Genomic DNA, 72,089 nt, shown 5'->3' with positions numbered 1-72,089 from the left:
TATGCCACATAAGCATATATATTCATACATGCATATGTGCACATGAACATGAAAATATTAATATTAATAATAATAAATACATACTTCACATCCACTTAATAACATCACAAATAACATGGACAGAAGTATAAAAATTATATATTTATTTAAATATACATAAGACAAAAGTGATAATAGTAATTTTGACAGTTTGAGTAAGGGGCCACTTATAAGGTTAAGTTTATTATCTTAAGACAAGTTCCAGAGACAATTTAGGAATGTGTAACTTGCTCTGGAATGATTTACTAATATGGCTGGTTAATAGCCAAAATCTTTTTGAACATTTCCCAAGAAATCCATGGTTTACATTAATATGTGTTTGCTAACAATAAGGAACATAAACTATGAATCAATATAAAATCTCCAGTCCAATGTTTAAGGATCTCTGAGGAAAATAATTCTATGAAGGTGACAGATACAAAAAGACCAAGAAAACCAAAGTCATTCAATTGTACTAGATATTGTGAAGGCTTATATCTCATAGAAACAGCATGAATTAGACAATTTTGTTCATATTTGTGGCAGGTGAGAATACTGTGTTCATCTATGTGTACAAATATGTACAGTATCAAACACAGTCATAAAGACAATCTGCTCCTCTGTTGTGATCACTTCAAAATAAAAAAAAGTCAGCCGTGGTGTCTTGGCCTGAATCCAATCGCTCAGGAGGCTGAGGCAAGAAGATCACAAGTTTAAAGCCAGCCTGGATCACACAGCTCGTTTGAAAACACTCTGGGATATATGGATATATATACCACAAATCAATAAATCATGCAAACAACAACAAAAGCACTCAGAGAGTTTGTTGAACTCACAATGGTGACAGTGCTTTGGAGAAGCCTATTTGACTCACCTACAAAGTACAGAGGAGAAAATTACCACTGAAGGTTGATAACCTTATGGGATGGCTGTCAGTATCATAATCTTATAAAATGGAAAAATAATAGGACAATAGAAAATGACTACTTTAATCACTCCTCTGAAATATCCAAACAGTATATGTAAATCTATTGAATCACTGGTTTTCATTTCATGTCATGATCTACAAATATATTTGAAAAAAATAAGAAAAAATAGATGTCATGAAAACATAAAAAGTACTTCTAATTAAATAAATATACACATGAATTTGCAAGTCTATTTTTTATAAGTCATGTTCTTTCTATCATTTGTAAAAAAAAAAAAAAAAAAAAAAACCTCTGTGGGAGGTGTATTCTTCTTGGTGGAGTGCTTGCCTAGGACGCATGAAATTCCGGGTTCAGTTGCTAGCTTGCCTATAATCCCAGCATTTAAGAGGTGATGGGAGGAGGATCAGAAGCTCAGTGTCATCCTCAGTTATGTAATGAACACATTGTCAGTATGGGCTGCCTGTGAACCTGTCTCAAAAAAGGAAATACTCTTTGTATTTCAAAACAGCATCAGTCTAATCTAAGTTATCTAATACCTGTCATTTTTCACAATTACAGTTTTACCAGAAGCATAACTCATATAAACTTGAACTTGTTTGTACGAGGTTCACAAGGCTATTTATGTAGTTAGGCAGATTGTAGATAAACACTACACACCTCATAGCTTTATTCAATGGATTCGGTGGTAATAAGTACCATTATTTGAATGAGTATCAGAAAGGTACCAGAAAACTCAAATGCGTTTTCTTCTTCAACAAGGAATGGAAACTCTCCAAATCCCCATGAATTAAATCTTTAGCTTTATGAGACAACATCCACATCACATAACTGACACTTAACAACACATTTGCTCCCACTGGACCTGATTCTAAACATTTCCTAAAGATTAACCTATGTGTTATTGGGGAAATCAAAAGAAATATTATGTAATACCAGGAACTGGTTCATATGCTTGTTTAAAACCCTGGCCTTAAACTAGAACACACCTCTCCTTTGCTTGTAACAGTTGTTTTCACTGTGTGGAGTGTAATTTGAACACGTGCATATGACTTGTCTTGTCTTTCCAGACTTTAAGAACTTGAGCAGTGTCCTTTTTGGTTGTTATTTGTTCACTCAATTAATTCAGGATTGCACTGTGCTGCCCAGGCTGGCTTCAAAATTACAATCTTCTTGCATTTGTCTCCTAACTCTTGGGATTCCACTTATGCTCCACCCCAACTATGAGGAAAATGGATCTATCATACTGATATCCCATGATTGACTTGGAACCTCACAAAAAAATGTCTAAGTCTATTCAAGTAAGAAAGGCATTTTCAGCTGCTTGGAAAAGAAATACAATTGAATGTTTGATTTATTTTCCTGCTCATACATAATAAAACACGCTGTCCTTATTTTCTTAACTTTAATATTTTTAAGGTTTCATACCCTTTATCTAAAGCTTTCTTAGAGGCTTCTTTTACCTCTTTGTTCCTTAGACTGTAGATAAGGGGGTTCAACATGGGGATCACCACTGTGTAAAACACTGAAGCCATTTTGTCTGTGTCCAGGGAGTGGTTTGATTTGGGCTGTAGATACATGAAGATGAGTGTGCCATAGAAAATAGTAACAGCTACCATGTGGGAGCCACAGGTGGAGATGGCCTTGCGTCGCCCCTGGGTAGAGCGGATTCTCAGGATGGCAGCAATGATAAAGAGATAGGAGGTGAGGACTATGGAAGAGGAGCAGATCATATCAAAGCCAGCGAAAGCAAAGATGAGAATTTCCTTCATGTGTGTGTCTGAGCAGGATAGAGCTAAGAGGGGAAGATCATCACAGTAGAAGTGGTTAATTACATTGGGCCCACAGTATGTCAAGCGAAAGGTGATGATTGTATGGAAAAGTGCAACTAGAAAGCTGTACACATAAGGAACTGCCACTAATTGAATGCACACTCTCTTTGACATCACTGTTGAGTAATGCAGGGGGCTGCAGATGGCCACGTAGCGATCATAAGCCATAGAGGCCAGAAGGAAACACTCTGTGATCATGAAGGTAAGAAAACAGCCAAGCTGTGTAGCACAAGCATGGAAAGGGATGGTGTTGTGCTCCACCACAAAGTTCACCATCATCTTTGGTGTAATGGCGGAGGAGTAACAGAGGTCAACAAAGGCAAGGTGACTGAGGAAGAAGTACATAGGTGTGTGGAGTCGAGAATCAACCCTGATTATAATAATCAGCCCAAGGTTGCCGAGGACTGTGACTAGATAGATTGTCAGAAACATCACAAAACATGGGGCCTGGAGTTCTGGCCGGTCTGTGATCCCCTTGAGAATGAACTCAGTGACACAGGAGATGTTAACTTCAGCCATCAATTCTGGAAGATGATGTGGATTTCACTGCATGTGAAGAATAAAAATGACATTTCTCAGTGCCCCAGTCAGTCCTGAGGGGAAAAGGCTGCCAGTGTGTGCCTTGCCTTAGAAAATTTCACCCCAGAAGCAATCACATACCTTAATGACAGTTCTTCATTCTTGTTTCAGGGACAGGAGTTATTTCACACAGAACAACCTTCTAAACAGTTATTTTGCTTTTTAACTTTAAAAATAATGGAAACGAGCCGGGTGGTGGTGGTGGTGCACATCTTTAATCCCAGCACTCAGGAGGCAGAGGCAGGCAAATCTCTGTGAGTTCAAAGCCAGCTTCAGCTACAGTGAGTTCCAGGACAGGTTCCAAAGCTACACAGAGAAATCCTGTCTCGAAAAATCAAACCCCTCCCAAAAAATGATTTTTAAATAAATACAATATGTTATAAAATATGTAGGGAAACTGACCATAAAAGTTCATGTTTTTACTGTCAATTTGTTTTTGAAACATGCAAAAGGAAGGCAGCAAAAAATACATAATTTGCAAGTAGAATTGTGTTTATACTCTCTAGTTTTAATTCTGTACTTCTCTCATGAGACATATAGAAGATATATCAAGATAATTTTGTATATCAATATAATTTTATATCTTGCATTGGTATTAATTGGCATATATCCTCCTCCATTTAGAGATTAAATAATTTATCCTGTAGAAACTAAAAGAAATTTCATCAGAAATTTGTGAACATTGGACATTTTAAGAATGTATTCTTCAAAAATTTCATATGTATATAGCGTATATCTTAATCACATATCTACCACCTATTCTCTCCCTTCAACTTTGCCCTCTCCTCCCAACACATCTCTCTCCTAAATTCATATTTTCTTTTTTCATAACTTTTGGATTCAAATTATTGATGCACATATGTGCATAACTATGGAGTAAACCTTTGCTGCATGGACAACCTACCAGAAAATTTTTATTATAGTGGCTAGTAGTTTTCAGTGAGTCATAACCGCTCAACATACTGGAAAGAGTTATGATGACATTATTTTCACATAGAAATGTAAAGCATACAATTTTATTCAAATTTAAAATTCAGCATATTTTCAAACACATCATCCAGAAAGTAAATATATTTCAAATAGTTCATAAAATAAGCTATTCTAAATTATATATGTGTGTATGTGTGTGTCTTTCTCTATAAATAGGTGTCAATATATTGAAACAGTTAAAAATACTCATAACAATTGACTTGGTTGAACATCTAACATGTTCAAGTAAATATTCCATTGTAAACAGTCCATGACAATATGTACAGTTTAAGTGAGCATTTTTTATGTAACTTGAGAATAATAACAAGTATGAAACCCTGAGAGGTAACTCGAATTCATGTTGTCTTAGTTTCTGTTCTATGTTTATAAAGAACCAGGACCGAAGTAACATAAAAGAAAGCATTTAATTTGGGGCTCATAGTTCTAACTCAAAAGTGTTAGAGTTCATGATCATCACAGCACAGCAGGAAGTATGTCAGCAGTCAGGCAGGCATAGAGGTGGAGCAGTGGCTGGGAGTTTATATCTTTTCCACAAACGTGGCAGAGAGGATTAAGTAGGAAAGGCTTGAGTTGTTGAAAACTAAAAGCCCACCCCCAGTGACATGTTTCCTCCATGAAGGCCACACCTCCTAATCCTTTCCAACCAGCTGTGGATCAAGCATTTAAATATATGAGCCAATGACTGCCATTCTCATTCTAAACATCACAATGTGTCAAATTTAATTATTAGATCATTATTTTTTCAGATGTAGTTAAATATTATTTCTATCTTATATTCTACTTCGCACCTTACATGAATTTATTTAAGTAGAAGAATTAATCTGAGTTTCTTGCTTTTTCTGGGCTGAAGGTTGTCCATTTACAATTCAAAAAGAAAAGAAAAAGAAAGCAGGTAATATTAGTGGTCACATAGAGGGAACAGTATAGCATTGCTGTGGCTGGAGTCATTATTTCTAACACCACTGTGCTACACAGACTATATTATATGTACATACACATAAACCACGTTTTTGTGTAGTATCTAATTTACAACTCTAGATTATTTAAAACAATTCTTAAAAGAAAATGTTCTCTTGTGTCTTCCAATTCATTTCTTAGCTTGTTCTGAAGCAAATGATTGCTTTGTTACTGTTTCTCCCAGCATTTCCACATCTCTGCCAGTGTTTAGAGGAAATCCACATAAGCCACTGACATATTTTACTACAGATTTTATGCAAAACTGAGTCACATTTTCATCCTATATTGCAACTTTCTTACAGCAAGTTTTTCCCACAGGTGTTCCTGCACAGTAGAGTTAGCTATTTTCTTTCTAATAGCCCAATGAAATCTAATAGTAATTCCTGGTCTTGAAGGTAGCATCCCTTGATTTATCTACAAACAATTTTTATTGTTTCTTTGGCCTCACACTTGTTTTACAGCTTAAGTTAGCAACAAATTCATGAATCACATGCCTTAACTTCCTGTGGGTTGGGGATGCATGTATGTGCCACCATACCCATCTGCAAACTTTATTTTTGCTCCAAAATACAAAAAACATTTTATACATTATTTATCTGTCACCCATATATCCATTCATCAATTCATGTATCTATCTATCTATCTATCTATCTATCTATCTATCTATCTACCTATCTATCCATCTATATATTTCTGTTTTTGCTCATGTGTGTGTGTTCAGGTGCATGTCCCATGAAATACATTATCTCAGAGATAACAGAACAAATGGTAAGAATCTGCTCTTCTCTTCTATCTTCAGTCCCTGGAACCCACAAGATAGAAGAGAAGAGCAGATTCTTACCATTTGTAGCACTCAGAGGTCAAGACAGGTATACTTTCTTTAAAAACAGAGAAAAATAAAAAGATAAAGTATTTTATATTCCCACTGCTATAGGATAAAGGCCAAAGATTAAAGTGTTTTGTTTGTAAGTATCATTACTAACATTTAAATGAAAGCTATGATGTTTATAAAATGATTTCAGACATCCTGCCTGACCACAAATCTCTCCTCCATTCATCACAGAATGCTAATTATCTTTTGTGAATATTATGGAAAAGAAAAAGATAAATTCTAAGAGATCATTTAGTTAACTTAAGGTCATTCAAGGAACGGGAGTGAGGAAGGGGAGAGAGACCGAGAAGGGTGTTAAAAAGTAGTAATTTAGATAAAATGTATATTCTTAGGGAAAACTGTGAAGACATAAAATTCAGAACACAATTCGACTTCATTTAATACCACAGCTCACCAAAGAGGAATCTTTCTAATGGGAATCTGGTGTCTATGGCCAGATTGGTTGTTTCATTGGTATCCAGACTCCATCTGACTTACCTTCTTAGCAATAAGCTTCCCTTCCAGTGAGCTCATTCTGAAGTTGTCTTGGTGATTTATTATTTCCTAGGTCCCTTTAGATCTCAACCTCTCCTGAGATATATGGAAGTTATTAAATTTCCTTCTGTGTTTTCCTTAGTGGAAGACAAACTGTATAAATTATATTGTGGATTTTCAAGACATCTCTTAACTCGAATCCAGAAGGGGCACTCTAACAACATACCAATTAAATATTTCCTTCAAAGCAAACATGAGCTCTACTATGGAAAAAAAACATAATAAAATGCAATGTGTTGCTCATTGTTATTATGAAATCTGGCCCTGTAAAATGAAAATCAATGATTAAATTTTGGATAAAATTACTATTCCACAATTTTAAAATTAAGTAAAAGCATTACTTTTCTTATGACATTTTTTTGAGAAGATTGAATGAGTAAACATACATAAAGGGTTTAAAGTAAACTAAAATTAGTGGGATTTGAAGGATTCTCATACAAAATTAAGACAGTTGTAGTACTATAAATAATAAAAATCAATGAATCAAAAATAACAATTTCTAGCCTCTAGCATGGTGAATAGAAAAATTTTATTAAATTTTTCTCATCAATATTCTATTATCTTTATTGAAAATTATTGATGGCTGTCTTTGAATATTCCTCAAAATTAATTTGTATGATTGTCTTTCTTTCTTTAATGTGTATGTGTGTGTCTATATCTGTGTCTGTGTGCATGTGACTTACCTTTCCATGACATTTTGTTAGTGTGCATGCTCACTGTTCAATTCATTTTTGAGACTGGACTTATTATCTTTTCTGACTAATTTCTATCTCTATATCTTCTATATGCAATTTTATTATAAAACATGCTACCTTCTTTACTCATTTTGTAGGATATTATGGACTGCTATTTTTTATATAGTATTTGCTTTTGCAAATCAAGATTAAAAGTAGAAATTCTGACTCATGTAAACTTCAATTTCAATCTTAAGTTAAATATAATGTAAAATATGTACTAAGTATATATATATATGAGTTTGCAAAACACAACTCAAACTACAAATACATATTGTCTTATTTGCTGCCATTTCTTTCTGTTTCTCAGAATCTCTTGCTCTTTTCAATTCAGTTGTCTACCTATAACCGAAGCCAACCCAGTCTATGTTGTCACATTCTGTTGACAAACAGAATACTTTGCATTCTCGGCTACATCCTATCTGAAATACAAATGTTATATACTGTCTCATCCTTTGTCTTTTATGACATTATCACATTCTCTATTTTTCTCCCATCTCATTAATTTCAAACTTGGATTCACCTTCCTCTTTTTAAAAGATTAATACATATCTGTTAATTAATATTATATATATATAATACATACACATATATTACATTACATTACATTACATTACATTACATTACATTACATTACATTACATGGGACAGAATGTAATGTAATGACAGAATGCCAGATGCCCTAGAGCCAGAGCTGCAGGAGGTTGGGAATCTTCTGTTCTAGGTGCTGAGAACCAAGCTCAGGCGTTCTAGGAGAGCAAGCAGTAATCACTACCTTCCTCTTCTGAGCTGTCTCTCCATTTCCTCATTGTAGAGTCACTTTTGTGGACAACCACAATTGAAATAGCAATTAGTAAGACATTTATTTTATTTTGTAATATAGTGTTTTATACAGCCTAGACCAGCACATAAACGTCTATGTGTTTAAAACCAGCCTTGAACTCTCCTGATCTTTCCGCCTCCACCTCCTCAGTACTAAGGTTACTGGCCAATGCCACCACACATAACTATAACTAGTGGTTTATTTTAATACATTTCTTTTTCCCACACACCCTCCTTCAGCATCAGAGCTCTGCATCTCAATGGAGTTTGAAGTCTGCCCAAAGATAGATAGAGCATCCAATACTCAAGGCCAAGTTCCTAGTTCCAAGTCTGCTCCTAAGTGCTTTGTCTGGTGAGCAGCAATGCTCCTTAGGCTTGTATTCCAATCAAATGAGTCTTCATCTTTGGCCCTTTGTCTTTCTTACCTCTCAACATTGACATCTCATTTACAATGTAGATGTTCACAGTGCCTGGGTGTACCTTCTGTTTCCACAGTCATGTTCCAGTACTACTAAGTAGGTGGAGTTTCCTTCCTAAAGTTATGAAATCTCTAGAACAAAAAGAAAAAAAAGACACACGAAAAGCAGTAGACAGCAAGACACAATCAAACTCAGGGCTGAAAATCGGTAGAATAGAAACAAACAAACAAGAAAGAAAACAAAGACTCAATGAAACAAAGAGTTGGTTATTGGAGAAAATCACTAATACTGACAAACCCTTAGCTAATTTCAATAAAAGACAGAGGGATGGGATCCAATTTAACAAAATTAGAGGTGAAAAGAGAGATATTGAAGGAAATCTAGAGAAATATAAGGGCGTACTTAAAAAACCCATAAAACTCTTCAAAATTGGAAAATTTAAAAGAAAAACATAATTTTCTTGAAATACACCAGCCACCAAAATTGAATCAAGATCAGATGGGCAATTTAAACTGACCTATGACCCCCAGTGAAATAGAAGCAGGTGTTAAAATTCTACCAACCAAAACAAACAAACAGATGAACAAACAAAAACAAAAACAAAAAACAGGGCCAGAGGGTTTTAGCATAAAATTCTTGGACTTTCAAAGGATAATTAATGCCAAAAGCTCCTCAAATTCTTACACAAAGTAGAAACAGAACATATATTTCCCAGTGTTGCCCAGTTCATTTTATGAGGCAACAGTTATCCTGATATCTAAACTATATAAATACCCATCAATGGAAAAAGACTGCAGACCAAATTCCATTATGAATATAGATGAATAAAGTCTCAATAAAAATACTTGTAAACAAATTCCAAGAACACCTTAAAAATCATCTACCATGATCAAATAGGCTTCATCTCAGAGATATAGGGATGGTTCACTATATGCAAATCAATAAGTATAATCCACCATAAACATACTAAAAAACAAAAACCACATGATCATCTCATCATATGCAGAAAAGAAAATGACTTTGACAAAATTCAACACCCCTTCATGATAAAAGTCCTGGAGATATTGGAGATATAAGGGACATACCTCAACATAATAAAGGTGATCCACAGAAACCCCATAAATAACATCAAGCTAACTGGAGAGTAACTCCTAGAAATTCTGCTAAATTCAGGAACAAGACAAGGTTGCCCATTCTTTCCATACCTATTCAATATAGTAGTAGAAGTTTTAGCTAGAACAATAGGACAACTGGAGATCAAGAAAATGAAATAGAAATGGAAGAAGTCAAAGAATCTTTATTTGTCAATGCCACATTGTATAACCGATAAAACCTAGAAACTTCTACTGCTGATAACCATTTTCGAAAATTATCAGGGTACAAAATTAATACACAAAAATTAGTAGTCTTCCCATATGCAAGGGGAAAATGGACTGAGAAAAAAGTCAGGCAATAACATCTTTCACAATACCCTCAAAAAACTTAAAGTATCTTGAAGCAACTTTAACCAAGCAGAGGAAAGATTTGTTATAATAAAAACTTCAAGACACCATAGACATAAATTGAAGATATTAGAGGATGGAAAGATCTCCCATGCTCACAGATCAGTAAGATTAACAATAAAAATGGCCATCCAACCAAAAGCTGTGTAATCCCATAAAAATTCCAACACTGTTCCTCATGGAACTTGTAAATACAATTTTTAGCTTAAGCACAGAAAAGGAGGAACTAGAACAATCCTGAATAATAAAACACTAGACGTAGCATCATGCCTGACCTCAAATTGTATTGCAAAGCTGTAGTAGTAAGAATGGCAAAGCATTTGCACAAAAACAGACACATTGATCAGTGGAATAAAAATAAAGACTTCTCCATAAATCCACACACTTCTGGAAAACTAATTATTGATAAAGAGGTCAGAAATACACACTGGAAAAAGAGATAACCTCTTCAACAAATGGTGCTGTTCAAACTGGATGGAGGTGTGTAGAAAAATGTGAACGTGTCCATACTTTAAAGCCTGCTCAATTATATATGGATCAAAGAGGTCAATGTAAGATTAGATACACTGTTTCTGACAGAAGAGAAAGTGGATACTCGTCTTGAACTTATTGGCATATGAAGGGACCTTCTGAATAGAATAGCCAGAGCATAGGCACTAAGAACAACAAATAATAAATGGGACTACATGAAACTGAGAAGCTCAAGAATGAAAAGGACTGTCATTGAGACAAAGTGGCAACCTACAGAATAGGAAAAGATTTTGACACCTACACTTAGAATATTACCTAAAATTCACTTAGAGTATGACCTAAAATATGCTTAGAGTGTTACCTAAAATATATAATGAAACAAACAAACAAACAACAACAACAACAACAAACTGAACATCAAGAAAGCAAATAACTCAACTTAAAATGGGGTGTAGACCTTTTAGAGGGAGGAGTCACAATAAAAGGAAACACCAATGTCAAAGAATCAATAAAGAAATGTGGAAGCACATGAATTATGAACCAAAGGCTGTGGAGCCCCCAGCTGGATCAGGCCCTCTGGAGAAGTGAGACAGTTGAATAGCTTGATCTGCTTGGGAGGCACCCAGTCTGTGGGACCAGGATCTGACCTTAGTGCATGAGCTGGCTGTTTGGAACCTTGGGCTTACACAGGGACACTTTGCTCAGCCTGGAAGGAGGGGACTGGACCCGCCTGTACTGAATCCACCAGGTTTAAATGAATCCCCAGGGGTGCCTTGATCCTGGAGGACATGGAGGGGAGGGGCTAGGGGGAAGGTGGGGGTGGGGGCGGGAGTGGGGAGGACAGGGGAACCCATGGCTGATGTATAAAATTTAAAACACATAATAATAAAGAAAGAAAAAAAAAGAAAAGTTCAACATCCTTAGTCATCAGGGAAATGTAAATCAAAACTACTTGGAAGTCTCATCTTAAGCCAGCATGAATGGCTAAATAACTAAATAAATAAAATGATATTTCATTCTGGTGAGGATGTAAAGTAATGGCAACACTCCTCCATTGCTCATGAGACTGAAAACTTGCACAGCCTCTACAGAAATCAGTGTGGTGATTCAGGAAGCTAGAAATGGGTCTACATCAAAATCCAACTATACTATTCCTTAGTTATATACCCAAACATTTCACCATACTACAGAGACACTTATTCAGCCATGTTCTTTGTGGCTCTAGTCATAATAGCCAGAAATCAGAAACAGCTCAAATCTCATCATGGAATAAAGGGATAAAGAAAATGTGGCATGTTTACACAATTGAATATTTCTCAACCATTAAAAAAATGAAATTATGAAATTTGCAGGTAAATAAATAGAGCTGTAAAAAAACTTCATGAGTAATGTCTTCCAGACCCAGAAAGACAAATACGGTTTGTATCACTTGGATGTAGACATTACCTGCTAAGTCTTTGAGTGGCAAATACAATGTGTAGAACCACAAAAGTCAGGTACAGAGTAAGGGGCTAGGAAGATGGGTAGGTTCTCCTTAGGAAGGTGAAATAGAATAGATAGTTATAGATGAACAGGATGGAGAGAGGGTCTTGCAGAGGAGGATCAAACAGGATGGGGAAGAAAGAGGAGAACAAGGGATTGAATACAGGGAGGGACAAGTAAAACTAAGGACCATTTTAAGGGTTGTTTTCATACCCTTACCCTTTCATACCCTTCATGAAAACCAAGTACAGCAGAAGCCTCCTATAATATATATGTATATGAAGGTGATCTAAATGAAATCATCAAATAATGGGGGAGATGGTGCCCCAACTGGACATGTGTCTTTATCAAATGAAGCTTCCAGTACTAGGAACGGCTTATTTCTATTGTCAAGTTCATTGCAAGAAATGCTTCATGGGAAGCCCTAAACAACCCAAGTTATTTCCATGGCTATTGGTTGCTCTCTACAAAATGACAGTAAGGTCTTATCACTGAAGATAACACCTTCATTGAACATAAAGAAGTCTACCTTGTGCTTACCTTGGAGGGCCTTCCTCCCTACTGACAAATTTCATGATACTGGAAGATACTCTGTAGGCTACTATTGGAGAAAGGTAATCACCAGCCCAGATACAAATGCTTTCATCTACAATGATAGCCTGTGTATAAGATGCATCAGTGCAATAGTGGCACAAAGCCTATGGGAATGACCAACCGATATCTGAATGGATTTTAGGTGCACTCCTAAGATCAAATCCATCCCTGACTATCATTGCCTAGGGAACCAGCCTCCAGACAACCCAGGACTTGAAAGGCCTCCACAGTAGAATCTCATGTGTTCTAGCTACATGATGCATGACACTTCCTTGTATTTATTTTTATTCATCAAAACTCTATATAAACTAACATTATTGTTATCATTTAGATAGTACAGATTAAGAAAGAATCACCTTTATAACAATCCACAGGTAAAGATGCCCAGTAGAATAGAATGTTTCCATGAGATAAACACAATACTTTACAGGCTATGGGGATCCCCCCACACCCAATCATACCACACCTAATACCAGAGAAAGATAGCAGCAGCAAACATGTAAAGGCACAACCGAAGCAAAAGTCATTCCAGGATCTGTGGTCTCAGGGCCTTGCCTATCCAAGATTGACCCATCAGAGAATTTCCTCCTGGTGGGCTGACACCTTGAACTTCAATTGTCACCTGCTGCTCCTCTGATAGGGCCACTGGTACTTTACACTGCTTAGGTATCCAAGGACCTAAAAGTAGATAGTCCAGGGAACTAGGTGAAAACCAAACACTACTGTTCTTGTCAAGGAACATAGCAAGAAAATGACTCCTAACAGCATTCTGCTATACTAATAGATAAGTGTCTCACTCAGCCATCATCATCTCCTCCCGAAGTAGATGAGAATAAATACAGAGCCCACAGCTAGATAATGTGCAGAGAGTTAGAGATCTTGGAGCACTTGGTCCTAGATTGTATGCCTCCATCAAATCCCTCATCTCACAGCTCAAGGAACCTTGTGGAAAAGAAGGCAGAAAGAATTGAAGAGCAAGGGGTATGGAGAACACCATGGAAACAAGGTATTTTAAATACAACTGGACCAATGCATATATGAATTTACAGTGACAGCATGCATAGGTTCTGCACTGGTATGGACCTGTAGATGAATTTCTAGAAAGTCTTATTAATAAGAACAAACCCAGAGCCAGGTATTGGAGTGAACGCTGAAAGATCAGAGAAACAGAACAAGCCGTATCCAACCTCACCTTGCCAAATTCTGAGCTGATTTTATTTCCTCAAATTGGAAGCCTCTGAGTCCTCACCTAAATTGATCTCAGCTGAGCTACTGCTCAAACGCCTAAAAGCTTAAAAAGCCTCTAGTTCCTGGTCCTCATGCCTTATATACCTGTCTGCTTCCTGCCACCACTTCTTGGGATTAAAGGCATGTATCTTTCCCAAGCAAGACGTGAGATCTCAAGTGCTGGGATTAAAGGTGTGTGTCACCATGCCTGGCTATTTCCAGTGTGACCTTGAACTCACAGAAATCCATATGGATCTCTGTCTCTGGAATGCCAGAATTAAAGGTGTGTGCTACCACTGCCTAACCTCTATGTTTAATATAGTGGCTGTTCTATTCTCTGACCCCCAGATAAATTTATTGGGGTACATAATATATCAACCACATGGGCCTGACAGGGTCCCAGTGCTAGAAGCAAAGTAGACCCTTATTCCTAGCTCAGAAGATATCTCCAATTGAAAACTGCTTGTAAATGAAAAATTAATTTTATCTAACAAGTTACTGAGTATACAAACCACTATTAAGGCCAGGCCACATGCCCTACAGTAGATGGCCAACACAAGGTAAACTCAATCTAATTTTTAAAGGAATTTTGTCTTATAATGCTTTGTCTGGGCATTTTTTTTTACCCTAAAGGTCTTATATATTCTGGTTATATATCCTTATATATTATGATTTTATATTTTCAGGGGATTTGTGTGTGTGCCAGTCTATGTCTCTGACTATATGTGTCCCTTGTGCTTTTTATTTGAATCTTTGTTTGCCTGTTAGTTTGTTTTGTCCTTGTCATGTTTGTTTGTTATTAATCTCATTTTTTATTTCTTTCTTTTTTCTTAGATACCTGTTTTCTACAAAGAGAGAGCAAGAAAGGATGTGGATTTGGGTGGGTGGAAATATATTGTATGAAAAATATCTGCTTTCAATAAAAATATCAAATAAATATAATGAAATTTGCCTATATATTTTGATGAAATATTTTACTCTATATAAAATATTAAGAGTTCCTCCAAAGTTTATAACACATGGAGGGAAAAGTGTGTTTCAGTCTTTAATGTGAAAGTTTTAGTGTGTCATGATTCATTATTTATATCACACTTTGGTACTATTTTAAATATATCATGATAAATAATAAAACACCTACTTTATCATTAATGGGTATATAGACAGTTGAGGAAGCATTGACTCTTTAAATTGACTCAATTATCTTAGCTATCCTTCAACAACAATTATTGGGGAATAAAAATAAAACATACCATTAATAGCAACAATATCCACAAATTTACTATGTCACTCATATTATGCCAAGCATCATTTCAAGAAATCTTGAGATTGCAACCTTTTAATGATCTTACAAATAACTGTTTAATCTCTATTTTCAAAGGTGAAGGCTGAAAACTAGATAGTCCAAATACCTTGTTGTGGTCACACATGAACAAACTGGGAAAGCCTGCACTTTAACTCAAGAAATATAATCACAGTTTATCACCTTATTCTGTTTTGCCATTGGCCAAAACAGCTTTATTTATCAACCAATGAGAGCAACACATATTCACAGCATATAGAAAGACCATCTCATAACACTTGACAATCTCATACTTTGACAATTTACTAGAAAGAGGAATTTCCTCTTTGTACTTAGGTGAAGTTCTAAGACCTTTAGGGAAAATGACTCTAATATTTTTTGTTTATTATTTTTTTTATTATATTTGTGTTTTAATTTTATACATCAGCCATGGCTTCCCCTGTCCTTCCCCCTCCCGCCCCCACCTTCCTCCCAGCCTCTCCCCTCCATTCCCATCTCCTCCAGGGCCAAGACTCCCCTGGGGATTCATTTAAACCTGGTGGATTCAGTACAGGCAGCTCCAGGCTGAGCAAAGTGTCTCTGTGTAAGCCCAAGGTTCCAAACAGCCAGCTCATGCACTAAGGACTGGGCCGGGTCCCACTGCCTGGAAGCCTCCCAAACAGTTCAAGCTATTCCATTATCTCACTTATCCAGAGGGCCTGATCCAGTAGGGGGCTCCACAGCCTTTGGTTCATAATTCATGTGTTTCCATTTGTTTGGCTATTTGTCCCTGTGCTTTTCCAATAGAAAATTGATAAAATTGGAAGCTAGAGAGTTGGCTCAGTGGTTCAGAAAACTGGCTGCTCTTCCAGGAAATACAGGCTTGATTCCAGGCATCCACATGGTGGCCCGTATACATCTGTGTCATCAATTCCATGGAATCTGAAGTCCTCTTCTGTCTCCCCACCCAAGCATTAGACACATATGTGCTACATGGGTGTACATGCAGTCAAAAAACCCACACACATAAAATAATAAAATATTTTTTAAGTTTGTAAAAGCTGATACTTTGAGCAGTGAGAGAGACACTTTGAACAATGTTTTGATCGTTGCAATTTAGGATATTTATTCTTCAAGTTTTGGGGGTTTGCCTAATTTTTGTTGTTTGTTTGTTTCATATGATCTAACACATTAACTTGACATGAAAGGTTTGGTATGCAGGAGTAGAAAGTCCCCACTAACTAACTATAGGTTTGTGAGTATGTCATCTTCACATTATTAAAATGAAATACCTGAAATAATGAACTTTAAAGAGAAACGTTAAATTTAGTTCATATTTAGAAGGCTTCAGTGGCCTCGCTGATCTGGACCGCTTATGATTACAGGAGAACATGGTTGAGTAAACTGCTTATTTTAGGACTCAGAATGCAAAAGAATAAGGATTTCTGAGCTTCTACAACTTTCTTCAGTATCCCAGTGACTTATGGTTTTGAAATAAGGCCCAATTTCTTAAATATCCACAAGTCCTACCTGGAGACCCTATCTGTAAATGAGTATGGAGGAGGCATTTGAAATTTTCTTAAAAAAAAAAAAAACAAAAAACAAAAAACAAAAACAAAACCATGGAATGGATAGTGGAAGAGGGCTTCAGAGTACATAAAACACTTCTTGCTATAGATTAAAACTTGAAATTAGGCAATTTTTATAAGAAAATCCTTATAAAATGACAATTCTACTAAATATATAATTTGTTTAAAAAGTCCAAAATAACAATCTTTTAAAACATTTATTATGTAATGACCTGAGTAAAACATAAAACATTACATTTTGAAACCTTTGAGGTTTAAAATGTTAATTGTATTTTTATTGGAAATACCATAGAGAGGCCAGGCAATGGTGGTGCATACCTTTAATCCTAGCATTTAGGAGGCAGAGGCAGGCAGATCTCTGAGTTTGAGGTTAGCCTGGTTTACAGAGTGAGTTCCAGGATAGGCAGGGCTATATAGAGAGCCCTTGTCTCAAAAAGCCAAATACACACACACACACACACACACACACACACACACACACACACACATACATATGTGTGTGTGTGTGTATTTATATGTATATGTATATATATATATATATATACATAACATATTATGACCTAATACATTAACTTTATATATATATAAAGAGAGAGAGAGAGAGAGAGAGAGAGAGAGAGAGAGAGAGGTAGAAGAAAAGAAAAAGAAGAGAAGAAGAGGAGGAGGAGGCAGAAAAGAAATACTACAGAGGGATCCAGCCATACATTGAAAATTCATCAATTTTGCAAGCTCTTAGTACTTCAGATAATTTTAAAGGCAATAAAAATTACATCAGTGTGAGTTCTGGCATATAATATATGTACTGACATAAGATATACATCAAATTAATAAAATAAAGGCATCAAAAAATGTCTGGTTTAGAATCTTAATTATAATGATAATTCTATCACTTACACACCTGTGTTCTGAATACCTTTCGAATTGGTCTAGGATTTTGCAGTGAGGGGAGGAACACTAAGCTACAGCCCTATGTAAGGTACTAAAGGTAAAGAGAGATGCTTTCGAGCCAGGCAGTGGTGGCACATGCCTTTAATCCCAGCACTTGGGAGGCAGAGGCAGGTGGATCTCTGTGAGTTCGAGGCCAGCCTGGGCCACCAAGTGAGTTCCAGAAAAAAGGCGCAAAGCTACAACAGAGAGAGAGACAGAGAGAGAGAGACAGAGACAGAGACAAGAGTCTGATTGGTGAGGAAGAGGAGGGACTGTAAGAGTGTGAATTGTTGAGACCAAGATTGGAAAAGCATAGGGACAAATAGCCAAACTAATGGAAACACATGAATTATGAACCAAAAGCTGTGGAGCCCCAAACTGGATCAGGACCTCTGGATAAGTCTTTGCTCAGCCTGGAAGGAGGGGACTGGACCTGCCTGTACTGAATCCAACAGGTTTAAATGAATCCCCAGGGGTGCCTTGGCCTTGGAGGGGAGAGGCTTGGGGGAAGGTGGAGGCAGGGGCGGGAGGGTGGAGGACAGGGGAACCCATGGCTGATGTGTAAAATTAAAACACAAATATAATTAAAAAAAGGAGAAAAAAATAAAAAAGCAGTACAATTTTGTGTCCAAAGTAAAATATAAGGAATTTCAGTGGCATAGTTTGGGAAAAGGTACAACAGCCTGCTGTAACCAGTGGATGACAATGGAGGGAAATAGCAGAGATGAATAGGCATGGATTTATTGAGCCTCATAAGTCATACACATTTTATCTAACTCCTACAATAGAAAAAAGTAATAGAAGTGATTCATTAAAATATTACCAGAAATTGTTTTTTAACATGTTTTTTAAAATTTATAAGTAAAAGGCCTAATGTAGTGTAATGTTACATCAAAATTTGAAAAAGACTAAGTGGGGATATTAACATAAAATGAATAAAGTTCCAAATTAAAGAAAGAAAAATCCTGGTCTGTATGTATGGACCTATAAGAAATGAGCAAAGAAGCTGGGGAGATGTCTCAATGGTTAAAAGCACTTGTTGAACTTGCAGAGGACCCAAGTTTAATTCCTAACACTCACATGGCATCTCAACCATCCAGTTCCAGGTGATCCATTGCCCTGTTTTGGTCTCCATAGGTACCACACACACACTTGGTACACATCAATACATTCAGGCAAAACACTCATACACATAAAATATAATAAATCTATTTTTAAAAAGAAACAAAAGAATGAGTGATTATAGTGTTTCACTATATTTGCAAGTAAGGAAATAGGAATCTTAATTAAAAATTAAAAGTTGTTTTGGCTAAGATATTTGATCTTAATACAGTAGAAAGAAAAAAACAGCAGAAAGAAAAAAGATACATCAAACACTTCAACTTTGCATGCACAAATGTATGTAGTATGTATGGGTCAAAAATGTATCCAGTGGTACTTGTGAAAGTGTTTCATTTAAGGTCATCATCACAGGAGGTACACGGGAGAATTCCAATGTAGGTAAAGTTCAGGGTCCACTCTGAAAATAGAGTGGAAAAGTACGGTTCCAAAGAATAAAGGGTATCAGTGAATTTTAAATGACTGTAAAGGAACAGAAGTAACAAAGGGGATCCTGGCTAAACAAAAGTGACAACTATTAATTGAAACAGGTCATGTTTATCAGACATCTCATGATGTGATGGATGAGGAGGTTGATTGCATATTGAGAGTGATTGTGTTTTTAGCTAGGAGTGATCAGAAGTCCTTGCTAAACTGACTTGGCAGCGTTCTTTTCTAAAGCTGAATAATACAAACACAGATGGATCTAGAAAGAAGCCTGATAACACAAATAAATTTGGTCAAATAAATAACATTAACTTATCCTTTATTTATCTATCTATCCTTCTATCTGTTTATCTATCTACCTAAACAATACAATATATATTTATTTCATTTCTAGAAGTTACATGAGTATATGCAAGTTTGTTATAGTTCCTAAAATGATAATATAATGTGTGCTTGTGTGCCTAATCATCATTGAATAAATATAGATGTATAATTATATATATATATATATATATATATATATATACACACACATATATGTGTGTGTGTGTATGTGTGTGTGAAAAATAATGACTAAGAGCATCAATCTTACATATAGGCAAACTATATACATAATTTGAGACTTCATTTTCTTATTTGAAATATTAGAAAATTTAACCAAACTTGTATAGTACTTGTAAGGATCAATGGCCAATATATAAACACATTTTTAATAACTTGCTTAGGATATATCATCGGCACTCTTATTGTTAATATTGAAATTAATTTGTCCTCTGTTGTAAACAGTATTTTCATTTTGTAATTGAGGTTTGGACTTTATGATCTTCCCATGAGTTCCCAGGTAAATTGTAAAAGACTCTGGGCATAGACTGAAAGCCTGCTCGAAATTTTCCCACTAAACTCTTTGTTTCCCAGAGGAAACTGCTTCAATGTACAAGAAAGAACTGTCCCTGGGGAGTCATAATTATCTCAACATATTCAAAATAAGTTCATTAATCTTAATGAAAAAGTTGAAACTTTGTGTTTGCTGAAACTGTTTTCAGATAATATGTCCCCACGAAAAAGCAAAAGAACACTTCACTCTAATAAGGCCCCAGGAAACTGATTATCAAGTAAACTGAAGTTTTAGTATAGGGAATTCTCTTTGCAATGAGGAGTTTTATAATAAGACCCAGAGAGACAGTTTCATCATCAACACTGAAACAAACTCTGGCTTCAGTTTCTTTCCCCGAATGATCATTAATTCTTTAATTAGAATCAAGGAACGAAAAATTGCACGTAAAGAAAATGACACTTTGCTTGCTATCTTTTTTCATCTGAATTTTTGAGATCTGACTTAGAATTAGAATGATCAAGCTCTCTGTTTTCGTGTTTTACAGTATGGCCCACATCAGGGCCTTAGGAACTCTTAAACTCTGTATTGAGATATTACAATGCACCGCATAATTACAGAACATTCTTACTAATTAACACTTTTCAGATTGACTAGGAAACTGCAACTCCTAACCTAATTAAGTGTTTGACATTCACTATGACTAGAAGTTACTGTAAGACAGAATGCATTAAAGGAAACTACAAAGTGGCTCCTCCTTTATTCAACAGAGAAATCCAGGAGGCAATCAGTACAGGCCCAATTCACTTAGAGATGTGAATTAAAACTCAGATATGCTCATGTACATCTTAACAGTGTCTGGTGAAATTCTGTGATGGCTTGAGTAAGTGTGACAGTCTGCAAGATGCAATGATTAAATACATTATTGATTCCTGCTTATGCATAATAGCATCTTGAGCTGAGCTTAATTAAAATGCTTATGACATGGCTTGATTATTTTCTGAAACACAACTAGCCTCAACCACCTATGTTTCCATCAGTCACCCTGGTTTATCTCTACTGACATAAACTTGCTTTAATGAGAAGTCTGAAATTTTTGGTATAAAATATACAGAAATATTTTCATGCATGATTGGTTTCAAGGGAAAGCATCACAGAGGATGTCTATACACAGGCACTCAGCCTGCTTGAATTTCACAAGAAACACTGAAAGTAACATTAAGAATTAAGTAAGGGAGGCCCATGTGCACTGGAATTTGGATTAAAATGAAAGAGAATGTGAATAAACAGAAGTCAGTACAGTCTACACTGATGCAATTGAGACTATTGACCAAGGTTTAGAAAAGAGAAAAATACCATATTGATATTATTGACAAATGTTTAGATAAGAGAGAAATATCATATTAGTTTCTAATTTTATTCCTCTATTACACAAATTTGCAAATATGACTGAAAATGAAATTGTATTTTGTCAATATTGAAACTTGAGGTCAGGAGCTATTTTGTGTTCTTTGAATCAACCCATGAGAAGGCCCCAGGAAAGAGTACCACCATGCTGTGTATACTGTAGGAGGGGTTCAAACTAGAAGTTGTGATTCTACATTCAACAACATTTAAGGGTTATCAACAGAAAAAGTATGGCCATAGAGAAAATGGACATTAAAAGTGTAATATGATAGAAAGAGATAGTGAAAATTTTAAATTTTTGTCAAGATAATATGTCTATTTGCTTTATGTTATAAAGATTAATCAAATAAAGTTTTCATAGTTTCAATTTGTTGGCATAAGATGATACATTAACAGCAAAAGAGAAAGAAGAGAGATATGAAGAGATGGCTGAGCACTTGTTGCTCTTGCAGACCTGAGTTTGGTTTCCAGCATCCACACAAAGGTGGTTCACAACCTTGATACCAAGCTCCAGGAAGTTTGACACCCACTTCTGGCCTCTGTCGATACCTGCACACATGTATGAACACATACACACAGACACAAGCATGTATACATATATAAAAATAAAAATAAATCAAAATATAAAGAGGAAAGACATTTTTCAATGAAATCATAAAATTAATTTCATTATTTATTAATAATAAACAGAAATATAGAATTAGGAAAGCAGCAATAAAAACACAACATAATAAAGCTTCTGTGTTGTGAATAAACTCTGATTATCATGTAAATAAATGAAATTGAGAAGTAGAAGTTGCTTTTAGCGTCACATGTTTCTCCCTAATCTCTAGTGTAGGCCTTTTTGGGAGGGTGGCAGGTAACTGAAGACATATAGAAGAGGCAGAAAAAGAGGAGACAGTTTCCTATTATTTCTGAAGATTGTATGAGAAGGGCTAATGAAAACTATTTAAATAGTGATAAGATATTATGAATCTAATTACAAATATTTATGTATACAAACCAATGTACCTATGTTTAATTGTTTAGTCATACATCACTCACTGTCAGTCACAAAATCCTACTGACTAGAACACAGGAAAGAAAGAGCAATTGTTGGGGAAATGGCTGAGTAGATAAAGTGATTACTGCATAACTTGAGGATGTAAATTCGAATCTCAACCCTTATGTAAATGCTCAGTGGGAATGGTGATCCTTCATACATACCCTCATACATACTACAAACACATATACATATGTAAAAAGAAAAGGATCACAGAATTGCTATAAACTATAAATACTTGAGAAAATTCACTATATTACATTTGAATATCCATAAATAATAAATTAGCACTGTATATTTCACAAAAGGATACTTCTAATATTTCAAAGAAGTCCATTCTACCTTGTAACTAAATTGCAAATGTCTAATTAAAATGAAATGACCAGTGGCTTTTCTTTATAAATATGTATTCTAAACTTGTGCACACATATAAGTTTATACAGGTATGTAACATATATAATCATTCATAAAATATGAATGATTTTATTGTATTTTTCAAGAATACATCATGTAAGAAAATAGTTCGTGTCATGGTAAGAGGTGTTAATTCTATAACAGTTTTAATAATATGGCTCACAATGGTGAATAAAAGCAATGTAGCTGTTAACACATAGGTGTGTGGAGGATGTAGTGGCCTAATCATCACCCCCAAATCCAGAAGAATAAGTGTGAAGGATATCTGAGTTCAGAGAAAGGATTTTTGTCTCATAAGATTTCCATGCTCTATGCATCAAAAAAGAACCAGATTGAAATAGCAACAGTATGATGAACCTGATAGTCTAGATTCAGAGGAGGGCACTGTGTGGGGAGATGTTTCAAAATATATGTGTATTGTACCTATTTGTTGAGTAACTAAAATCAATTAAATTTAATAAATTAATAAATTCAGCAAAAATATAACAAAATAAAATATAATAAGATAAACAAGACAAACCAACAAAAGAAAAAAGACAAAGAGAAGGAACGAGAATCAGAGTTCGTTCACAAACTTGGGAATCCCATAAAAGCACTAATGTAAATTAATTTTTTTCTTCCTTTTTTGTCAGACTGGATATTATGATTCATTTAAAAGAAAAATATATATAAATAAATGTTGTATTTGTTACTAGTTTAAAAGTCAAAATAAATACTAAGTTATCCCTAACTTTATATTTACAGTGAGTGGATGGTTACATATATTTTACACTGTATTTCGAGTATAAATTTACATATACTTTGTCATAAAAGATTTTTTTACAAAACCAAAGAAATAGCAAATTATCTTACATGTATTTTTAAAATTCCAAGATTATTTAAACTTTATGAAGCAACTAGTTGATTTTAATTGCTATTGGAGATTATTATAAAATTACCATTTCTCCCTTCGCTTTCCTCCTCCAAACCCCCCCATACACTCTTGTCTTTCTTTAAAAAAAATATTCAGGGCCTCTCTTATTAATCATTGTTACATGCATAGAGAAGTATATAGTTGATTTTATTAAATTATTTTAGTCAAAAAACATTGTCTAAATTCCCATTGTGAGTGAATACCATAGATAACTCGTTCAATTCCTTAAATAGTCAGTTGTGTAGACAGTCACTTGAAGCTTGCACTGACAATATGCAAGTATGAGGAGTATACATTTTAAAAAGTAAATGCTTAAATATATGTACATATTCACACACACACACACACACACACACATATATATATGTATACAGTTGTGATAATATTTAAAAATATAGGCCACGGATTTAGGAGGTAGAGGACACAGGAGAGTTTGAAATGCATGAGATGGGTGAAAGTGATATAAATATAGTGTTAATGTATGAAGCACACAAACAATATTTTTAAGACAAATATTAGCTGTGTATACTTTAAATAAAGACAATTTTATCATTTTCATTTTTATACTTACAAAAGAAAAATTGAGATAAATTATACATTTAAAAATCTCTAACTCTACCCCCTGGTGCATGTGCTGGCTTTTGGAGTCCATTACCTGTGGTGGGACACCTTGCACAGCCTTGATGCCGGGGAGGGGCTTGAATGTACCAGGCTCTGCTGACTCCCCATGGGAGGCCTTACCCTTTTGGAGGAGGGGATGGAAGACTGGGTTAGGGGTGAAGGCTGGGCGAGGAGTGGGAGGAGGGATGAGAGGAACTGTAGTTGGTATGTAAAACAAATAAAAAAATTCTTAATAAAGAAAAAAGTTGTAAAAAAAATTGAAAAAAATCTCTAACTCATAGATATAAAACATAATATTAGGAACTGTTAAAACAAATTATTCAGTCCAAATCCCCTAACTAAGCTGGAAACAAAGCAAGAGATGAAGGTAAAAAACAAAGTAACTACAATAGAAAGAGATGTGTTACTTCCATAGTTTACTATTCACTCAAGCCCAGTCTTGTGCTGTTTGCACAAATTAGAATTCCTACAGATAAGCAAATCCTGTTACTCCATGGTGGGTGAGATGATTCTAATTCAAATATGACCTTATGATACCTTTGCCTTCAGAGGCCAGTTATTTTCTCCTTAGAATTGCCAAATGCCAATAAGACCCAGGAGAGCCAGTGACCTTGGAGACTACTGCGTAAAGAATACTAGGAATTCACATTGAAAAAGAAACATCACAGTGTCATATATACGCTAGCATCACTCACTAACTTAGAGAAGAGCTTTATAGAGAATGGTAGCACTCAGGACATGATTTCTTCCATAGCCAGGTAAGAAGAGACATTGTACTAATTGTTTGCAATAGACCCTTCCTCAAGTCTTCAATTAATTTTCCTACTCAGAACTTGCCCAGCTGTGCTGAAGCTATGCAAAAAAGCTGATGCCCACACACACAGCATTTCACAATCCTTTGCACAAAGGAAATGCCCCCTCAACTGCTCCTGGGTTCTTGCAATTGCTAGAGAAAATTTGATTAATAGAATAAACTGTTCTTGTGCAAAAATAACATTTTTTGACTGAGAATTGTCTTTCTCATAAGAGAAATTTTTAATGGTATGAAAGAAAGTATATGTCAAATACAGACTCGTGAATGAAGGCAATACACAAAAAGGAGGGCAGTCTTTTCAAGGTGTGAAACTTAGGAAAAAAAACTTGGTTCTGATGGGACTTCGTGTGTTTTGTAACTTTTCCTTTTACTATGGATGTTGCAGGGAGGAAAATAAGGTTTATCTCAGTGAACATTCAAAGGAAAGTACCCTGTGCCAACAAAGTTCTCATTATTTCCTTCTCAGCATCCAAAGAGAGATTGCCACAGAGGACTGGAAATGAGGTGCAATCTTCACATTCCCACAGCCAAAAGTTAAGCAATATTGATCAGTATTTATCTTTGTCTGGTTCCCTATTCCATTTGTCTCCCAAACTGCTGATCTGAATCATTAAAATTGTTTTAATTACCCAGGTGAGTTCATCAGATTCATTCTACCACCCTTCTTTAAAAATGGATTTTGGCTCTACCAATGAGAAATTAGATGGTTGGGGAAGGAAATTTCTGCTGGCATAGGTAAGTAGGTAGGTAGGTAGGTAGATAGATAGATAGATAGATGGATGGATGGATGGATGGATGGATGGATGGATGGATACATACATACATACATACATACATACATATATACATAGATGATAGAAATATATTTATATTTGTATGCATGTAGCAAATAGTAGTAAATATATGGTTGGTGTCTAGGTTTTGAAGAAGACATCAAGCAAAACATATATAACATTAAGTTTAGGTTAAAAAGGAGAAAAGTAAATTAAAATGATAAAACTTCAGACCACCCACACCAAACTATTAGCAATGTTTTCTTATTGGCAATATGATTGTGGATGATAGGGTAGTATTTTTTCTGTTTTAGATATTATATGCTAGGGAAATAGCAACCACTGAACAATAACCACAGCCCAATTAGTTTCTTTCTGTTTCTAAAATTTGCCTTTGTTTGTTTTAGAAAATTAGAAGACATTGGGAGAGCTGAAAATTGACATATTTGTTATACTACTGTATTGAACAACATTGTCTCACACAATACAGTTGTATTTGATTACAATGTCTTGGTCTCCCCAATAATTTGTCTTAGTCTTGTCTTGATTTTGCTTTTCAGCTGCTAACACTTGAAGAAATGATTGGGAGGAACAACACTGGTGTGACAGAATTCATTCTTTTAGGGTTTGCAGTCCATAGAGAGATAGAAATCATTCTCTTTCTGCTCATTCTCGTGGTCTACAGTCTGACTTTGGTGGGCAATGTAGGAATGATTACATTAATCAGATTGGATTCTCGACTCCACACCCCCATGTACTTCTTCCTCAGCAATCTGGCTTTTGTGGACCTTTGCTATTCTTCTTCAGTAGCCCCCAAGTTCCTGGAGACCCTCCTCACCAATAGAAGGTCTATATCTTTCTATGCCTGTGCAACCCAACTCGGTTTTTTCCTGAATTTCTTGATTTCAGAGATGTTCCTCCTTGCAGTAATGGCTTATGATCGCTACGTGGCCATTTGTAATCCCCTGCTATACATGGTGGTCATGTCCCAGAAGGTGTGCCTACGGCTTGTAATAGGTCCCTACTTTTACAGCTTTGCTGTTGCTTTGCTCCACACAGTAGTTACATTCAAACTGATTTACTGTGGTCCCAATATAATCAATCACTTTTATTGTGATGATGTCCCTTTGATGGCTCTTGCCTGCTCAGACACCAGCCTCAAGGAGATTCTGATATTCATCTTTGCTGGCTTCAACATGATCAGTTCTTTGACCACTGTCCTGATTTCTTACTTATACATTGTGGCTGCTATCTTGAGAATCCAGTCCATAGAAGGGAGGTGCAAAGCCTTCTCAACATGCGCTTCTCATCTCACTGCTGTGACCATATTCTATGGGACACTCATCTTTATGTATCTGCAGCCAAAATCAAGCCATTCCCTTGACACAGACAAGATGGCCTCAGTGTTTTACACAATTGTCATTCCCATGCTCAATCCCATGATCTATAGCTTAAGAAATCAGGAGGTAAAGAATGCTCTGAGGAAAGCCCTTGAAAAATGCTACGTAGTACCTCTAAGGCACCTTAAAAAAGGAATTTCTTGACCAGGACCAGTGTAATGATGTGCAGATATGTCTTTTGTATCTCTGAAATAAATTCATTTTCATCATACTTCTGATAAGTAAAGACCTTCCATTTTCTACATACATGTTAGAGTTCTGTAGCATGACAAACACAATGGAATATAGGTAGAGAAGTAGATAGATAAGAGATAAATGATACATGGTGACAGGCAGACAAACAGATTGATGATAGATGGATGGCGATAGATAGATAGATAGATAGATAGATAGATAGATAGATAGATGATATATTTCTAGGGGATGATTTAGTTGATAAAGCACTTATCATACAAACATGAAATCCTGACTTTGAATCCATAGTTCACACTTAAATTTGAACATGGGAATGGACATCTATAATCCCAGTACTCCTATGGGAAGATGGGAAGCTGAGACAGAAGTATCTCAGAAGCTTATACGCCAACTGACATGGTATAGGCAATGATGAACAGTAGGAGACCTTTTCTCAACCAATGTAGGAGGTGAAAGCTAACATCAGAGGTTGTTCTCTGACCTCCACACAGATATCTTGGCACAGGTGTGCCTGTGCTTACACATGAACACACACACACACACACACACACACACACACACACACACACACGATTTTTTCAAATGACACTAGTTTAAGGTTGTAATAAATTATTACTGACTGTATGTGTAACTCTGATGTCGCTGAACAGAAAGTTCCTACACAGTTGATAAATCTAGCTTCTGGTTTTCTACTTTCTTTCCTGTTTAGTACATTAGTAAAAGATAATAGATGGACCAAAGATGTGATCTTCTAAGAAACCATTTTAGAATTTATTTCTTCTTCTTTTGTGAAAATATGTGTTTTGTCTGCATGTATGTAAGTTCATCATGTGCATATCTGGTATGCTTGAAAACTAGAAGAGAGTGTCAGATTTCCTGACCCACCAGTTGGTGCTGAGTCTTTAACCCAGTTCCTATGTAAGAGAAGCAAGGGTTCTTAACGACTGAGATATTTCTCCAAGCCCTTGGATATCTCATGATATGTAACTCCTTGCTCTTTATCTGTACCATATATGCTAGCCATCACTTTTCATTGTACCATTAACAACCACAGTGGTTATTTCTTTTGGAAATTACTTCATATAGCAGTTAACTTTATGTGCCAAGTGGACTATACAATGCCTACATAGTTGCCAATTCTTTATTTCTAGGTGTGTCCATGGGGGTATTTCTAGAAGACATTAGCACAAAAAATATGCAGAGGAGGCAACTCTCATTAATGTGAGCAGGCATAACCTGATCTGTTGAAGACTGAAACAGAACAAATAATGTAGTGGAAGGGTGATTTTCTCTTGCTTCTTTGAGCTGAGATATCTGCCTCCCCTCAGGCACCAGATCTTTGTTTTCCAGACTTTAGACTCTGGGACATATGCCAGTTCAACAGCTTGTTTTCAAACCTTCAGCCTGAGCCTGGAAGATATTTAAGTTCACAAGATATATAACTCATATTGAATTAAATCATCATCTACCAATACATATGATATTTATTTGCAAGTAACTTATTTTGGAACATATCAGGTCTATCTGTCTATCATCTATCATCTGTCCATATATCTAATCACTTCATATTTATCACTTTAGAAAAATTTTTTCTGGAGCCAATTAACACATACACTGACAAGCTGTCATTTTCATTATGGAAATATGAAAATCAGTTTCTGGAGACTATTTCTTTCTGTTACCTATCTTAAGCAAAACTGAAAACTTATGTCTCAATTACCTAAGCAAAGTAGTGATTTCAATTTTTTTCAGTTCTTGAAAAAAATGAAGATATTGCAATAGAGTGTAAAATGCAGTGTCTTAAAACTAATTAGCCAGTACTGCAGCTGTCAGGAGTCTAAGAGTCGAGCTCTGCTTGGGAGTAGTAGTTAAGGGAAAGTAACACAGAACACATAATGAGGTAGCTCTTACGTGTGAGAACGTAATAATCCATGCCTTCTAGTGCCTGGGAGGAGACCTTTGTACAAACTACATTTTTGAAATCATACTTTACATTATCTAAAAACTAGTAGGTCTTCCTAGGTTTGTCCACATATGGATAATTTTGTTTAAATCATCACTTCCCTTCTCCTATTCCTCATCGCTCTGCTTCCCTTCCATATAAACATTTAAACACAATATTCCCTTGACATTTAACTTTCATATCTCAAGTATTCTATTATCTCCTCCAAATATTTTAATTGTGTTTCAAGAGAGTAAGCTTCTATATGTCTTTTATATATGTCCTTCATTTAGATTAAACCATCTTTCACATTGCCCCTTCATTTTCTTGAAATCTACACCTGCCTCCATGCTTATCTGTTCCCAGAAGTTCCCCTTTCTATTTTCATTTCACCCTCTTCTATATGCATGTCTCCTAATGAGGACTCTGTAGAGTTTCCTAGTTTTCAAATGTGCTCATGTTAACACACAAAACAAGAGAATTGAAACTAGAATCCACATGAAAGAAAACATAAAGTATTTGTCTTACTGCATCTGGACTGTGTCGCTCAGTGTCTTAGGTTATGTTACAAAAAAGAATTAAGTTAGGAACTCATCCTTGAAAATTTTATGGGCTTAAATCATTCTATTTTATCTTAGAACATATGTCAAGATTAAATTTGGATGTTAGAGATTAATGAGATGACGTATTTATCACATTGGACTACGTGTTTTGTGATTTTAAAATTCTTTGGGATATTAAAATTGAAATTACATGTAAAGTGTAAAGTACATGTAATATTAAATATTACATTACATTCCAACCATTTAAATATCTATTTAGTGCCCTGGCCCCATGAAAACAGAATGAACAGTAAGCCCGTTGTAACCCATAGGCAGCACGAAGCTCAGCTCAGCAGAGAGGCAGAGAGGCAGAAAGGCAGAGAGGCAGAGAAGCAGGCAAAATGGCTCAGTGGGTAAAGGAGATTGTGGCTAAGTCTGATTGCCTGTGTTCAGTCCCTGGAATCCAAGTGGTGGAAGGAGAGAACCAACTCTCCCCAGCTGTCCCCTGAATGCCACACATGTACCGAGGCACATGTGCACACATACTTGCATGCACACACACAAACACACACATAAAATAAGTGAATAAAAGTTTTAAAAATACTGACAGATTTACCTATTCAAGTACTTAGAGCTACAATACCTGACAGACTGGAAGAGGGAAAGAGAGTTAAATGTGTGTGTGTGTGTGTGTGTGTGTGTGTGTGTGTGTGTGTGTGTATGTTTAATTCTTCAAAGCAACACTGATGATAGAAGGTGACTTTCATTCACCAAGAGATTTGGATACAGACATTTACAGGAGTGCCTGGCAGCAGTGGTACATGCCTTTAATGCCAGCACTAGGGAGGGAAAGCCAGGCAGAGATCCCTATGAGTTCAAGGCCAGCCTGGTCTACAGAGTGAGATCCAGGATGGGTACCAAAACTACACAGAGAAACCCAGTCTCGGAAAAAAAAAAAAAAAAAAAAAAAAAAAAACAAAAATCAAAAACAACAACAACAAAAAAAAAATAGAACAAAACAAAAAAAAGACATTCACAGCAGCTCCCTGACATGGCCAAGACTACAGATAACTAATAAAAGTGCAGATACATAAATTGGACTATACACACTCAATGAAATATCACACAATAATTTTCTAGGAGTGGTAGTGTCTGCCTGCAACAACAATTATTAGAGGCAGAGTCAGGGAATCATGGGATCTAACCCAGATTGGGCTACAGACTAAATTCCAAGCTAGTGTACACTAAACAGTGAGACTGTCACAAAAGGAAGCCGACAGGCCAGGTGTTGTGGCACTCGTTATTTTTAAATTCTGGCACTCAGGAGGCAGAGGCATGTAGTGGGTAGCCATTCCAGCCTTGGCCTGGAAGTTCTAACACCCACTGAGGCTTTAGTAATGGTCACGCCTACAAGGCGGGGCTGAGGGAGGACACTGAAGACCCAGGAGAAGAGAGGCAACTCTTGGTTCCAGGGCCCTGGACACTGGAGGTAGACCGAGCAGAGTTCTCCAGAGAACACCTTCGGACTGCACCATACCTTTCCCAGACCCTACAACCTATCCCTTCATTTGTAAGTTACCCCACAAAATAAACCTCCCTCTTAACTACGTGGAGTGGCCTTAATAATTCCTCCAATAGATGCAGGCGGATCTTGGTGAGTTTGTAGCTAAGCTAGCCTGGTCTACATAGTGAGTTCCAGGCCAGTGGGGGCTATGTAGACCCCTTGGGGGCAGGGAGACAGAAAGATAATTTACTTCCTAGGTGGTGGCGTACAGCTAATACCAGTACTTGTGAGGTGGAGTCAGAAGCATCAGGAGTTCAAACCAGCTTTGGCTACATAATGAGTCTGAAGGCAGCCTGGGCTACACAAGAAACCAGAGGGAGGGGGAAGAAGGGAGGGAGAGAGGGAGGGAAGGAGGGAGGTAGGGAGAGAGGGAGGGAGGGAGGAGAGGAAGGGAGGGAGAAGGGGTGTGTGTGTGAGGAAACTATACAGCAATTTAAAAAGTAAGTTGACAGGTGATGGTGCACACCTATAATTCTAGCACTGTAGAGGTGGAAGTGAGAGCATCAGATCAGGTCAGCTGTGGTTACACAGCCTGTGCTATATGAGATCCATGTTAAAAAAAAAAAAAAAAGCAAAGCCTAGAAAATAATGACTACCTTACAACATAGATGACTCTCACTGGCATAATGGATCCTCTAAAGACAGTAACCCTGTTATCTGTCCCAGAGTCTTCTAGAATGTTTCCATAGCCAAGTCTAGAGATAAAGTCTATGTGCCGACCCCTTGATTCCAGAGAGACTCTAACTATATCAACACACAGAAGGTGGTACATATGAGATCTAAGATATGAGATATGGTAGACTTGCACAGGATCAAGCTAGTGGGCATTTGGCAGGACCCTTCACTGAGTCTATGAGCAGCCAGAGTATCTCCACTGCATCAGCCTCATGTGTCACCTGGGACTTCCCAGGCAGGCCAGAGCTCCAGGATGCTGATTCTATTGGTCTGGGGTGGCCTTCAGACACCGGGATCTATTTGATACTTAGCCAGGCCTAGGGAGAAGGCTCAAAGATTGAGAATGAATACTGCTCTTACCAGAGAACCTGAGTTCAGTTCCCAGCACCTACACTGGGTGGCTCAAAACTACCAATAACTCCAGCTCCAGGGGACCCAATGCCCTTTTCTGGCCCTCTGAGGAACTTATACTCACATGGGCAAGTACATGCACATACGTAATTAAAAGATGCATTTTTTTTTTAATATACCTACCCAGTGCTCTGGGAATTGTTGTTCCCCTCCACAGCACAACCCCCAAAGGCTACTTTTGGCAACAGTCAGCTCATAAAAAGGATTCTAGAAGTTCATTCCAAGCTATATGCGAAATAGGCTCACAGCCACATGATTCAGCCCACATCAACCTCTCAACTTTGATGTGAGGGGTGTCATTTGCCACCCGAAGCCTCTCTGAATCCCTCAGGCAGCCTGGGCCTATTAGTTCAGGTCATCTCCCAGCCCACCACACAGCATATGCTCTGACCCCCAGGCGTCTGAGCAGGTAAGTGAGATTTCTGAAAGAGCAAGAACACTAAAGAAGTGAGCAAACCAGGCTGGAGAGATGGTTCAGTGGTTAAGAGCACTAGCTGTTCTTCCAGACCACCAGGGTTTTAGTCCCAGCAACCATATGGCAAATCATAACTGTCTGTAACTCCAGTCCCAAAGGACCTAATGTCCTCTTCTGGCTTCCATGAGTACTAGGCACATACACAGTGCAAAGACATACATGCAGACAAAACATCCATTCATGTAAAAAAAGAGACAAATAGAGCCGGGTGGTGGTGGTGCACACCTGTAATCCCAGCACTCGGGAGGCAGAGGCAGCTGGATCTCTGTGAGTTTGAGGCCAGCCTGGTCTACAAAGCGAGTTCCAGGACAGCCTCCAAAGCTACAGAAAGAAACCCTATCTAGAAAAAAAAAAAGAAAGAAAGAAAGAAAGAAAAGAGAGAGAGAGAGAGAGAGAGAGAGAGAGAGAGAGAGAGAGAGAGAAAATTTAAAAAACAAAAACCATGGGTGGAGGAGTACACAAACCAACAACTGTGATTCTGAGCAGATGGAAGGACATACAGGAAGAGGCCTATGTACTTGTTTTCTGTTCTGGGGCCCCAACTTGCCAAATCAGTATCTGAGTCTGAAGAGGGGAAAGGGGAAAATAGTTGGGGGAGGGGCGCTGAGGCAAAGGAGAAGGGAACATTATGGAAGGGGCTGGAGAAGAACACAGGGGCTCCACAGACGGAGCAGAATGCTGCGAGATGCTGTCTTCTGGACACACAGCTGCCACACTCACGAGCACAGCGGCTGTGGGTACATACTGACATGAGACCAAGCCAGTCAACATGCGGGTATGGTTGAAGGAGGCGCTCATGAGGCCTCACCCTTAACAAGAAGCTATTAGCAGCTAATTACTCCTGGGGATGGAGAGTCCTTTAAGAATGTGGCTCTGGTCACCCCAGAGAAATGCCCCACAACCATTTACGTGCTGGCAGCACTAACTCAGTTATTAAAAAAAACAAAAACAAACAAAAAACCGAAAAACAAACAAACAAACAAAAAAACCACCTCAGTTATTTTAAAATAAAAAGAGACTATGAAGATGGGAGAGGAACATGTCTGGTGGGGTCCAGGGTGAGTGGGAGGGGGAAATGGGGCTGAATATGATTAAGATACATGCATACACACACACACACACACACACACACACACACACACACACACATATATGTATATGTATATGTATACATATATATTAAAGTTATTTATTTATTTATTTATTTATGGTTTTTCGAGACAGGGTTTCTCTGTGTAGATTTGAGATTTTCCTGGATCTTGCTCTGTAGACCAGGCTGGCCTCGAACTACAGATATCCACCTGGCTCTGCCTCCCGAGTGCCGGGATTGAAGGTGTGCACCACCACTACCCAGATAAAGTTTTATTTTTAATTTTAATGCTGTGTGTCTGTGTGCAGGTATGTGTACATGAGTGTAGGTGCCAATGGGGGCCAGAGGTGTCAGATCTCCTGGAGCAGTGTCTACAGGCTGTCTTAAGTCACCTGACATGGGTGCTGGGAATAGAACTCAGGTTCTCTTTAAGAGCAGCCCACACTCTTAACCATTGGGGCATTTCTCCAGTCTCCCAATGTATATCTAGACCTTTTTCTCTCAGAGACAGGGTCTCACTATGTAGATCTGGCTGTCTTACAACTCACTATTTAGACCAGGCTTGCCTTGAACTCACAGAGATATGCCTGCCTCTGCCTCCCAAGTGCTGAGATCAAAAAGCATGTGTCATGATGCCCAGTTTCAAACTATTTTTTTTTTTTAAAGAAACTGAAAACAGAAGAGTAGGGAGAAGAAAGACAGGCAGGTCTCAGAGGCTCCTGGGAGGCGAGCTGTCCTCTTTTGCTAGAAATGTGGAATAGCATTTAAAAGCAAGGCGTAAAAACAAAACAAAACAAAACAAAACAAAACAACAACAAAAAAAAAAAAAAACAGGACCTAGGAACAGGCCAAACAACACCACAGAGATGCAACCAGCCATATCTTTATGAAGGGAATTCTACAAGAGAAATATCCCAGTTTCTGCAACATATATGAGGAGAGGAGAGAGAGAGAATCAGTAAGACGAAGGAACATGAAAGTTACCACATACTATACAGGCAAATCACTCTTCAGGAGGTTGTGGGGGGGGGAGTGTGCCTACACAAGCAGATCCCATCTCCAAAGCCATCACACAAGACTGTGGTATGTGGGTATCATACAGGACTATCCTCCCAGCCAAGCTGCCACCACCGTCATCAGATCAGTTCTGACTACCTGAAGAAGACCCTCAGGGCTGAGTGTGGACATTACAGAAGGAACAGCAGGGACCGGTGTGTCCAGTCACTGCTCCTCCCAACAGTCACATGCAGCTCTGTCCTCATTGCACATGGCCTCAGATTAGGGGGGATAGATGGGGAAAGATGAGGGGAGGAAGCCCCACCTCCACAGCCATGGGGAAGGCACTCATCCATGCCGGGTACAGATCTTCCAGTGTGGCAGCTTCAGAGCTGCCCATGCTCTGGAAGTCAGCCTCACACACTTATTGGTTCCCCAGAGTGAACTCTGGTGGAATCACACCTCTGTTTGTCTTTGGGGCTTTAGGAGCAGGGGTAGGCTTTGTTCCCATCTCTCACAGGGAAGGCATTTGAGCAACAGTGGGACTGACAGGGAGTGTGATTCAAACAAATCAACAATTTCAAAAAGCAGTTAACAATCAGGAAATGTGACGTGACTCATGATGTTAAGAAATAATGAGGGCTGGAGAGATGGCTCAGTGGTTAAGATGCTGTTGCTCTTGCAGAGGACTCAGGTTTGATCCCCAGTACCCACATGGTGCCTCACAATCCATATTCCACGTGGTGGAATCACTATCCGTTTTTCTAGTTCCAGGGGATCTGACAACCTCGTCTGAACTCAAGGGCACCAGGCACACACATGGTGCATAGACACACATGTGAGCAAACACGCATACCTATAAAATAAAATAAGTAGGTCTTTTAAAAAGGAAAAGAAAATATAAATAATGAGAGACTGGAGAAACAGCTTAGCAGTTAGAACTTTTGTTGATCTTTCAAAGGACCTGAGTTCTGTCCCCAGCATCCATGTCACACAGCTTACAGCTGTCTGTAATTCTAGCTCCAAGGGACAACTGCACACATGTGTGCATATTTACACAAAGACTTATAAATAAGAAAATATTTTTTAAAAAAGAATAATGAGTGTGTCATGACAGCACACGCCTGTAACCCCAGCCCTGAGGTGAAAACAGGAGGATCTGGAGTTCAGTCAAAGTCATTCTCAGATTCTCAGGCATACAGCAAGTTCAAGGCCAGCCTGGGCTACATCAAGCCTTGTCCAAAAAAAAAAAAAAAAAAAAAAAAGCTGGGTGGGTGGTGGTGGCAATGGTATACACCTTTAACTCCTTTGATCCTAGCACTCAGGAGGCGGAGGCAAAGGTAGGTGGATCTCTGAAACCAGTCTAGTCTACCACATGAATTCCAGGACAACTACAACTACACAGAAACCATCTCAAAAGAAATAAAATAAAATAAAGAGTGGGGGTTAGGCTGATGTGGTGTGGGGAATATTGTACTCACATTAACACTAATTTTAATTAATTTGGTTTTGGGGTTTTTTTGTTTGTTTGTTTGTTTGTTTGTTTGTTTGTTTTGAGACAGGGTTTCTCTGGGTAGTTTTGATGCCTGTCCTGGATCTCGATCTGTAGACCAGGCTGGCCTTGAACTCACAGAGATCCGCCTGCCTCATGTGCCACCACTGCCCATCAATTTTAATTAATTTTTTAAAGATTTAATTTTTTTTTAATTTTTAAGTGTGTGTGTGTGTGTGTGTGTGTGTGTGTGTGTGTGTGTGTGTGGTTTCGCTCTGGAGGCCAGAAGAGGGCATAGCATCAGACACCCTGGATCTGCAGCTATAGGCAGTCCCTGATGAGGGTGCCAGTAACAATTGAATAATCCAAACTCAGGTCCTCTAGAAGACTATGTGTATGCTCTCTAACTGCTGAGCCACCTTTCCAGCCCCCAGTTTTCAAACCCCTGTAACAAGCTGCACTGTGGAGGACATTCACTTCTGGAGCATGCTTCCCTCAAAGCCTGCAGCTCTATCCACCCATGCGGAATGCACTAGGTACACCCAAACCTAAGATACGCAATAAAATATCCCAGCTATTCTTCCCAACACTGTGGAGGTCAAAAATTGAAGAAAAGTGTGAGAAACTCAGACCAAAGGATACGAAAAGGACATGCCATCCAAAAGCAACCTGCAACCCTAGAAACCAAGAGACATTAATATAGCAAAGTACAATTCAGCCTGGAGTGTGCTGATTTTTATCTAATATTATTTATTTTATTATTCACAAATTAAATAGATTTTTGGTTTTTAATTTTATTTATTTATTTTTTTTTAACATTTTACTTTTGGCAGTGAGTGGTTTCAAGACAGGGTTTCTCTGTGTAACAGCCTTAACTGTCCTGGAACTCACTTTGTAGACCAGAGTGATCTCAAAGTCACAGAGATCCTCCTTCCTCTGCCTCTTCCAAGTGCTGGGATTAAAGGTGTGCGCCACCACCACATGGTTCGGCTTTACTTTTATGTGTGTGATGTTTTGCCTGGATATTGTGTGTGCACATGTGTGTCTGTGTGGTGCTGGCAGAGGTCAGAAGAGGGCACTAAGTTGCCTGGAAGTAGAGTTACAGATAGCTGTCAGCCACCAGGTGGATGCTGGGAACCAAACCTTGGTTCTCTACAGACCTCCATCCATTTGTGTGAGACTTGTAATCCTAAATAGTCTGGCACTCACTCTGTAGACCAGGTTGGCCACAAACTAGAAGAGATCCACCTGCCTCTACCTCTCAAGTGGTTGGGATTAAAGACAGGCACCACTTCACCCACCTATTGATTTATTTTAATTTTTTGTGTGCCACACATGTATGGGCACCCATAGGAGCCAGAAAAGGGTATAAGATTCCCCTGGAGCTGAAGTTACAGGCTATGTGAGCCACCCACCTAACACAGGTGCTGGGACCCGGAACTTGGGTCCTCTGCAGGGCCAGCAAGCACTCCTAACTGATGAGCCATCTCTCCAGCCACCAATGTTGATGTTCTCTTTTTGACAAATGGACCTTGGCTCTGTGAGATATTAAAGGACCTTGTGTGAGAGTTGCTCGGGAATTCTTCAACGTCTACAAATCTAAAGCATTTCTTTCTTTCTTTCTTTTTATTTAAAGCTGGATATGGTACCTGAGGAAGTACAGCTGGAGTCTTCCTCTGGTGTTCACACACAGGGGAACACAAATGCTATACACTCACACAACATACACAAATCCTTGTTTTTAGATGTACCCGCAGTCTAGTGAGTCAAGGAAGTGACAGAATGTTCCGGTTTACTTCAAAGCAACTTGTTGGCCGTGGGTGGGGAGGAATACAGGTGAAACAGGCCATAAACGGCAAAGCTGATGTTGGATGATGGGCAGCCAGGGGTTGGAAGATGAAAGGCTCTGGCTTTGTGGTTGAAAACCTCTGGAATGAGGACCACTGACATAATATGCAGATCTCTCTCCATGATACAAGTACCTTTGTCCTGCCCACAGGACGGAAGCCATGTGAAGTGCTGACCTGTCTCATTGGATCCCTTTTTGTTTGCTTTAGAAGGCCGTAAAACATTAATTCCAAAATTAAAAAAAAAAAAGTGACAGTACATAAGTCAGCCTGGACTCGAGCTAGGCTGCCTGGGAAGTCACTGAATCTGACTGTGAACTGCAGCGTCTCACCTGAAAACTAGAGGACATTGTACTTGTCACAAAGGGCCATAAAATTTTCATAAGCCAATATGCAGGGGGACGGGGCAGATGCTTGGCCACCAGCTTCATCTTATGGAGAGAAAAATAGCCATGGACAAAACCCATCCATCGTCCTTTCTCAACAGGCTGATCCTGCTCAGTCCTGCCCCTCCCCATCCCCTCCTTCATAGAGAGAACTCAAGTAGAGAAGGAGGGGCTTCCAGAGAGAAAGGAAGACCTCAGTTCCAGATCCTACTGATCCTACTAAAAGCACTAGGGCTGTAGCTCAGTTGATAGAATGTTTGCCTAGCATGCACAAGGCTGTGGGCTTGGCCCCCAGTACCCCATAAAACTAGGTGTGGTGTTGAATGTCTGTAATCCCTGCACTACAGAGGTGGAGGCAGGCAGATCAGAAGTTCAGGGTCATCCTTGACTACATGGTAAGTTTGAGGACAATATGGACTTCATGAGATTCTGGGGTTGGGGGAAGCTGAGACTAACTAGGTAGAGATCTGAGGGTGCTCTCTGAGTGGGCTCTGGGAATGGACCATGGTTAATGAACCACTGTCCGCAGACATCTGCCAGGCCAGTGAAGGCTATTATCAGCAGTCATTAGACACCTACTGTGTGCCAAACACTGAGAACAGGACCCAGGACCTGGTTGAAGATGGCTAGGCCCAGGCAAGGAGGTAGAGACAGGAGGATCAGATATCCAAGGTCATCCTTGCCTACATAGAGAGTTTAGAGGGCAGCCCCTGAAGGACCCTGCCTACTCAGAATATATGTAACAAACAACTGTGCCTTTAGAATTGCCTCTTAAAGAGTGGAACAATGTTGCCATTTTACAAGATTCCTAAAGGACAATTTAGATAAAATTTGGCCAGTTGTTGCAATCACAGACTCCTAAGTCAATTCCATTCAATTCCACAACCCCCACTGCAGAGCCTCACTCATTCATAAAGCTCTGTGACATCCTTCCGCCACCAGACACTATGTGATAACCTCACAGCAGAGGGGAACACCACGACAAGGTAGGCATAATCCCTGATCCCATGGAGTATACGATCAAAAGTGGAAACATGTGGTAATAAAGAAGACAGGGGCATGTGGCTCCTGCGAGGAAACAATGATTTGTGGATAATACAGGGATGGGGGGCGGGAGGGGGGCGGGGTTGAGAGCTGGGACAAGAGATGTTCTAAGGGATGACCCAGGCACAGGAGGGAACAGGATAGGTGTGAGGGCTGGGAAAACAAAAACCAAAAAACAAAAACCAAACCAACCAAACAACAACAAAAACAGTATGGTGGAAAGAAGGGTGAAGTGGAGAGTCAAGTGTCCAAGAGTGGGCCCTGCAGAACTTTGGGTCCCTTCACATTCGAAGTCTGTATCTCAAAAGTAGAGAAAACCACTGCAGGGTGTTTAAGGATGCTGTCTGTATGGGAATCACCCGATCAGACCCACATTGCTGGGAGTCTGCCTTAGAGAAAGGGGAAGGATTGGAAGAAGGCTGGAGCAGAACTGGAAGCCAGGGACCTGTCAGGGGCTCCCATATTGGCCCAAGAAATAGATGATAGAGATAGACTTAGCCTTGGAGAGGGCAGCTATAAGACTTGTTGGGGAAAAGCTATCACAGCTCTGGCTGGACTGAAGGGGCTAGGAAGTATAGAATCTAGGTTTATGACTCCAGCACTTGCGTGGCAGGCTGAGCTGTTTGCAGAGGGAGGAGCAGATGTGGAGGAAAGAGAAGTTCTCAGCATGCGTGAATCAGATCCACTGAGCGCCCTTTCTTCTCAGGCCACTATGCTGCCAGCAGTGGGAGCCTCCACAGAGTTACCGCATACTTCACTTCTAGAGGTAACAAATATGAACGGCTGCAGGCACTAACCCTCCTCAAATACACTCACTCCACTAGTGATCAGAGCAAATAGCCCAGTGCAAAAAGCCAATAAAAGTAAATAGATGTCCCAAGTGCCACCCAGATACCAGACACCGGGGAAAGAAACCCTTACTCAGGGCATGTTATGAAAGCCTAACTGGCCCTGGGTAAGATCAACTCCTTTTCTCAGAGTTGAAGGCCACAGGGAATACTATGGAAGAGTAAGCTGCGAGATTCCCACTGCAGGTGCAGTGCGGGAGGGAGTTTGGCATTCTGATAGGACCATGGGGTGGTGGTTCCAAAGACAGCGAGTGTTTACCAGTTGTGGGTGCCTGCCTGGCTGAAGGATGAGCAGAATGGGGGTGGGGGGAGATGGAGACAAATGGAGAGTCATTCAAGGCCAGGCACAGGCACCCCTAACCGCGTCGCCATAGGAGGCATTTTACACTAGCTGAGACATTAAGTCTCTTCAGATTCCTCCATGCTGGGACAGTCTATTAAAAGAAATCACGTCCCATTTAAAAACTCTAGGGACATATTCTCAGAAAGCTCAGCTCAGTGAAGTTGGGGGCTGAATTTGGACCCAATCTCACCTTCACGCCCACCCCCTCTAAAAAGGCCACTGCACCCCACCTTTGTAGCATTCACTTCTTCCTTCAAAGTTCTCTCTAGCACATCTGCTTACCCCTACTTCTGGTAAGGCCAGGCTCACTTCAGCTCTGGAAGCAGCCAGAGGTTCTGCGGCGCTGGAACTGTGCCCCCAGGCCTCTGGCTCACAGACTTGGATCTCTGGGTCCATGGCCGAGTTAGTGATGCCCTCCTGGGTTCCTAGGTTTGTGTGTCCCGGGTTTAGACTAACCACAGTCACCGTGCACCCCAAAGAGCCCAAGCGGTTGTGGATGGGGGCCAGCGCTGCGCGGAGCCCGGGAGCAACGAGTGCGGGACTAGGGCACGCTCGGGACCCTCGGGAGGAGCAAGGCGGCTCCCGAGGGTGACACAACGTTTCCCCCAACCGGGCTCTCTCCCGTGTCCCAGCCACGTCCTCGCAGAGCGCATTAGGAGGCCGGCTGGTCTCCTCACTGAAGCCCTGACCCGGGGATAGGGATCGGGTCGCTGCACACGCGGTCCCATCCTGGGGTGCACGTAGCACCTTGCTGGAGGACGAGGAACCGGAGCACGACCATAGGGCTGTGACCAGGGAGTTTTGCCCCGCGACTGTCCCGCAGCTCCCTAGGAAGGTCAGTCCCACTCGGGAAGAAGTTGAGAAGCGTCCCAGCTACACCATCTACCCAAGCAGCACAAGCCTGAAACTTTGCGCCTAAGGCGCACTTGCCAGAGTGCCTTCAGAGCCACTCGAACCCGGACCCGCGACCCGCGTGGCCAATCACCGCGCGACACGGACAGGGGCGGTGGCAGGGCGCGGACATCCGAGGAATAACAGCGCCACCTGCCAATAAGAAGCCAGGGTGGGAGACCTCGCCCATCCGGTTGACCAATGGGAAAAGAGCGGCTACAGCCGAGGTCCCCGCTCTAGCTGTAGGCTCTGGTGGCCGCGGGTTGGAGACCGTCGGGCTGAAGTGACTTCGCTGGAGACTTGGCTCAACCTCCTCCCCTGTGCCTCCCTCCCACCGGCTGGCCACAGCTTCAGCAGAAGCTCAGCTCAGCTCAGCGAGCGCGCCCACAGCCCACAGCTGTCTACAGCCCAGCCCACCGTACCCTTCCGAACCACACAGTACCGGACTGGACCGGACCGGACCGGACCGTAGCGTTCTGTACCTTTCTGTAGCGTCCGTAGCGTACCATACCTTACCGTAGCGTCGCGTACTGTAGCATAGTGTTCCAGTCTACAGGACTCGAGTTCGAGATCCAGGACAGGCACCAAAACTACAACTAGAAACCCCTGTCTCGAAACCCCACTCCCACCCCCCCACAAAAGAAATGCATTGCTAAGGCGACTTTATTGGACAACTATATGACCCAGCAATCCTACAGTTAGTCACAGACTCAAGAGAAATAACATCAATATGCTTAATTATTTCAGCTCTCTTCCCAGTTTTAAAGGCAAGGAATTAATAAACTAAGTGTCCATCAATGAATGAATACATCATACTGGTATATGTGAAGCAATAAAATCTTATTCATCCATTAAAATATGAAAATTGTCATTTTCACAGTATAGGCAAGCATGGAAGTCTCAATTAAGTGAAAGACATGGCTACAAGAATAGTTGTATTACCAGAACTCACTCATAATGAACACATGGAATGAAGTAAGATACATTGACTATATTAATTTTCAATTTTTCAAAATAATAAAGTCAACCTAAAGAAGGAACAATGTATTTAGGCTCACAATCTCAGAGGTCTTAGTGCATGATTCTTTGGGCACATTTCTGTGAGCCTGTAGCAGGTCAGAACATCATGGTGGGAAGGCTGCAAGTAGGTTGAGGAAGCACTGGGCTCAAAATGTCCCCTTCCAAGGCACACCTTAGTAATGGACTTCTTCCATCCGGGTCCATGCCCTAAGTTTTTGTCACCTCTTACAATACCAACAGTTGATAGCAAAGTCTTTTGCATATGGATTTTGTCGAATTTATGATTCAAACCATAAAAGATAGCTAAATTACAGTTTTATATTTTAGAATTTATTTTTACATGTGTCCCAGCCAACTTCATTAATCACCATCTTAAATATCAACCATCCATTCAACTGTCTTCTCAAAGTACTAATCTAACCATTGGAGAGCCTCAATAGCTCAAAGAAGTAAGTGATAAAACTCAAAGACATAACATGAGCCAGAATATGATAATCAGTAGAAGGAAGTATTGGGTATCCTATGTGTAATAAAAGATTCATCTTTAAATGCAATGATATATAGCAAGACAGAAGTTAGGGTGTGGATAATACATGAACTCATATCTTGACCTAACACAGCCATTTCAGTGACAGTTCTTTTGATTCCTTGATGATTTCACAAATGTGTATGAATTTTAATCACTTTCACCTCCATTATTACCTCACATGTCCCTCCCTCTTCCTCTGATACCTTTCTCTTTTCCAAGAAGTTACCTTCTTAATTTTTATAATGTATGGGTGCACACACGTGTGCGTGTGTGTTATTAGATTTGCTTGCTTCTTCACAGGAGCTGATTCATTGAAGAAGGAAGGGGATCATTGGTGACACCACTGGAGTACACAATGTATGATATTTGCATAGCCTCAATATAGTTTCTGGGCTAAAATTTCATTTGCATATGAACATTTTATAATATCCTTTGTATATCAAGATCGTCAAGTTTACAAACTCCTTGGAGATAAGTGAGTTCTGCTATTCCTGATGGAACTGTAGATTTTATAGGAATTCTATAGTGAAGACAGACATGGTTAACAAAAGCCTTAAGAGGTAACATTCAACTCTAGTAAGGGACTTGTACTTTAATACTTGTTAACCAAACTTATTTGCAAATATCTCCAATAATTGAATTAACACAAGATCTTAAATCATATACATTTTCATATGAGTATTTAAGAGAAAACACGCTTAATAAGGGACATTCATGCTGTAAAGCACCACCGTGGGAAACTGGATTTGTACAAGGGTTGTTTATAGAAAGATTTTCAAGCTAGAAATTGTATGCTTAGTCACATACATTTGAATTAACAGGCTTATAAAATATCTACTTCAATGTCATTTTCTTAAGTTTGCCTTGGCTATTGCCTTGCTGACTGCTTCCTTCACATCTTTATTCCTGAGACTGTATATCATGGGGTTCAGCATGGGAATCACAGTGGTATAAAACACAGCCACCATCTTTCCCTGTTCCACAGACTCCTCTGTTGGCCTTCTGAGATACATGAATATAAGGGTTCCGTAAAACATGGAAACAGCTGTCAGGTGTGATCCACAGGTAGAGAACGCCTTTTTCCTGCCATCAGCAGACCGCATGCGCAACACAGCGACTACAATGAGCGTGTAAGAGATGAGAACCACTGACAGGGAATATGTGAAGTTAATTCCGGCAATAACAATCATCGTATACTCTTTGATATGCACTCCTCCACAGGCAATCTTGATAAGAGGAGGATCAGCACAATAGAAGTGGTTGATTTCAAAATTTCCACAGAAATATAAACCATACGTCCAGAGAGTGCAGATAAGACTCACAGAGAACCCGTAGATGTAAGGCACAGAAATGAGGCGGACACAGACAGCCCTGGACATCTTGCTGCCATAGAGCAAAGGGTTGCAGATGGCCATGTAGCGGTCGAAGGCCATCACAGCCAGAATATAGACCTCCACATGGACGAGGGCAATGAAAAAGTAGCACTGTATCAGACACCCCACGTAGGAAATGGTTTTTGTTTCTGATACTAAGTTTTCCAGCATTTTGGGGGTAACATTGGAGGAAAACAACACATCCACAAAGGACAAATGACTTAGAAAAAAGTACATAGGACTCTGAAGCTGAGGGCTGACACTGATCAGAATTATCATACCAGTGTTGCCCAGCAGAGTGACCATGTAAACCACCAGGAACACCACAAAGAAGAGGACCTGGAGTTCCTGACGCCTTGTCAAGCCCACAAGGAGGAATTCTGTCACATCTGTAAAATTTGGCATTGCCTTAATACAAAGTCTATGCTTCCTGGAAAGAAAAACATATTTATGAATACATTTTTATTCTTAAAAGTTCTATTTAATTTTTTTATCCTTGGTATACACTTTGTAAAATGTTGCAGGGTTTTTTTTCATATGCCTAATGTTGGAATTAAATATACTATATGTAAAATGGTTTGTTTGATCGTGTAACAGAAAAGCTTGTGAATTTTCAAATCTTCTACAGGGTAGACTGGTAACTAATCTGTTGTGAAGAAATTTTAAATGCTAGAAATTGTTAGAACGATAAAAGCTGCAGAAACTCAGAAGATCCAGTTTTCCATAGTGATGCTTTACTGTGGGAGCCCGTTTTCGGGTTCCTCGTGGCTTTACCCAGCAGGTCCACATAGAGGATGATTAGGGCCAAGGCCTGAGTGCAGGGGTCTGAAATGGTCTGCACCTGCTATGCTGGGGGAGGTCTTTTGCTCCACCCCCTTGGGGGTCTCTATAAATACCCTGGGGCAGAGGGGCCTGTTGGAATAGGTTCCAGGCCCTCTCCAGGCTATCCTTTATTTTTTATCTGTTTATCTTTGCACTCTAAATCCTTCTATCTAATATTTCCTGCTGCTTACACTCAAGAAAACTCTGGGGAGCTGGGGGTTGGTGGGTAAACGCCCCACACTTTACTGCATGATTATTTCTTATTTAGCATGTCTTATCCTAAAAACTCAATCATATAATGAAAATTGATATGTAGTCACACAAACTTTAATGAATTTCTGTTAGTTCAGTATTTGGGGGTATTTTACAAATTAGTTTTAATGTATACTACTCATGTGAAAATCTCTTACAATAGGAGGAAGGGGAAACTGTGGTCAAGATGTATTTTATGAGAGATGAATAAATTAAAAAAAAGAGTTGAATATTACCTCTTAGGGAAACTATTATGCAAATATTTCTTCATTGTAGATTTTGTAAAATCTATAACTTCAGCATGAATAACAAAATCAGAATTAATTCAATTCTATTCTGATTTTGAGGAGCACAGAAATTTGATGGTTTTGGTATAGAAAACATATTGTAAAATGTTCATATACAAATTAATATTTATCAGTGAAGCTGCATTGAGAATATACAGATATCCTTAGTACAGCCTAAGTTTCCCTCAGTTTATAACATTCAGGTAAAGTCATGAACTTTCCTATGTAAAAAAACCTTGATTTAAAGTAAATAATTCATATTTTCTCATTAGGATTCAATTTGGCAGTACTTGTAAATAGTATGCAAGTTTTACATATGAAATATATAAACTACAGCACCATGACATTTAAGAAATGTGCATTAAGGCCAAGTGGTGGTGGTGCACACCTTTAACCCCAGCACTCAGGAGACAGAGTCAGGCAGATCTCTGTGAGTTCGAGGCCAGCCTGGTCTACAGAGCTAGATCCAGGACAAGCACCAAAGCTACACAGAGAAACCCTGCCTCAAAAAAACCAAAGAAATGTACACTAAAACTAACTTGGTTTGTTCAGTAATGATCAAATGTGAGCTCTTTCAGTACATGTAATTACAGCTCTCTAGTAACAGGGGTTATTTTGATAGTGGAATTCCTTAAACTACCTACTATATATATTTTCACACATACAATGTCTAGTGACACAGTTCCAGGTTTAGAATATTTGTATAAATAGTAAATTATTTTTCATGACCGGTGTATAGATAGTTTTCTGTCTGCATGTCTGTTTTATAAATGAGGGAATGGCAGCATTTAGAGATTAAGAAGCTCTCCTTGGGTCAGAGGTCAGCTAGCTGGCAGGATCATGTTGCTAAGCAATTAATTTAGTACGTCTTTTGTATTTTTAATAGACTCCTTTCAAACTCATTTGATAACTTAGCCTAATAACATTTTAATTTTAATTGAAATTTATTATTGATTATTCTTCAAGGGAGAAACAAACCATTCGGTTTTCACTTAAGTTTAAAAGAATTAATTTGGGTTTCTGTAACCCCAGAGATGTCTAGGCTTCAGAGACCAAGTGCCATCATTTCTTTATTCTGCCCTAAATTCTGGTGAACTCTCAGACATATGATCAGACAACAAGTGACTTCTGTGAAAACACCAATTTATCACATAAATGAGTATCATCTACAAAATGGTAGAATGTGTCATTTACAGATAAGAAAATTTGTACTAACATTGTACTTTACTCATAAAGATAAACAACAAAATTATATATAACTGGATTAGTTACTCCAATAAATTCCCAAGTCCATTTATGCTTATATTTTTAAAAACCAGTTCAACAATTCCTTTGATAACAAATAAGACAGTGAAAATGGTATTAATTTTTCTTTCAGTGTGGCACCTAGAGTTACTGTATCCAACTACCAGTTTACATTGCAACTATCCTAAAACATACAGACCTACCTTGAAGGAGGAAGAGAACAGAAAATGGTAATTTCTCAATATTTATGGTATAGTGTTGCTCATTAAGAACACTGAGGTAATCTCCCAAAGGTACTACCAAAATAATTATGAAAGAAATGGTGGCTGAAACACTAGCAAGATCTCCTGGGTGGAAGTCAAATAAACTTGATAGAGTAAGAGTTCTCAAAACTGCGGTCAGCATTCCTGACATCATCTCATTTCTTTCCTGCTGGCACATGGTTCTGTCCACTTTCCTTCACGAACTGTCACTTGCAGATCCAAAATATCTGTGTGATGATAGATGACTTCCACAGTGCATGCCAGATGCATCTTTGTGTCAATTTCAGATATCAAAGGGGATGGGGTGCAAAATGTCAGTTACTTGGCAGAATTTGGGCAAATGGATAGAAATACAAGTATACAGCAAATTAGGAAATGAACTCAGAAATGAAGCACATCTGCAATCAAAACCATACTTCTACTACTTTATCTAAATTTGTACAAATATCTTTTTCTAACTTTGATAGTCATACTTATAAAGATTACAAAAACTTTTCATAGTGTGGATGTGATGATCTCAGACAGAATGGGATAATCATCTCTCTCAACACCAATTACATATAAAAAAATGAAAAATATATAATTATTTGTGTGATCCCTTTTAACAGATTTTCAGTATCTGATTTCCTTTATGGTATTGAGATTAGTATTATCCTCAGATGGAAGAAAATATGCATATGTAAAATAACTATGAGAGACTATCGTTAAACCCAGTATAGACACTGACAAGCTGAAGAAAAGAATACTGTCCATCAACTCTAAGGTATGTTCTACATCAATTTGGTCAGCTAAGTTGAGGATAGAATTGTATGCAGGCAAAATTTTCCATTGTAGGAACACCTTTGCACCAAAAAAATTATAATTCAATATATAATAGCACAAGAAAATAAAGATAAAAAAGCAATAAAATACTTGTTTAGCCATACTTTTTCTATACCAAAGCAAAATTAATTTATAAGAAAATTAATTTTAATAGAATAAGTTGCTAAATTGTCTGCATACCATGTACTTTATAAGTGAATACATAAGAACATACATCATCATTTGACAGATTCCATTATAATTGTTAAGACACAGATCACCCTGAATAATTTTTCTTTCAAATGCAAAAATCAGCTAAAATATGGTGGTACTATATCATATACACTGATAAACAAAATATTTGAGAGGAATGTCAGTTTAATTTGCTATGTTTTTCAAGAGAACATACTTTACAGGGACACATAGACTCTTCAATTCTACCTTCCCTTCAGTCAGTCTAAACATAGTTCAGGAGAAGAAATATGAAAAGTGGAATATGTGACCACATGAATATTACAATTGGAAGCATGGGAAAACAATGAGAAATCTATCATGTCTAAAAATAACTGAAAGAGCATTTTTAAAAAGCCATGTTTTCATTTTAAAAATCATAGTAATTGAATGAATCTCGCCTTCAGGTTTAAAGGATCTGCAAAAGAAAACAATCACATAAGCATAAGAAAGGAAAACAGAGTCGTGTTCTCGTTAAGATCATAACTTAAATATTTCATGTCTCCCAAAATCGATTTCTAAATGTATAAAAAAATTTATAGACTCACATGATATACATTTAAATAAGAAGGAAGAGTACATTCTAGTTCCAGCAAAGCATATCATATTAACATTGAACAAAGTGAACTATGAATTCAACACTTTGTCATTTCAATTATTGTATGCACTTTAGTGGATTTTTCAGCGCATTCATCAGTATTTCTCAATCCATTTCATTTTTCTCTAATTTACATGCGTTATTTTTTTTCCTTTCTACCCATAAAGAGTCTTAGGGTTCCTGTTCTCATGTTTGAGATAATAACCATAAAAATGCCAACTGCTGTGAGGTCAGACCCACAGGTAGAAAGTGCCTTGTGCCTGCCTTTGGCTGAGCGCATTCTGAGAAAGGCAATGAGAATGAACAGGTAGGAGGTGATGACTACAATCAAGGAATATGTGAAGTTAATGCCTGCAAGGAAGAGCATTGTATACTCTTTCACAAAACACCCTGCACAGGCCATCTTGATGAGAGGTAGATCTGTACAGTAGAAGTGGTTGATCTCTGTTTTCCCACAGAAGTACAAGCCGTAAGTCCATAATGTTGCAGCTAGAATAGTCAGAAACCCATATATGCAGGGAAAAGAAATGAGTCGAATGCAGACCACCCTTGACATTTTGCTGCCATAGAGCAGGGGCTTCCCAACTGCCATGTACCTCTCAAAGGCCATCACAGAAAGAATGAAGATTTCCACATGCACAAGGGCAATGAAGAAGAAGCACTGTACCAAACAGCCAGCATAGGAAATTGTTTTTGTCTTTGACAGCAAGTTTTCAAGCATTTTAGGAGTGATGTTGGAAGAAAACTACACACCAATAAATGTCAAATGGCTGAGGAAAAAAATACATTGGGCTGCTAAGCTGTGGACTGATCTTAATTAATATCATCATGCCAATGTTGCGCACCATAGTGACAATATAGACCAAGAGAAAAATGACAAAGAGAACTTGCAGTTCCTTTTGGCTGGTTAAGCCCAAAAGGAAAAATTCAGTCACATCTGTGAAGTTGAGCATCTTCTCACTTCATATGAGTTATAAGTATCTGTAGAACTAAAATGAAATAAATTAGCTAAATGTTGTATCATATAAAAATACTATATTAACTTAGAATATAATCCTTAACATGTAAAATTAATGAAGACATAGAAAAACAGTTGACGCTACTTTGAGAATACTTTGAGAAAATTCCATTCTTTGGGGATTTGAGAATTTATTCATGTATGCAGAATATACAGAATATATCATCTGTACTTTTTGTAGATATTTTACATCATATTTTCCTAAGAAAACCATTATGCTTTCTGTGATGTTAGGCATTACTAAGACAATTTTGTAAGTATTCTTCCATCAGACAAAAATTCAAAACCTGTAAGTTCTTTTAGATTCATAGAGATATTTGTCCTTAATGCTAAAATTATGCTATGAGAAATTATGTGGAAAATAGTTCCAGAATAGCTATCCTTCCTATGTCACTCAAAACTTGATACATGTGTACATAGAGAACTATTCCACTAAAGTCAATTAACAAGAACTTAGAAGGTTGTTTTATTGGTAACGTGCTTACTTTGCAAGCATGTAGACCTTAGTTGATCCCTGGATCTGAGGTAAAAAGATGGGCAAGATGATAAGTATACTGAAGAGATGGAGATAAGAGAACTGCTTGGACTCTCTGTTCAGGCTGTGTAGTCAAATCACTGAGCTTCAATTCCACACGTCAAACACTGTCTCAAAAAAATGATACATAGTACCTGCGAAAGAACAATAGCAGATATTTTCCTTTGGCCGGAACAAACATACACACACACACACACACACACACACACACACACACACACACACAAACACCACAAACACAGAAACACACACACACACACACACACACACACACAGAGAGAGACATACCCTCACACACAAAAACATCAGTGAAAATTCAGTTTCTGTACAATATACAATTCAAGTCTATCTAGTGAGAACTGAAAATCTTTTTCTCATACTCATAGTTGAAAAAGAATTATTAGTGTATCTGATCATACAGAAGGCTTCATATGATAATTCATGCAGTTAACTGCATTCCTATACAAATATCACTAAAATTTGCAGCAGTTAAATTCTTATTTGTAAAATCTAAGCCGATTATGTGGTACCAAGATACATGTAACACACATGAAAAAAAAAATAAAGTACAGATGGTGGTATTGTCAACCCTTCCAAAAAGCTAGTGTTTTTTAAAATATCCTGAGTGATGGTGTCCCAATTGGTGGATAATAAACTCAAATAGAGAAATTCCTGTTTTGGATCCATATAACCCCCCAAATTTTAAGCACTGCAGTGAAGTAGGAGGCCAGTTATTTGCAGGGCATGTGGAAGATTAGCTGTAATCTAAACTTTAAAAAAATGTATATATTAGCATTCCCTTATCCTAACATTCTATTCCAAGTTAAGTAATCTATGTGAATATGTTTTCATAAATTGGGCATAAAGTAATATTTAATATCCCAGTTAATATTTCTGTTTCTATTGTTGCATCTTGGTTGAATTCAAGACCCAATACTTATGGATGTGGGTATATTTGAAGCTTGCTTCATTTCTGTCTAGATTTATCTAATGTTCAATATGTGATAACCATATTCATAGTCTGTCCCTTGCTTTATGTCACATAATATGACCAACAATAATGATCATATATTAATGATTGTACATTTACAAATATGGAAACCTATGTAATCTCTTAACAATTGATCAATCCTTTAACAAATAATGAGCATGCAGGGAACATTTATTAATTACTAAATGCATTCTAATAAGAATATATAATAATCAAATATAATTTATATTGAAATCCTACCATTCTTTTTTTAATTTATTTTATTTATTATATATACAGAAGAGGGTGCCAGATCTAATTGCAGATGGTTTGTGAGCCACCATGTAGTTGCTGGGAATTGAACTCAGGACCTCTGGAAGAGCATTCACTGCTCTTAACCTCTGAGCCATCTCTCCAGCCCCAAATCCTACCATTCTTTTGTCTCTATGTCTCATATATACATATACACTGGAAATGGGATCATAAAAGTAAATAATACAATTAGATAAAAAGTAAGGCACAAGCTTCATCTGATAGAATGTTTTTAAGCCAACTGAAAACCTGTGTGCTACATAGGGAGATGCAGAACATCTTGGTACATACTGTAAACCTGAGAGAACTTGGAAACTTTCAAGAGAATCCTCTCTTAAATGTTTGTGGAGGAAAACAAGGAACAGTTACATATTTCCCTCAGGAATGGCTCAGGGGAAGTGTATCTCTAGAGTGAGAAATAACTCATTATTTTTTCATCACTTTAACACAAGTATACCCTGCCCCCAAGATTCTGCTGTTTTGATGGTTTTTGTATTAGTTCTCTTATTATAACTGGATATGAGCCTGAGAAATTTCTAAAGAACAAATGACTGCATGGATCTTCATGAATCTTAGCGCTAGAGGTTTCAGGGACTAGAATCAAGGAGCTGCCTTTAATTCCCTTCCACAGATGAGGAAGAGTTGTAGTAGAATATTATTTTAAGGGTGTCACTTTTGTTTGTGTTGCATTTGTTGAACTCTGTGAAGCTGTGTGACTGTGCCTGTGTAAAACACTGATGTTCTAATAAAGAACTGGCCAATAGCAAGGCAGGAGAAAGGATAGGCGGGGCTGGCAGGCAGAGAGAATATATAGAGGGAGACATCTGGGAAAGTGGAGAAGGAGCCAGAGAAGGGGATGACATCAGGGCCAGCCACTGAGCTACACAAACAGTAAGCTGTACAGGAATCTTGACAGTTCTTATTAATAAAATCAAACCTCAGTCCAGGTATTGGGGTGAATGCTGGATAATCAGAGAAGCAGAACAAGCCACAGCTTCCTCACCTCGCCAGTTCCTCAGCTGATCCTGTTTCCTCGGATTGCAAGCTTCTGAGTCCTCATCCAAATGAATCTCAGCTGAATTGTTACTAAGAAGCCTAAACACTTAACCAGCCAAATGCTGCTACTTTCTGGTCTTCATGCCTTTATATCTTTCTGGTTTCTGCCATCACTCCCAGGGATTAAAGGTGTGAGTCACCATGCCTGGCTATTTCCAATGTCACCTTGAATTCACAGAGATCTGCCTGGCTCTGCTTCCCAAGTGCTGGGATTAAAGGCATATGCTACCACTGCCTAACTTCTATGTTTAATATTGTAGCCGTCCTGTTCTCTGACCCCAGATAAATTTATTAGAGGGCATAATATTTTGAAAACACAATACCACCACACTAAGCCATGAAGTAAGAGTAAGAATTACAGAAGTAAGAGAATGGGAAAAGTCCAGAGGCAAAAGGTAGACAGGATAAATTAAGATAAGGAAAACTGGCTAGAAACTAAGCCAAGCTAAGGAGGTCATGAAAGAGATCTTATAATCCCCCTTCTCACCATATGGTTCACAGCATTCTCCTGCAGACTCAAGGAAATGTGTGTTTATGCAACTTTTAGATCAACAAAAATAAAAGATATAATTCAGAGTAAACTCTAAGAAACTATGACTAGGCTTACACTAGTATACAACTGTCTATCCACCTGTCCTTTCTCACTAAAGTGAAAATGTGATTGTACAGATTACATATATGAGTCTAGAACCCTACATCAGAAATAGCTTTTTTTTTTTTTTAACCAAAGCACCAATGAGACAAGGAAAATAAAGAATGGTAAGTCAATATAATCTTTGAAAATATACATTTGTTATGCACACAGGAAGAAAACAAATAACCTTTAAACAGAACACATAGCATATATAGTAGGTGATGGGCTCACTAGTGTGATTAGCAAACCTACTCCCTAAGCCGTGTTCCATGGAGAGTAGTGATAGATGACCGGCTCACTGTTGTGGTTAGCACACACTAGGCCTCTTCACACAGAGTATATGATGTGGTTATTGAAGGTTGTTAAACACATAAATAGCTTCTTTCAGAGAATTTCAAGTTCAATGAAATAACATTATTCAAGCCTAACTAGGATCACTTCATTTCAGACATAATCTGCCTTCAAAGTGATATGACAGTAGACTGAACATCTTGCTTCAAACAATATGATTGTTGAATAGAAAACAAAACTAATGAATAGAATTCAGATGTCCAAGTAGTGTGTATGATATTTAACTATTATTCAAATATACTTAACTTATAAAAGTTATGGAAATTTCTGTCTTTTAAAAATGATTAAGTTTTATCATCTAAAGTCAAGATATAGCTAACAAAAATTGGGTGTTAAGATAAAGTTGTAGCACGAATCTTAAAGGGTCTTATTAACAAAAACAAACCTGGAGCCAGGTATTGGGTTGAATGCTGAAAGATCAGAGAAGCAGAACAAGCCACAGCTTCCTTACCTTGCCAGTTCCTCAGCTGATCCTGTTTTCTTAGACTGGCAGCCTCTGTGTCCTCATCTGAATGTGTCTCAGCTGAACTGCTGCTCAAAAGCCTAAAAGCTTAACCAGCTCTAGTCCCTCATCCTCATGCCTTAAATACCTTTCTTCTTCCTGCCATCACTTCCTGGAATTAAAGGTTCTTGTTACCACACCTGGCTGTTTCCAGTGTGGCTTTGAACTCACAGAGATCTAGATGGACCTCTGCCTCTGGATTGCTGGGATTAAAGGTGAGTGTGTGTGTGCCACCATTTTCTGGTCTTTATTGTCTGTCTAGTGGCTGTTCTGTTCTCTGACCCCAGATCAATTTATTAGAGTGCACAATATATTGGAGAACACAATATCACCACATAAAGTAGATATTTTGTGGTTGCAAACTGCATTGTAATGGAATAAAGGAAAAGATTATCAATAAAATTAGCACATGACATGACAAATGAGTACAATAAAAACACAGTAGTGTGACACCTTGCTTTCTAAAATAAAATGTATTTATTGAAGTAATACACATTTGAGAATAAAACCTCACCTATTACACAGTTAATTAAAGCTGCTTATAATTGATAACTCATAATATTAATAAGATCAAAAATCCAGAATCAGGGAATTTGGTTCTAAAGATAACAATGTATCTAAACATTTTGAAATAACCTCTAATCTTTCAACAGAACTTATTTATTTGTAAAAATCAGACCAAATTACATAGTTTTTTAACAATAGGCTTTGTAAATTCCAGTCGTGTAAAAGATTTCTGAACTGTCAATTATCGGTGGCCTTAGGGAAAGGCTGCTCCAAGGAAACCTCCAGGGTAATGAAAGAAAATCCACCAAAGTGGCGAAGGCTAGACCTTTCCTATCTGAGGGTATTTAGAAATAAGCTTCTATCTATCTGACTGGTGAAATAAGAAAACACATGCTCTCTGATGTTAACTTTCTCTTTTACTGCATCTTCAGAATGGTCTTTGACTCTGTCTCCACTCGGCTACATATCTCCACATTGCTACATTCTATACATGCAGCTCAGCTAAATGTCTTTCTTTATGTACATATGACCATACATCTTGATGCACCATTACATCTGTTTTCACATGTCTACACATCTATCTTTTACATACACTTCTCTTCTATATCTATTTTTATACAGCTTCATCTTCCTTGCCTCCACACAGTTACAAATCTCCACACAGCCACAGCTAAGCATCTCTCACCATAGAGCACTTTCCACAGTTCCCAGGCATAGCTCCTCTAAGTAGCAGCAGCTCTTTCTCTCTCTCATGCTTACACACACATAGTTCTACATTATTCACTCTTCACTCCCGCACACTTCTCTCAGGATTCTCCTTCATCTGTCCCTCAGCATAGGCGTGCACACACACACACACACACACACACACACACACACACACACACACACTTCATGCATATTCTGCAGGAGCTCTCACAAAGCTCTGCACAGCCATCTCTCTCCATACTACCACTGCTGCTCTCTCTGCCAACCTCAGGGCAATTATAAGTTACAAGATGTGTGTAGAAAAGGAACTACTGCAAGGCCTATGTCTTGATATAAACAGCCTGGCCTTGATTTAGCAATAAACTACACCCAGGAATTAGTCTTTGTGTATATTCTGTAGGCAAAGCTTAATCTGTTTTGTACTTGTTCAAGGTCTTTGCAAAATGTGTAAAAGGCTCTCTTTGAGACTGAGGATATTGTTACTTTCCTGTGTCAGTAAAGAATATCCTGCTAATATTTCTGTTAATCAGCATTATACAGTTTAAACAGAAATTCACAGCTAAATGTGTGCACAGAGATATAAAACACACTACCAAAGGGCTTGGAAAGCACCCCACAACTGTTCTTGTTAGGGAAGCTGCTGGGGACCAGCTCTAGCAGTGATCAGGACTTGATAATCGTGAACATAATAGGTGATATAAAGAAGTTGTACAGGACAGCAGTTTGAATCTTTTTCTGAGCCTCTAGTAATATTTTATTTTTTACTGTGCTTGGGAGTTAGTGTATAGGAGAGAATATATTATGTATATCTCCCTCTTCCCAGGGCCAATGTGGGGAGTTTACCCACCAACCCCATAGCTCCCCAGAGTTTTCTTAAGTGTGGGCAGCAGGAAATATTAGGTAGAAGGATTTATATTGCAGACATAAACAGATAGAAAGTAAAGGATAGCCTTAAGAGAGCCCGGAACCTTTTCCAATGGGCCTTGACTCTCTTTGCCCCAGGGTATTTATAGAGACGCCAAGAGGTGGAGCAAAAGTCCTCCCCCAGCACAGCCAAGTGCAGACCATCTCAGACACCTGCACTCAGGCCCGTGGTCCTAATCATCCTCTATACGGACCTGCTGGGTAAAGCCCAAGGAACCTGAAAACCAGCTCCAACAGGCCACAGAATTTATTTTTATATCTTACAACAATGATTACATCAGTCTATATTTGCATTTCAAAAAATATCTAATCTGTAGCTATTTTCCCAACACGAATCAAAAAATCTTTAAAAAGTCATAATCATAAAATTTAATGATCACAGTTCCTGGAGCAAGTAGACAAAATGTAACTAGGGAAACAAAGGAGAAACCTTTAATATTTCCTCATAGTCACTATTGCCAGATAATTAGAATCTAAAAGACTAATTCTTAACTTATAACAAGCAAAACAAAAAATACTTATCAAATTATACTATAATCTATTTTAAACATTTACATGTATCCTAATTTATATGCCTATATAATTTCTTCAAAGTTCCTATCTTTCTTAATTTTATAATTTTCTAATGATTAACTCATGTGAAATCATATTCTTTTTCTTGAATCTTAGTTTTCAAATTTGCATTTTATATCTATAAAAGCACCAATATCTTCACTACAAAATAAGCAGAAAATGTCCCCAAACTCATTTGTAGGTTGTGGTGATAGTGTGTTCCCGAAAATATTGTGCACCCTAATAAATTTATCTGGGGTCAGCGAACAGAACAGCCACTAGAAATAAAGGCCAGAAAATGGTGATACACACACCTTTAATCCTAGCATTCCAAAGGCAGAGATTGGTCTGTATCTCTGTGAGTTCAAAGCCACACTGGAAACAGCCAGGCATGGTGACACACACCTTTAATCCCAGAAAATGATGGCAGAAAGCAGAAAGGTATATAAGGCATGAGAACCAGGAACTAGAGCTGTTTAAGCTTTTAGGCTTTTAGAAGCAGTTCAGCTGAGATTCATTCCAGATGAGGACTCAGAAGCTTCCAGTCTGAGGAAACAAGACCAGCTGAGGGATTGACAAGGTGAGGTTAGCTGTGGCCTGTTTTGTCTCTCTGAAGTTTCAACATTCACCCCAATACCTGGCTCCAGGTTCTTATTAATAAGACCTTTTAAGATTCATGTTACAGTGGGTTTTTTGTTTGTTTGTTTGTTTGTTTGTTTACTTTCTCAATCTTGATCTTCATCTCCATTCTGGGATCTAGTTATAACATCCTGTTCAGCCATTTCATCACTATTGATACTTTCAAATGTGTAGGTTTTATATTACTTTTTCAGTTAATTTATTCATCTTATTTCCTTTCCCAGACCATCTCAGACCATCGATATTTTGAGGGCAAAAGACAATAAGTCATTGAATCCAAAAACACTATACAAATGATTTTATTTTTTAAGTAATGAAACTAACGGAGGAAGGGAAGCTGTATTCACTCAACCAGAAACTGAAACGTTGTCACGCAACTACTTAACTAAATGGCATTTGGCACCACCAGGAAGCATAGAGGTGGCATCTGAGAAAGTTACAACAGAAAAGAACTGGTTTCCACAGCCTGGGACACCACAGCTTGCCAGGTGGGGCTCCCTCCCCATCGGGGTTTATAAGTCTGGTGGGTCTACTTGTCAGACACTAATTGTCACCTGCTCTCACCCCCATGGCCCTCAGCAGTCAAGTTACCTATTAAATTTGAAATTGGTTAGAAGCCCAAATGTGTGTGTATGATGTTGGTGCTGTTTAATGACTTATATGTCATGACCCAGAGCCCTTTTCAGCATGCTTTTCTAGCCTCTGCACTGTTTTTCTATTTTTAACATGAAATAAATGTATAAAAACATCAAAGAATAGCAACTATTATTTTAAAGATTCACAAACAAAATTTTATACTTAATGAAAATAAAAATAAATTCAATGCCATCAAAAATGTTTTCTTATGAACATTAAGTATCATTGTACAGTTTAATCTTCTATTTTTCTGAAAATGCTCTAGTGATGGCCTTGCTCATGGCTTCTTTGACATCCTTGTTCCTAAGACATGGGATTCAACATAGGAATAACTATGGTGTAAAACACAGCTACCATTTTCCCCTGCTCCACAGATTCCTCAGTTGGGCTTCTGAATACATGAAGAAAAGGGCTCCATAAAATATGGTGACAGCTCTAAACTGGGAGCCACATGTGGAAAAGGCTTTTCTCCTTCCTTCTGCAGAATGCAACTTTATGATGGCAATAAGGATGAATATATAAGAGACAATAATAACCAGTAAGGAGTAAGAGAAGTTGAGACCCGCTAAGGTGCACATGGTGTTTTCTTTAATGAAGGTCCCAGCACAGTCCATCTTGATGAGAGCTGGGTCTGCACAGTAGAAGTGGTAAATCTCAATGTTCCCACAGAAGTACAAACCATGAGTCCACAATGTAGAGATTAAACTGATAAAGAAGCCATAGATGTAAGGGAAGGAGATCAGTCATATACACACAGTCCAAGACATTCTGCTGCTAAAGAGCAGAGTGCTGGCTGCCAATTGCCATGTACCTGTCAAATGCCATCACTGCCAGGATGAAGACTTCCACATGGACAAAGGCAATGAAGAAGAAACACTGCACTACATACCCAGGGTAGGAGATGGTTTCACTTCAGACACTAGATTTTCCAACATTTAGGGGTGACATTAGAAGAGAACCACACATCTTCAAAAGACAGGTGACCGAGGAATAAATACATGGGTCTGCTGAGCTGAGGGCTGATCCTGATTAATACGATCATCCCAATGTTGCCAAGCAGAGTGACAATGAAGACCATCAACAAAACTATAAAAAAGAGGAGCTGCAGCTCAGGACGACTAGTCAACCCTAGAAGGATATATTCTGTTACATCAGTGAAACTGGGCATTTTCTTAAATCTCATCCAGAGACAAAAGGATTCAATTTAATAAAAGAAATAAAGCAGTAAGTACACATGTGGAATACAGACAATCCAGACATTTGTGTTGATATAACATTTTCCTAACTCATTTTCTTCATAGAGCACTGATGCCTTTATCTCTCTTCTCTTGCATATGCTATATTTCATAGTATTTTGTGCAATGCATGCATACATACATACATATATACATACATTATATTTTTTACACTAGAAGATCATAAAATACTATAATCACAATGTTCGGTTTTACTTGCTTAGAACAAACATTTTACATATCTATATATCTATATATTCTAATTCTGTGATTTATATAGAGTTTAGCCATACCTTAGAAATGCAACAAAAGATATTGCAAAATGAGAGTAAAATATAGACCTGACCTCTATTAGGTCTTTAAGTAGTAAATCTATTTATTTATTTATTTATCTATCTATCTATCTATTTATTTATTTATTTATTTATTTATTTATTTATTTATTACAAGACAGGGTTTCTGTGTGTAGCTTTGTGCCTTTCCTGGAACTCACTTGGTAGCCCAGGCTGGCCTCGAACTCACAGAGATCCGCCTGGCTCTGCCTCCAAGTGCTGGGATTACAGGCGTGTGCCACTGCTGCCTGGCATAACTTTATTTTTTAAAGAACCCTAAGACATTGAATATTTGTCCGTCATGTCTCCATTATAAACCAATCCATGAGAATCACCCCAAGTTTAATTTGCTCTCTTAATTTTAAATTTTGGAACTTAAAAAGGTAACTGTTTTTAATCAATCTTTGCCTTCTTTCATTTTTTTTGGGGGGGGGCGGGGGTTTGAGACAGGGTTTCCCTGTGTAGCTTTGCGCCTTTCCTGGAACTCACTTGATAGCCCAGGCTGGCCTCGAACTCACAGAGATCTACCCGGCTCTACCTTCCCAGTGCTGGGATTAAAGGTGTGTGCCTGCTCAGCCTGCCTTCTTTTATTTCAGTTAGAACTCTGAGTAACAAAAATATACATATATGCAATCACACTTAGTGAATGAAGAGGCCATGGATTTGAAGGAAAGTGGAGAGGTACTGGTATATGTGAGGGATTGGAGGGAGGAAAGGAAAGTGAGAAATGTTTTGATCATACTGTAAACTCAAAAGAAAGATAAAATGGAATTGAGTGTCCCTAATTACTATTCACTAATAAGTGTTTAGAATTTAGATTAATGGCATTTCTAAACTGTACCAGCAAGCTACAGAAATCTGTGGACTGTGTAGTAAAGGAGCTTCTATTTCTGACTATATAAGATTAAAGGACATTCCCTCTGAAGTTTATTTCTTTCTCTTAAAATAATGTTTTTATGGAGGACTAAATAAGACACAAGCAATGAGAATAAGTGTTTAAAACAGTGTAACACTGAGCGTTGTTAAGCAATACTGATTTATAAATCATCACCTCTCCTTAGTAGATCAGTAATCACTTCTGCTACGTCCCTACTATTAACCTTGCATTGAGCTCCCTACCCACAGGTTAATTTACTGCCGCCAATCCATCATTTAATCTAATATTGCTCTCTAACTTCAGTGTATGCAAATGGCATTATCTTTCCTAACAATATAAATTGAATATCATTGTGTTTAAAGCTAAGTTAACTTTAAAGCCATATTTAACTACTTACTTTGTTTATTTTAATGTTTTCCAGAAAACTCACTGGATCTCCTTCCATGCACCAGTAACAATCATTAATAGTGTATTTCTTGTGTAAAGAAATCATTTTCCTACTCATTTAGAATCTGTTCTCCTCCCCTTCTTCCACCCCACACTTCATGTTCCATCAATTCCTCCCACTTCTGATGAGAATTTATGTGATGGGTGAGTGACAGAGATAGAAAAAATAAGTATTTATTTTCTTCTTATGTTTCGAATGGTTGAAGTCAATAAAAAGTACACTATAGGCAGTAATTAGCAAACTATAAAAGACTAATAGATGGATTTTAAAACTGAATTCATAGAAGAAAGAAATCAAGACAAGTCTTTTAATACATCTTTACTTCACCAGAAGATATACATTAATCCTTTTGACCTTTTCCAAATAATTGACCATGCTACACATTTATAGCTGATAAAATTGTTTATCTTGTCTATCTGCTCAATTCAGGTACATTGAAAGTATTTTAATAATATTTCATACTTTGTAGGATATCACTGGTTTATTTACTACTGAACTTCTTATGTTTATATGAGCTTTTTAAAATTTTTTATTAATTAATTAACTAGTTTTTTTCCCAACACCATCACAGTCCCCTCACATCTCTCTCCACTCCTCTCAGTTCCTCCCCTCAATCTCCTCCCCATCCACTCTTGCTTCTTTCTATTCAGAAAAGTTCAGATCTCCCATGTATATTGCCTAGCCATGGCATATCAAGTTGCAGAAAGACTAGACATCTCCTCCCCTGTTAAGGATGGTTGAAGCCACCAGTAGGAGGAAAGGGTTCCAAAGGCAAGTAACAGAGTCAGAGACAGACCCTGCTCCCTCTGTTAGGAGTCCCACAAGAAGACTAAGCCACACAACTGCAACATGTGAACAAAGTGGGCAGGTCAGTCCCATGCATGTTTTCTGGTTGGTGGTTCAGTCTCTGACCCCAGATTAGCTGATTCTATGGGTTTCCTTGTGGTGGACAGAAACTGTTTTTATTTGCTCCTTTTTTACTTAAGGCAAATCAATACATGAAATAAAAGAAAAGAAAATGTGTGTGTTGTGCTTTTTATTATTTTTTATTTGCTGTTTAAAAATTCTGATTTGCTTTGATTTTTTGGCCATTTGTAGCTAAAGAGAGAGAAAAGGTACAGAGTTAGGTGGCTGGGGAGGTAGTGAGGGTCTGGGAGGAGTTTGGGAGGGGAAACTGTAATCAGAGTATATCATATGAAAGGAATGATTTTCAGAAACAAATTAAGTTAAAAGAAAGTGATGATAACAGGTTACTATTATCTAACTACTGAATGTATCAGTATGTCAAGACAAATGAAACATCTTGGGCTCCAATGAGCCTTCAAAATTTAGTTTTGTTCAAAGACCAGTTTGAACTGGAAACAAGAGATTAAATTACTGACGCCTTGATGAAACCTGCCTACATCTTTACCTGTGGTTTGGTATAGGAACAGGTGCCTAAGAGTTTGAGAATTTCCTTATTTGATAATTCTGGGAAACACCCTGGTGCATATCAAATCAGGCCGTCGCTGTACAAAGTGTCAGAGCTAATGCTTGAAGCTGCCAGCTCTTAGAGGCATCTGCAGAATTCAGTCTCTGACAGAGCAGAGATTTATACAAAATGGTGTCTCAGATTTTCTCCAGGCTAAATCTAAACAATTAAGATGAAGAGAAAACATGTTTTTTTGTTTGATTATTTTAAGGTCCCATGTTTTTTTGTTTTTTGTTTTGGCACTTTTTTGTTTTTGAGACAGGGTTTCTCTGTGTAGCTTTGTGCCTTTTCCTGGAACTTACTGGGTAGCCTGGTAGTAGTGCATGCCTTTAATCTCAGCACTTGAGAGGCAGAGCCAGGCGGATCTCTGTGAGTTCAAGGCTTTTTGACACTTCTTAATGTAATGTGAACAAAAACGTCATTCAACTTTGAACATTATGTTACTGATATCCTACAAATGCTACTACTGTATATAAGCTCAGTTCTGATTTGTGTATATGTGACAGAAAGACAGACAGATAAATTAATATTAGCACAAGTTTGAAAGAACCACAATATAAAAGAAGCATACTTCTTAATTACTGCTTGATAACACTCTGACAGGTTACTCGTGGTTTGCCTAGTTTATTTCTGTCCCAAACAAATTCTCATCCTTAGATTGGAGAAGCAGACCTAAAGAGCCATCCACAACACACTCCCATTATGCCTGAGAAGTTTATCCAACCCTCCCATTTAAAATTTTCATTTGTCTCTTGGTGATTGGATATGTGAACGTGGTTATTTAAATCATATCCATTCCCTGTCCTCCTATGACTCCTCTCTGTACACATCCTCCACAGAAGATCCTCAACAAGATAGTCTCTTTTTCCTCAGCATTTTAACGACAGTCCAGAGGGCTGACACTTTAGACTGGTTTTGCTGAAAAGTAAGCAAGTACAGATAAGCTGTGTGATGAACCTACCTGTACATGAAATATGAATGTTCTCAAGATCATTGTATCTGTCAGCATCAATGAGTAACTCGGACACATTTATAAGAACCTAAACTGCCTGTCATGTATACCTTACAGAAGGACCCAGAAGATTCAGTTAAAATGTTCCATATTACACACTCTATCTGCATATCAGAAAAGTAACCTCAAGAGATGAACAACTCTCAGTAGAATTAGAATGTTAAGGCTATGCTAACAGATTTTTCCCTTCTTATTTTAAAATGTTTTCTGTGAATCTTGATGGATATGTTGCATCCATGATAAAGGCCATAGTTTCCCATGTGCTGATACCAGAATTGAACCATTTGGCAGCATATATATTTTAATAAGCAGTACTTCATAATAAGCAAATCCAGTATATTTACTATTAGTGAAATCTGTTTCCCCATTTTTTTCTAATAAGAAATAGATTCTTTAAAAGAAGGTAATGGGACTGATGCAGTATCTCAGATGGTTAAGGACTTGCTTGCATTCATGAGGACCTGAGATCAGTCCTCAAAAGCCACATTGTTTAAAAATCAAGGTTGCAATAATTTGTATCTCATAGCTGTAAAAGACAAAGATGAGTGGATCCCTTAGACCCACTGGAGAGTAAATTTAGCACACTGTGTCATATTTTGTCCAGTGAGAAGGCCTATCCCAGAAAAAAATGATAGACAGCACCTGCAAAACAATACCTGAGACTGACCTCTGGTCTCCTCGTGCACATGCATACTAGCATGCACAAATACACGTACATAGAAGCACTCACAAGCACACATGTAATGAAAGACTAATGTAGGAGCCATTTTATACAACCACATGATTTGTTAACTTTGAGCTTCTTTTGTTTTGAAAGATTAATTTTATTTCTCCAAAACACAGCTTAATTCTTCAATGGATGTTGACAATTAATGGAATAAAATATCATTTTCATCAAATAATAATGCATGCTGTGGAAGAAAAGCCCTTGCAAACACTTTGAAAGCAGTACTGAAGAATTCAGTTGGCATTTTAACAGAGAAAAACTTTGGTAGGGTATAGCTATATTCTTTAATTTTATTATGTTTTTAATTGAAATAGAATTACATTGCTTTTTCCTCCCTTTCCCTTCTCCCCTACTCTCAAGTTGTTAACATTTTTGATCATCATATTATTATATATGATGTATATGTAGTATATATTATATACTGAGTCTGTTTTTGTTGTTTGTGTCCACTCTGCATTGGACAGGCAATAAGGGAGTTCATTACAGGGAAAGGCTAATTAATTCTCCTTCCAGTAGTCAACAGTTTCTATAGTTCTTTTTATAGGGGGGAGACCACCCAAAATCTCCCCCCTTCAGTGCTAACATGCCTGCTGATATTGCCATTGATCTGGTGTTTTTAATGGTTCATTCCCCAGACAGTGAAATCAAGGAGAGGACATGAACTTTAAGAGACAGAGTATAGAGGGAGTTCAATGAAGTTCCAGACATTTGCCCTTGAAAGAATATTATGACGCAACTCTCACCTTTCAATTTCCTCTGAGAGATGATTGACTCCTGATATGTTCTCTGCCAAGATGTGCTGTCTTAAAGAGTCTTAAAAAGAGCTTTGTCAATCACAGACTGCATCGTCTAAATCTATAACCAGAATAAACTTTCTGACAGTACAACTTGATGACCTCAGATATTGTATACAGACACCAAAGCAACCACAGCCATACATCTCAGATGTTTAGGCAGTATCTCACTGTCACCCTGGCCCAGAGTCCTTACTACCTCTTAACAGAAGCATGTCAGCCGGAGCCTTGGGGCTTTCAAGCCATTCTCTACCATGCCACCATGCCAACCTCTTTACTTTCTCTGTTGCTCTTGTCAGTGTCTGAGGGTTTAAAAAAAACAGGTTTGTTTATGTGTCTACCTGTCAGATTTACACACTCAGCAAATGACTGTTTCTGTTCTATTTGTTGATGAATTGAAATTTGTCATATATTGCATTAACATTAATATAAATTGAAGGATGAAATTCTTTTACATTTCATTTTCATTTAGTTAAAGTATACTTATATTATTTCCTCACTTCCTCCCGCTAAGTGCTCCCAGCCCCTTCCCAACTCAACTCACTCCCAAATTCATGGCCCCATTTTATTTAATTATTGCATATATATATATATATATATATATATATATATACACGTATGCACTTATTATGTATATATACATACATATATGTGTGTGTATTTATGTATTTCTGTATTATATATATATATATATTATGGATTATATATATCATGTGTGTCATATGTATGTATATGCATAAATATCAATATATATGCATGAATAAATACATAAATACCAACTCCTGAGTTCATTTAGTGTTGTGTGTTCAGGGTTGATCACTTGATATTGGCGAACCAATTAGGGGCTCATCCTGTGGAATGATTCCTCCTTTCTCAGTAGTCACTACAGGAAATTCTTTAGACAAATGGTATAAATCACTTTCTTCACATTAACAACTTGCAAAAAGCACATAATTTTAGGTAGGACCACTGATTACTCATTGCGTTGGAACCTGTAATGGAAATTGTATAGTTCAGTGGAAACTTGGGGTAAAGTAATTACAAAGATAAAACAAAACAAAAAATTAATCCAACTAGAAACAATTTTTATATTCACGTGGATCAAATTATTCAAAAATTGCAATCATATCATGAATTTAGTCCACAATGTGGTCACAATGAATATAGTTGCTGCTTGTTTTCAGAGTATTATTTCAAAGACATAATTATTACATATCCATAATAAAATTAGTTTTAATTAAAAGAAATACTCAAACATTCTATTGCAAAATAAAAAGGAATTGCTGCAGGGCAAGAGTGAAGGAATTATTAAAAAACACTAACACTTAAGTTTAATAAAAAGATACTACTAAATCAAGTTAGAAAAAAAAAGAAAGAAAAAAGAAAAAATTAGCCAGGTGGTGGTGGTGCATGCCTTTAATTCCAGCACTCGGGAGGTAGAACCAGGTGGATCTCTGTGAGTTCAAGGCCAGCCTGGGATACCAAGTTAGTTCCAGGAAGGGAGCAAAGCCACACAGAGAAACCCTGTCTCAAAAAAAAAAGAAAGAAAGAAAGAAAGAAAGAAAGAAAGAAAGAAAGAAAGAAAGAAAGAAAGAAAAAAGAAAAAAATCAAGTTCATGTTAAAAATAAGTAGAAGTAAATCATGGTTCAAAATGGGCTAATTCTTCAAAGAAATGAAGATAAGTTATTCTGTGTAAAGAATTAAGGGTGAAGTAGAAACAAAACAGACATTTATACTCATTTTATAAGAGTATTTGACATTTAAACATATATATATATATATATATTGCTTAGTCTTACTACAACTTGATATGCCATGTTTTGTTGAAACTCATCAGAAAACTGTCCTTCCCTAAACAGGAACAGGGAAGGAAGTGACATGGAACAGAGGGGGAGGACCTGGGAGGAAAGGAGGAAGGGGAAACTGCAGGGAATTATATGTATCTTTATTCACCAATAATTTTAAAATTAAGTTGAACTAAATTCATCCATTTGTATAAATGCATAGAAAAATTCTTCCAGAACACAAAATGTTTGAATCTGTGGTGTTTAACAATCAGCCCATCAATAAGGATCATTTTGTGTTGTAGAAACAAGCACACTCAAAAGACAGCAACTCTCCTACAAACTAAAGGCACCCTTCCTTACTAGTGTGTGTCTTAGAATCCTATGCCATATCTTATGACCAATCAGCCAAGATTGAAAATATTGATAGTCATCATGGCAAAGGACAAATGAGACACTAGAGAGAAAACAATGAGTGGAGTTAAGAGAGAAGTGACACATTCGAATTCCAATGTAATTCCTCTTCCAGAAGTAGCCACAAATCCAGGGGGGTGAAAGATAAAACTTCCTTGTGCAGTAAGTGCAAAGAACATAAAATAAGTGTGGAGCAAAAAGAGAGACAAATGCAGTTATGTGAAATTTTATAATCAAAATGTATGTTTGCATTTTAGAAAAGAATTAAACTTATTCAATCCCCTGCTCCCTATTGTCTTACAACACTCTAATTTATTGTCACTCTTTCATTGCCTGCAACTTAAAAAATAATAATACCTAGGAAAACTGCCAAGAATGCAAAAGAAAAATGGTTCTTTTTCAGAAAAATGCTCTTTTTGAAAATGCTGACAGTTCTTTTCTTATTGCTTCTTTCACATCTTTGTTCCTAAGGCTGTAAATCATGGGGTTCAACATGGGGATGACAGTGGTATAGAACACAGCAACCATCTTGCCTTGTTCCACAGATTCTTTGGAGGTGGGTCTGAGGTACATGAAAAAAAGAGTTGCGTAGAATATGATAACAGCTGTCAAATGGGAGCCACAGGTGGAGAAAGCCTTGCGCTTGCCTTCTGTTGCATTGATCCTCAGGATAGCAGGAAAAATATACAGATAGGAAGTGAGAATGATGAGCAGGGAGAGGGAGAGGTTGAAGCCAGCCACAACTAACATGGAGGTTTCTTTGTGGTAAGTGTCAGAGCAAGCCAACTTAATCAGTGGTGGGTCAGCACAGTAGAAGTGGTTGATTTTATTGTGGCCACAGAAAGCAAGATTGTAAGTCCACATGGTCTCCATCAGACCAGTGAGTGCCCCGTACACATAAGGCACTGTGACAAGGGATGTGCATACACTCCTGGACATCTTGCTACCATAAAGCAGAGGGTTGCAAATAGCCATGTACCTATCAAAGGCCATCAGAGCCAGGATGTAGAACTCAACATGGACCAAGGCAATGAAGAGGTAACACTGGACCAAGCATGCAGGGTAAGAAATAGTTTTCTTCTCCGAAAGGCAAATCTGGAGCATCTTTGGAGTCACGTTGGAGGAGAAGCACATATTCACAAAGGATAAGTGGCTTAGGAAAAAGTACATGGGAGTGTGAAGCCTAGCATTGGCCTGGATGAGCATGATCATGCCCAGGTTGCCTGCCACTGTGACCACATACACCACCAGAAACACCACAAAAAAGAGGATCTGAAGCTCCACCTGGCTGGTAAGTCCCAAGAGGATGAACTCTGTCACAGAGGTGAAGTTTCTCTTCATGATGGCCTGCAAGAAGAAATGGAAACTTTACGTTAGAACAGACATGCTGTGGCATGCCAACATTTAAATAGTTTCTCCTTCTGTGCTGACTCACTGATTAAGTTGGCTTGCCCTGACACATACTGCAAAAAGCAGTTCCATGTTTGTTGTGGCTGCCTTCAACCTCTCCCTCTCCCAGCTCTACAGAAATGTTTTCATTTTCCTTTTTCATTTTTTCTTTTCTTTTTCTATCACCTTTTTTCCTCTATCTCAGTAGACTCCAAACTGTTTAAAAAACACATTGACTACTGATTCTTAATCTATTTAATAGAGTAATCTTTTAATTATTTAATATTTTTCTCTTGAACTATAAATATTCTTAGTCTAAATCAGAATTCTTACCTAACACCATTTCTTCACTTTATATTTTAGTTTTAAACTTTATATCAATATCTAGTTCTAAGATTTTTTTCCAGTCATTGTAAATAGACAAATGATTTTTGCTACTTATGACATTTAATTTTCCAGGTAATTTTATTCAGAGTAGGAATAATGGTAAGACATTGCCTGATAGCATTGACTCTAGACCAAGACATGTAATATATTTATGCCATGTATATGAAGGTTACTTAAATTAAAACAATCTTAATTCTTTATAAAGTATAAAAGGTCAGTATGTTATATGTTCTAATTAGAGAAAAATACTTTTAAAGTGAACAATTAATTATAAATCCTACATTAATGGTTTTGGAAAGTTTCATAGTACTTTTTCAGTTAACTCAGTAAATATTATACAGGCTAATTATTCAAATATCAGACCTAGATTGGGATATAAAAATGACTTGGTGTAGGATGATCATCTGCAGTTGGGAATGCAGATGGATGCCTAGCAATCACTCAAATCACAGTCTGGGATTTCAGACTCTGGGTGAATCATTCAATTTTACCCCATAATCATACACATATTGCTTCTCAAAGTAAGAGCTGATCTTTAAAAAAAAATAGCTCACGGGGAAAGGAAAACAAAACTAAAACAAGCAAACACACACACACACACAAATGGCAATTCTTCATTTTTATTTAATTTCAAATTGGGTTTCCTACTGAGATCTGACTAACAGAATAAAACTCAGTGTGCAATTGTAATCTACTCCTCCATGACATAGGCTAAGGTATTTTCTTGCCTTTCTCTGGTTGTGATGGAAACATGATCCTGATTCATCCTCTATTACAAGGCCTAGGAAGACTCTTCAGAGAGCAAATGGGGCAGGCCAAGTGAATCAGATAATCTGCATTCTCCACTGAGTGTAACTAGCTCAGAACTTTATAAAAAGGAGAAATACTCTTCAAATTTTTCCCTAGTGGTTGTTACTTTGCTTTGCTTCAGCAGGAATTCATCTTATTATGTAACTAGTATAAGCACTGCAGGACTGAAGTTCATGATGTCAATAGAACTGACTGTAATTCAGATAAAACACTATGAAATGATTACTTTTGTTATTATTTACTTAATCCCTCATAGGTTGTACATAAAATATATAGTATAAAATAGTGTTCTGGCAATCCTCTTATCCCCCTGAAGTCTAACTCTGGAGACCTTTTTAAACTGTCTGAAACCGGCTTTGCATTATGACATTTAGAAATACAAAATGATGTGGCTCTGTTGCACAATGGCTAGCATATTGGACTTCTAGAAATACAAAATGTCCCTAACAAAAATTATGGAAAACAGGTGAAAGATATATATACACGTGTGTGTGTGTGTGTGTGTGTGTGTGTGTGTGTGTGTGTGCATTTATTTGACACAAGAAGAATAAATGTTGCAACTGAAACATTGAAAACATTCGTTCTTTAAATGCCCATCTACTCATGAACTACAAAGACTCTTCACATGCTGTTCTTCGACAATTAATACCCAGGTTCATCAGTCTTGCCTGTTTCCTCTTACATCTCTTTTTGTTCTATAACTTGTCTCCACTTTCTTTTTTCTCTGAAATGACCCATGAAACCTGCTATACATATTTCCATAAAATTTTGAGCTACTAATCTATTTCTAGTTCCTAATCTTACTTCTAGGCATATTTTTGTTTATGTACAAATTGAGGTATTTTGCAAACTAAGAAATGTTTACATAATAAGAGCCATCATCTTTATAATACTGAGTTTTCCTCTCTCTCCTTGCCAATTATTCTGAAAACTTACTTTGACAATGTATAGTGTATATATGCACACAACATAACATGTGTAAATATACATGTGTCCATATGTGCAGACATACAGTGTACAGGTTTGAATTATTTCATTATGTGTGCATGTATGTTCATGAGGTTAGGAAAGTGAAATGACTTTACAAAGGTTCATCAGTGTGTTTTGAGATGACTCACATCTTTAAACATCATTCTATTCAAAATATGTGCAGTAGCCACAGTACTGCACTCATCTCACAAACTCAAATCATTTTAGCAACTAAAAACATTTTACCAACATTGCAGGTGTGATATATATATATATATATATTGCTGTAGTTGTTGACAAATTTCTAAGAATCTGATTTCCTTGTTTAATAATGCTGTTGTAGGATTTTAATAGTTTACAAAGTATTTTATGATCTAACAATATGTAAAGTCTACAAA

The 72,089-nt window shown here is 37.9% G+C and overlaps 4 protein-coding genes and 2 pseudogenes across 5 annotated transcripts; 1 reads left to right on the top strand and 5 right to left on the bottom strand.

The window, feature by feature from the left end:
* Positions 1 to 2,335: 2,335 nt before the first annotated feature.
* LOC118582506 (olfactory receptor 1038) lies at positions 2,336 to 3,295 on the bottom strand. The gene has a single exon (XM_036185437.1). It carries the CDS (start codon positions 3,293 to 3,295, stop codon positions 2,336 to 2,338), a length of 960 nt encoding a protein of 319 aa, XP_036041330.1.
* A 23,418-nt stretch (positions 3,296 to 26,713) lies between these two features.
* LOC118582759 (olfactory receptor 1038-like) lies at positions 26,714 to 27,679 on the top strand. The gene has a single exon (XM_036185841.1). It carries the CDS (start codon positions 26,714 to 26,716, stop codon positions 27,677 to 27,679), a length of 966 nt encoding a protein of 321 aa, XP_036041734.1.
* A 10,786-nt stretch (positions 27,680 to 38,465) lies between these two features.
* Positions 38,466 to 45,636, bottom strand: LOC118582875 (olfactory receptor 5M9). Of its 2 annotated transcripts, XM_036186014.1 has the most exons (2): positions 44,701 to 45,603; positions 38,466 to 38,489 (listed from the first exon to the last, which is right to left on the bottom strand). In XM_036186014.1, exons 1-2 carry the CDS (start codon positions 45,601 to 45,603, stop codon positions 38,466 to 38,468), a joined length of 927 nt encoding a protein of 308 aa, XP_036041907.1. The 2 variants fall into 2 exon arrangements, with proteins under 2 accessions (XP_036041907.1, XP_036041906.1); XM_036186013.1 differs by lacking the exon at positions 38,466 to 38,489 and having other exon boundaries at positions 44,624 to 45,636.
* A 4,200-nt stretch (positions 45,637 to 49,836) lies between these two features.
* Positions 49,837 to 50,650, bottom strand: LOC118581771 (annotated as a pseudogene).
* Positions 50,651 to 59,283: 8,633 nt separating this feature from the next.
* Positions 59,284 to 60,209, bottom strand: LOC118582594 (annotated as a pseudogene).
* Positions 60,210 to 68,475: 8,266 nt separating this feature from the next.
* Positions 68,476 to 69,477, bottom strand: LOC118582593 (olfactory receptor 5M8-like). The gene has a single exon (XM_036185587.1). It carries the CDS (start codon positions 69,475 to 69,477, stop codon positions 68,536 to 68,538), a length of 942 nt encoding a protein of 313 aa, XP_036041480.1. The 3' UTR covers positions 68,476 to 68,535.
* Positions 69,478 to 72,089: the final 2,612 nt, after the last annotated feature.

This window comes from Onychomys torridus, chromosome 4 (genome assembly GCF_903995425.1).
Source record: "Onychomys torridus chromosome 4, mOncTor1.1, whole genome shotgun sequence".
Lineage (NCBI taxonomy): Eukaryota > Metazoa > Chordata > Mammalia > Rodentia > Cricetidae > Onychomys > Onychomys torridus.
The sequence above is the reverse complement of the archived record's forward strand: the minus strand, read 5'-3'. Positions and strand labels throughout refer to the sequence as shown.

Coding starts and splice junctions, on each gene's coding strand:
- LOC118582759 (XM_036185841.1), top strand. CDS start 26,714: ATGATTGGGAGGAACAACACTGGTGTGACAGAATTCATTCTTTTAGGG.
- LOC118582506 (XM_036185437.1), bottom strand. CDS start 3,295: ATGGCTGAAGTTAACATCTCCTGTGTCACTGAGTTCATTCTCAAGGGG.
- LOC118582593 (XM_036185587.1), bottom strand. CDS start 69,477: ATGAAGAGAAACTTCACCTCTGTGACAGAGTTCATCCTCTTGGGACTT.
- LOC118582875 (XM_036186013.1), bottom strand. CDS start 45,603: ATGCCAAATTTTACAGATGTGACAGAATTCCTCCTTGTGGGCTTGACA.